Genomic DNA, 72,089 nt, shown 5'->3' on the forward strand with positions numbered 1-72,089 from the left:
ATGGAGTCCAATTTATCAATTTTTTGATAGATTTTGCTTTTGATAGTACATCTAAGAAATTTTTGCCTGACTTAGGTTTTATAGTTTTATTTCTTACATTTAGGACTTTGATTCATTTTAAGCTAATTTTTGTGCATAGTGTAAGGTAAGGGTCAAGGTTCATTTTTTTGTATATGGAAAATGAAATTGTTTATGATTCCCTTTATACAGACTGAAAAAGAGACCCAAGGAGGCCAAGTAAGGAGCTCCAAATCACACAGATTATAAGAGATTGGGCTACACGGGAACCCAGACCTCCCGATTCTCAGTGAAGAGCGGTTTGCATGCTCCCTCCACTTGTCCAGGTGCCTGCACTTTCTTTAAGGCGGTGGTAAGAGCAGGCTCTGAAGCAGACTGACCTCATTTCAAGTCCTGGCTCCATCACTCACCACAGGCAAGTTACTCACACCTTCTAAGCCTCCATTTTTTCCATCTGTAAAATGGGACTAATAAGAGTACCTCCCTCATCAGGTTGTGAGGACTATTTAAAAGAATACATATAGGGCTTCCCTGGTGGCGCAGTGGTTGAGAATCTGCCTGCCAATGCAGGGGACATGGGTTCGAGCCCTGGTCTGGGAAGATCCCACATGCCGCGGAGCAACTGGGCCCGTGAGCCACAACTACTGAGCCTGCGCGTCTGGAGCCTGTGCTCCGCAACAAGAGAGGCCGCGATAGTGAGAGGCCCGCGCACCGCGATGAAGAGTGGCCCCCGCTTGCCACAACTAGAGAAAGCCCTCGCACAGAAACGAAGACCCAACACAGCGAAAAATAAATATAAAAATTAATTAATTAATTAAAAAAAAAAAAGAATACATATAAAGTGCATAGCACAAGCCTGGCCTTTAGCAGGTGCTTCATACAAGTCAGTGTATTGGGATGGTTTTTCTTACCCTCTCAGCCCTTGCCTTAACTGGAGCCCACACCCAGCCTTTTCTGAGCCTTGGAACACTCCAAGCTGGCACAGCAGGAGATTTGGAGTAAACTGAGAGAAGGGACAGACACTTTCTACCTTAATCATCCACTGGAGTTGCACTGCATGAGTTGTTTGGCCTCAACAATAGAACAGTATATTTGACTAACAGACATTCCACCTTGAAGCTGTTTTAGCAACTTTTCCCATCCCTGTCTCCCAAGCTAGCACTGCACAAGGTACAGACATTAGAAGCTGTGGTGGACCCACTCCAAGATGTCCCCCCAACTATCCTTGCCTTCTGGTATTCACACCCTGTATAAGCTCTCCAGTGACCTGCTTCCAACCAACGGAACCGATGACAAAGGTACTGGGATGTCAAATCTGCAATTACATTACAAAAGCTTGTAACACCAGTCTTGCAAAACAGGCTCTGTCCTGCAGGCTTTGGTGAAGCAAGTGGCCATGATCAGAAGGCTCATGCAGCAAAGAATTGAGGGCAGCCTTCTACAAAAAAATGGCTAGATCCTGAGGGTAGCTTTCTTCTATCAGCCAGCAAGAAACTGAGGCCCTTAGTCCACTAGGCCACAAGGAGCTGAATTCTGCTAACAGCTGCATGAGCTTAAAAGCCAATCTTTCCTCAGTGGAAGCTTGAGAAGAGATCACAGTCCCCGCCACACCTCAGTTTAAGCCTTGTGAAAGGCACCCAGCTAAGCCAGGCCTGGACTCGGGACCCACAGAAATGATGAGATGACAAATATGTGCTTTTATTAAGTCACCAAGTTTGTGGTAATTTGTTACACAGCAATAGATAACTGATCTAGAAACCAAGATAAAGAAGAAATGGAAAGCTGGGGTGAAGAGCAAAGGAGGTAATAAAGACCTGGGGAAGGAATAGGAGAGGGTGTCCCTTTATGCCATCTGAGGAGTCTCCCTCTGTCCTTTTAAATGTACTCAGTGACCCAGATGGAAACTCCAGCAGGCCCATGACTTTTTGTAACACTCTTGGGTAATACAAGTCCTAACACCACCTTAACTGGAAAACATGGTCTCGTTGGGGTACTTAAGATGCCTACTCCCTTGTGATAATCAAAAGTGGACTATAAACGAGACATGGTTTCTTTCTCCTTTCCTGCATATGGCGCCAGCCACAGGCCAGCCTCCTGCCTCCTGAATGGGCATGGGGTCACCTTTTCATTTCTTTCTCTACTTCTCTTTCCTCAAACTGCTAACCGTGGCTTCCGTTTTCCCCACGGTTGGAGTATGGAAAGGGATGGAAGGAGGTAGATGGAAGAGAAGAAGGAAAGTACTTATTTCTCTGGAACTGTTGTTAGATGACTCTGGGCTCTCTGGGCCTGGCAGAGGTTTACACCCATTCTTTATTTTCTGAGCACTCTGGCTCTCCAGTTGTGTCCCTCTGTCTGCTATTCTCATGATTCAGGCAAATTCTCTCCTTCATGTGATTGTTCCCCACTGCCCTCCTCAGCTTCAGTTTATTTTCTGAAGAGACACATCATACAGGCTCCCTGTTGGGATAACTTGCTTTCTGGAGAAGCTTTTTGGGGCAAGATTCCTTTTTTGATAGCCCCATGCAAACATTCCTACCATGGATTCTACATCTGGTCCCCAGTATCCATGTACCTTTCACCTGCCAATGGTGGAGATAGCAGTTGCTCCCAATACAGTAGCAACTCCCATTTCCTTCTGCCTTGACATCTCCACCTAGAAATCCTTCAGATCTCTCAAGTGTGTATCAAACATTAGTCTGTCATGCCTACCACATCTCCAAGGGACATATAGCACCATGCCAAGAGGTTCTGACAAAGCTCTCTCCTTACACTTGAGGTAAGGGGTAAACCACCCCCCACCTCTCCCTCTGGAAGGTGGGACTCACCAAATAGCATCAGATCAATCCAAAAATGGTTTGTCACAAATGTTTCTTCCAACTCTACTCTTGATCATTCAGTACCCTGAAACTGATTATTTTTTTATGTTGTATTTTGGTTTATCATCTCACTTTGGAATTTCATTTCTCTTGTATTGTGGTCCTTCCTTGAAATGATCTCTGTTTAAAACCTTGTTATATGTGACATATTGGTCTGGTGGTCTCGTCAACAGCCATCGCCTTTTCTTCCCTGGCAGACTCAAGTGAACAGACCTAAGCTAATTTGACCATTTGGCAAATATCAGATTCCTTTTAGTGTGTGTTGGTAGCCTCTGGTGGTTAGAGGCCGGAGGAAGTGAAATAGCCCTATTCCTGCAACCTTGTTCCATGGTGGCATCTTCAAGTAAAACCAAGTCTCAGGCAAAAATCACCAAGCATGCAGATATTTATTAGCTAGAAGGCAAACACTCTGTGTCTAAGGAGAGACTACTCCTCTCTCTGCCTTTAGGTTCCCTGGCAAGCCCTTTGCAGGAGCGACTCCCTCAGGAACAGATGCCCTTCAAGCATAATCAGAGGCCTCATTACCAGACCAGGTAGAGGGCTTCTCCACAGGAGGATGCAGGCCAAGGGGTTCCAGAACTTCCACCTCTGGTACTGACAGCTGAGCATGTTCATTTCTTCTATCTTGTTCATGCACAGTTTATGGGTCTTGCTACCCCACTCCTAACTGATCTTAAACACAACTCATTTCACCAATAAAATATTATTCCTAACATTCCTTATGCTAATTAACTAACCCAAAGGTAATCATTCAGATAAGGACTCTTCATATACTAATTAACCACTCATTCCTAGAGTGCTGATTAATATTAACCTGCACACATACACATCACACCACTTATACTGAAGTATTTTAAAGTAAATTACCATGCACACAATACAGCACTAACTGAACCCTGATTTTGTTTGGGTTGTGAAGTACACAGCCATGAGAAGTGAATCATGATTGCTTCTGCTAATTCAATCATGGCAAACTCATCCTCTTTTTGTCAGATACTCTCCAGCCTCTCCTTGAGGCCACATGATCGAGTACCGGTCTATGAAATGGAAGGGGAAGTATGCTGAGAAATACTTTTCTCCCTGATAAAGAGAGAGAGACACACAAGGCAATTTCTCAACATCTTAGCTGCCTTTGTTTCTGTCTTTGTATGGTTAGAAGAAAATGTGATGCTTGTAGCTCAGGCAGCCACCTTGCATTCATGAGGCCTCCAGGATGAGGGTGAAAAAGTAAAATGCTGAGGATGGCAGAATGGAAAGGCCTGGGTTCTAATGACCTTGTTGAGTTACCAACCATCCCTGGGACTTCTACATTTTTTCCGTGAGAAATAAATCTAACTATGATTTTAGTTGTTGTTAGTTACGTTTTCTATTATTTTCAGACCAAAGTATCCCAACTGCTACATTTGGCCTGGAATAAAGATGTAAGGGAGGGATCTTTCCTTAACAACTAACGTGCCAAGGTCACACACACATACACACACATACTTCCCTCCCACCCCCAAGGCTGAAGACCTATTCTCCTCAGAAAATTACTGCAAGTCCCTCATTTCAGAGTGTTGTGGTCAGTTCTAGCCTCAGTTTCTTCATCTCTAAAATAAGAAGAGTAGCATCTTCCCATGGGCTTAGGATAAGAATTATAAGGTAGTTTAAATGAGAGATGATTTAGGATGGTGCCAAGAAGCATGTACCCTGGAGCTAGACTGTCTGAGTTAAAATCACAGTTCCACCACTTGTAAACTGAATGAGCAAATTACTTCTCTGTGCCTGAGTTTCCCCATCTGCAAAGAGAGGATAAAAATAATACCTGTTTCAAAAGGATTTGTTAGGCTTTAATGACTTAATACATGTAAGGCACTTACAACAGCAACCAACAAAAGTAAGCACTATACAAGTATTAGCTATCATCATCATAGTTATTATTATTACATCTCAAAGGGCTTTGAAAAATATAAGTGCACTATGGAAAGCATAAGAAGATAATAAGATAACACTGATCACCCCAAGTTAGGAATAAAGGAATATTAATGAAACCAACAGGACTTATGATTATAGGGAAAGAAGGAAAAGAAAGAAAAAAACAAAGGGAAGAGAAGGGGCTGGGATGTCAGAAGAAAAGCAAGAGGAGAGGAGAGAAAATGTATGGCAAGTGAAATTGCACGGAGTGGAAATAAGGGCTAAGTGACAAGAGCAGGAAGAAACTGCTCATTTTCTCTTCAGCAGGCATCACTGTAACTATGGGAGAACATCATTCAGAATGTACCATTTCCCACAGAGAATAATGTAGCTTCCCCACAATTTCATCAGTTGTGCCCAAGCTGCATTAAAAGCATCGAAGTCAGCCCTTCACCTTAGGGCACTGCCATGTGGTGTCATTATTTCCATGACAAACAAAATCTTTCCCAGGAAACAGAACAGAGAAAGTAAGTGAAATGTCCGTAATGTAGTGAGAAATTCAGGGTCGCTAAGCATTCCACATTTGTGAGATTGTCCTACGTTTGAGATTCCCACTGTGGTGGCGCCTACGGGGTCCTATTTTTGAACAAGGAAGCAAGCATCAGCGTGTACATCATACGTGCGGGGGCCAGATGCCTCATTTCCTGGCTCCTGGTACACACTAAATCAGGAACAAGTAAATTCATTCCCAAGTCCAGCACTAACTACTTGGCTCCCCTCCTCCCTCAGAAAGACCTATTCCTCATCTCTATCCGTGTTCCCTGGCTGGAATCTTGATCCTGTGGTTCCCATGCAAACTCCAGCTCTACCAGTTTCCTCCACCCCAGTGTAAATGCCCAATAAACATTTTTGCATTAAAAAAATTAAAGTATTATATGTAAAGGGCCAAGCAGAGCTCTTAGGGACACACTACATCCTAGCACTTAACAAATATTAGTTACCCTTCATTTCCCTTCCGTAAATTAGGTCTTTCATATCATCTCTATGTCAACCTCTCAAGGAGGCAAGGAAGTACGATCTTGAAGGTTAGCTGGCTTTGGGCACTACAGTTGGGAAAAATCATCTGCAAGTGGATTATAATTTCATATATCATTAATCACCTTATTTTTAAAATAAAATGTGCTGTTAAAGGAATCTATTGTTTAACTCAACAGAATCAAATTCGAGAATTCTACTATCAGTTAGGATACTGAGGTTCATAAAACACCGTCTCTCCATAACAACAACAAAAACCCAGGTATACTAAAAACACAAAAATCTTACTTCTCTTTAAAGCCTTTGAAGGCTGTAAATGAAAAGAAAGATCTAAATAAACTGAAATGCAGACAGGGAGAAAAACTTTTTTTAGATGAGCACAGACTGGAGACCATTTCAATCTATAGGGAGTTGCTGAGTCTGGGGGAGAAGCAGGACTGCTATAGGCAGAGCAGCTTTGTGGGAACAAGGAGAAATCAGGCAAGCTTTTAAAGGCTGTGCAAAGGCTGGCATGGCACACTGGAATCTGGAAGAGCCCCAGACTCAGAGTCAGCCCTCCCCACCACCAATTTTCCCCCAAGGGCATTTCATTCAATAAGTGGAATTATCAGAAAGCCTAGAATAAAGTGAGGAAAGCAGAGAGAGATCCCATGGTCTTATAGTGCTTACATCTCCAAACCCTGTTTGAGTGGGGGGATGCCAGTCTCCCTGAAGAATTTAAACCAGAGGTGAACTAAAACTAATTCTACTGGCCATCTAGTCCCAATTCAGCTCAACTGCTAATTAGATTGATGAGATCAGCCCCTAATAACAGCTGCATGTGAAACAAAAGGGTCAGCCCTTTCTGGAGGAAATGATCATCTACTTCAGTCTCTCCTGGTCTTTTACTACTATGTCTTTATACGATAAAAAAACTATGACATGTGAAGAGGCAGGAAAAGGTGACCCATAGTTAAAAGACGTAAAAACATATCAATAGACTCAGACCCACAGATGAGCCATATGATGAAATTTTCAGAGAAGGACTTATAATTATTACAAATATGTTAAAGAATTTAGAGGAAAAGAATGAGTTAAGGGGGTTAGAGATTGAGAATGTCACCAAATAAATGAAAACTCTACAAAAGAACCAAATAGAAATTCTGTAACTAAAATATACTGTATCTTAGGAAAAGGGAATTTGGGGATGGGCTTAACAGCAGACTGGAAAGAGCAGAACAAAGGATTAGTGAACTGGAGGTAAGTCAACAGAGGTTACTTAACTGAAGTACAGAGAGAAAAATAAAGTGAAAAAAATAACAATACCAAAGGCCTGTGGAAAAATATCAATTCAACTAACATAAGTGTAATTGGAATCTCAGGAGTAAAGAGAGAGAACAGAGAAGAAAAAATATTTGAATTGATGATGGCCCCAAATTTTCCAAAACAGATGAAATACTTCAACCCATACAGTTTAAAAGCATGACAAACACAAAACAGAATAAATACAAAGAAAAACCACACTTAGGTACGTTATAGTCAAACTGCTAAAATATCTAAAATAAGTAGGAAATCTTAAAATCAGTGAGAGGAAAAAAATCATTACATTTATGGGAATATCAACATCAATTACAACTGATTTCTCACTGGAAACAATAGAACAACATCTTGAATGTGCTGAAAGAAAAAGAAAACTGTGAATCTAAAATGTTCTACTCAGTTAAAATATCCTTCAAAAATGAAGGCAAAATTCAAACATGTTCAGACAATCAAAAACTGAGAGAATTTACAATCAGCAGATCAGCAGACCTGCAGTACAAAAAGCTAGAAAAAATCTTCAGGCTGAAGAAGGAATGATCCAGACTAAGTCCACAGCTGCAGGGAGAAATGAAAAGCACTTAAAAGGATAAGTATGTGCATAAATATAGAGGAAGATTTAAAAATTTTTCTCTATAAGACTATTTGTTTAAAGCATGTATAACAATATAGCCTCAGGTTTATAATATATCAGAAGTAAAACAGATGACAAAAGGCAGAAGAGGGATAAACAGAATTATACTTTTGTAAGGTTCTCACATTGTTTACAGATTGGTATACTAGTAATTTAAGGTGGACTGTGATAAATTAAAGGATAAATATTATAATATCTAGATGACTAATTACTAAAAATAATACAAAGACATATAGGCAAAAGCCACTAGAGAAGATGAAATGGAAAAACAGAAAATACCTGACCAACCCCAAAGAAGGCAGGAAAAGTGGATGGACAAATAGCAAGAGAGTAAATTATTGGTAACTGTATTAAACATAAATGTATTAAACATTCCAACAAATGAATAATTTAAAAATAAAAACACAAAATTTTAAAATAGGAAAAAAACTATAGCAGGCGTTTCACAAAAGAAAGTATGTGAATGGCCAACAAGCATATGAAAGGGTGATCAGTGATATTATCCATCAAGGGAATGCAAATTGGAACCACCATGAGAAACCACTCTACACAGGCACTAGGATGACTAAACTTAAAAAGACTAATGGGGGCTTCCCTGGTGGCGCAGTGGTTGGGAGTCTGCCTGCCAATGCAGGGGACACGGGTTCGAGCCCTGGTCTGGGAGGATCCCGCATGCCGCGGAGCAGCTGGGCCCGTGAGCCACAACTGCTGAGCCTGCGCGTCTGGAGCCTGTGCTCCGCAACAAGAGAGGCCGCGATAGTGAGAGGCCCGCGCACCGCGATGAAGAGTGGCCCCCACTTGCCGCAACTGGAGAGAGCCCTCGCACAGAAACGAAGACCCAACACAGCCATAAATAAATAAATAAAATTAAAAAAAAAAAAAAAAGGCTAATGGTACCAAATGTTGGTAAGGACATGGAACAATTGGAATGCTCACAAATTGCTGATGGGAGCATAAACTAACACAACGCTGCAGAAAACTGTCAGCTTCTCACAAGGTTAAACAGACACCAACTCTATGGCTTAGTAATTATACTCTTAGTCTGTACCAAAGAGAAATAGTGGATATAAAAAGACGTAAAAGAATGTTCATAGTGCATTTATTCATCACATCCCCAAATGTCCCTTAACAGGAGAATAAATAATGTTGCATATTCATACAATGGACTACTATTCAGCAAAGGGAGTGAACTACTGATACCTGCAGCCACATGAATGAATTTTTTAAGTGTAGGGTGAGCAGAAGAAGTGAAACACAAAGGATTAGACACTATTTGAATCCACTTACATGAAGCTAAAGAACAGAGGAAACTGGTCTATTGGGATAGAAGTGAGAATACTATTGACTACTTTGGGGAGTGCGGGGGAGAGTATATTAACTGGAAAGGGGCATGAGATGATTTTCTGGGGAGATGAAAATATTCGACATCTTGATCTTGGTGGTGGTTACATGGGTTTACTTGATAAAAAGACACGGAGCTGTATGTTCAAGATGTGTGCATTTTACTATGTATAAATTATACCTCAGTAAAACTACAGGGAAAAATTAAGTAGAAGTACAGGTGATGTAGGTAAACTATTCCCTTGGTGACACCACTCTTTCTGGATTTCCTCCTGCCTCTACCCCAGACATTCCTTCTTAGTCCCTTTTATGAGGTCTTCTCCGATTGATCGCCTTTCTAGGTGTGTGTATGTGTGAGATGCTTTTGTTTTATAAGTTTATTTTCTTTAAGAGAGATTCCTGCTTATTGTAACAAATAAAACAGAATGGTTATATATAAAGAAAATTTAATCTCATCTGCCATGCAGTACTGTCTCTTTAAAGAGGGATACAAACTGATCTCAGCCCTACTCAGTTACTCAATTCAAGACAATACCATCCATCTCCATCAGATTCTACTGCAGAGCAGGAGAAACCCTGGACCATGGACTGGGTCTGACCACTTACTAAATTTCATCAGGTCACAGAGCATGAGCCCCAAATTAAATGTCCTAATTGGGGCCCAGCATTAGAAAATTTAATAGCTGCCTTAGAAGAGTATTAGAGAGTAATGCTACCCTCTGAAAATGTCTGGTATTACATTTATGCATTTGTGTCATCTGTATCCATCTCATTTTTCACTTTTACTCTTTCTCCCTATGCCTTTTTCTTCCCCTTTTTCTTTTTCTTTTATCCTTTACTTTCTCTCCCACTTCTCTTCCATGAGGTATGCTTACTATGTATATTTTTTAAATTTATCTTATTTATTGAATAATTTTATATATATATATATATATATCCATTTTTTCTTGGAGAGGCAAAATGTCTTACATTTTCTTTTAGAAAAATGAAGTGGATTTTTACTGTGACCCTTTGTTAATTTTTCAGGTGAGTCATTGATCTTTGCTCTAGGATTACACATTAATTATTTCTTTTCTGAGTGAACTCAAGAGTGCATATATATATATACACATATATATATACACATATATATATACACACATATATATATATATACATACACACATATATATACTTTTCCCCCCCAATGGGAGCAAGTCCCAAGCTCTGTATTAAAGACAATAAATTTGTAAATTTCTCTAGCTTCACTTGAGTTCAACGCATTCTGAAGTGGCTGAGAGAAAGTAAATGGAATTGGAAACAGCATGCCTGGGTGGTGGGGAAAATATTCTATTTCTCCAGGGGAGGAATTTGAGACATACTTCAAACGGCTGATTCATATAATTTGTTAAGTTACAATTGCTTGCTCATTTCAAACAAGAGGTACCAGCGATGTGCATGCACGCACACACTTGCACACGCTGTAGGATCTTTCAAAATAAACAGTCAAGTATGTCTTATAACAAATTCTTCCTTGAAAATCTGAACCACTATCAACTTGTAGTTTCTGAAGAGAATTAACTTTCCTTGGCAACCACATTTTCCATAAACCCAAGGCTGTCCACCCTGGTGTTCTCTGCAGTCAGGAAAAAAGTAGACCTGAGAATGAGGTGACCTGCCATTGGGGCAACACATTAGCTGTTGGAATGTTCTTCTTATCTTCCTGGCAAATTCACTGGAGAAACATTTCACCCTGGCCGCTCCACAGCACAGCTGCTGTCACTCCAGTGTGGTATGTGTGGAAGGATCCCAAGAGCACTTGGAAACTTGCCCACAGTTCGTTACCAGAGAGCCCAGTCTATTTTGATCTCAATCAAGTGAAGCTTCCGGAAGTGTTCATTTTGCGGTGAGTCCAAACTTTCTGTGTCATTGACCCTTATTCCTCTCAGAGAACCAAAGTGGAGAAAGCTAATCATGATTTGGGTCCTGAGGTTTTTTTTTCCGATAGTAAAAAAGTCAAAGTAAATGCCATGCCACAGCCTGTCTTTCTATAATGAACAGTTGTTTTCCTAAGAAAAACTGCACTAACAAAATTCTCCCTATAATAAATTCTATTATTTATTGACTGTTTATTGTCTGCTAGGCACTGTCCTAAGCTTTACAAGATTATTTCACTGACTCTTCATAATCCTGAGATAAGCACTATTATTATCCTTATTTTACAGATGAAGAAACGGAGGCTAAGAGCTTAAGTTATTTTTACGCTATTCTTGATGGGGCCTGGACTCAAAGTCTAATTCAAAGAAGTCTAATTCATAGGGCTTTTTCATAACTACTATCCTTGACTGCTTCCCCTGCTTCCCATTTAAAACAAAAACACAAGAAAGTGGTAGCAGTGGAGAAAAAGAGATTAGGAATTAAAGAGCTTCTTTTACACAGTTTTATCCCCTTGCTATCCATTGTTAGCACAAAATGAAATAAATTGTAGCTGAATTCACAACTACCAAGGGCAAACAAAAGAAAACCCACACTGAGAAACTCAATACCCTGACTGGTAGCAATGTGCTTCCCTGCCTTGGGAGACCACCTTTTCTCATTCAAGTGGTACCAATTCCCCTGCGGTTACATCAGAGCCCTAATGTTCTGCACAAACTGTATGTTTTAATTGATCAATGCCACATCGTCTAGTTTGCGTTACGAAAACTCAGGTTGTGGGAGAAATATCTGTGAATACAAGATAGATTTTCCAGTATGAATAGGTCAGATTCCTTTAGCAAGCCCCTGTGTTTAAATCTTGCCATGTGTGGATCCCAGGCTTCATGATGTATGGAAGAAAGTACTGAGTTCACTGCATTGACTTTTTCTTTAACAGTCTGCAACCTGCAGGGGATTGGGGGCATTTTGTGTCCTGGGAAATATCTACAGCCACATAGCCTTTTCCTTATGTCTCATACCCTCACCAAAGTCATTAGATGAATACTCAGTGTATGTCAGATTTCTGCTGTGACAATGCTGTGCAAAAGAACACCACCCTTCGCAATCTCATTGGCTTACAAAAAGTATCTATTTCATGTTTATGGGAATGTGGGTTGCCTGAGGATTGGCTCCTCTCAGCTAGCCTAAGCTAAACTGCAATCTATGGCTTAAATTTAAATCTGCTCCATGTGTCTTTATTCCAGGACTCAGGCTAAGAGAGCAATGGCTACCTGGAACTTACTCTTTATGGGCAAATTGTGAGATGTCTGACAAAAACTTATTATTTTCTTAAACTGTCTGCTCGGCACTGGCACATTATGACTTTACTTCTGCTTAAATTAATTGGTCAAAGCAAGTCACATAACCAAGTCCCAAGAGAATGGGATGAGAATATATATACTGCCTACTCTTGTGACATGCACTGGAAAGTATGTGGCAGAGGGCATGGGAATAATAATCCAATCTACCACACTCAGTATTTCCCATAGCAATTTGCTCATATCTCTTTCATAGGATCTATCATATCTTATTCCAATTTGTTTACATATGATTCTCCTAGTAGATTGACAGGGTCACCACTCATCCCCAGCCCCAGGGCACTGCTTCCCCCATCAGCAGATATTCAATAAATAGCCAAGTAATAAATGTATAAGTGAAGACACTTATAAGCCAGGTATTATGAAATACATAAATCATTTAATTCTCAAAATAAGATTAAACCAGAGCATCACCTATAGCAAGTGGGTAATCACTAGTATAGAAAATAATTATATGAAATCTTATTTTGAAATGCTCCAGTCTTGGATGGTTTCATTCATTCATTCATTCAGTATATATTTACTGAGTGCTAACTATGTGCCAGATGCAAGGATACAAAAGTGAGTAAGACAGACACAATTACTGCCCTCACCAAGCTAGTGGGCAAGAAAGACAAACAGGAAATTATTACACTGAGTGATAAGTGGCATGGTTGTGGAAGTGTGGGAACACCTAACCAGTCTTGGTAGACCAGCAAAGGTTTCCTGGGCACCATGACTTTTAAGCTGAAATCTAGATAAGTAGGGCAGGAAGGGGAGACAGAGAATTAACATTCAAAGATGAGGAAACAGTATAGAATGTGAGCTAGAAGAATTAAGGGTAAAACCCAGGTTTCAGATTTGGGCAGCTGGGTGGATGGCGATATGATATTTACTAAGAGGAAATACAGGAGGAAGAGTATATCTGTTGGATAGGGTGGTGGGATGGGGAGAGGGCTTTATTTTTAGACATTGATAGATTAGAGGAACCGTGGTATCCTTAAAAAAGACACTCAGGTAGCAACTGGATCTGAGAGTCTCAATTTCAGAGGAGAGATATGAGCTGAGATAATGAATTTGTGATTCATGTGTATATATGTGTCTGATATAATAAAAAATATATCTGGTCTTTGTCCCCAGTTCCTGGCACAAAGGGATAAATTGGGAGATTGGGATTGACATATACGTACCACTATATCTAAAAGAGATAACAATAAGGACCTACTGTATAGCACAGGGAACTCTTCTCAATACTCTGTAATGACCTATATGGGAACAGAATCTAAAAAAGAGTGGCTGTATGTAAAACTGACTCACTTTGATGTACAGCAGAAACTAACACAACATTGTAAATCAACTATAATCCAATAAAAATTAATTTTAAAAAAAAACTTGGAATTACCTGAATGACAGGAATGTCTTTGTTATGCTAATGAGATGATTCTTGGTGGGCTCTAGATGGTGTCAGGATGGGAGCTGGTCACCAGAAAGACCAAACACATGATTAGAGGGTTGGAACTTTGGGCCAGCCTAACCCCCAGTGAGGGAAGGGGGCTGGAGATTGAGTTCAATCACAGGACCATTGATTTACTCAATCCTGTCTACATAATAAAACTCCATTAAAAACTCTGGACACCCAGGCTCAGAGGAGCTTCCTGATTGGTGAGCACATTGCTGTGATGGGAGGTTGATGTGCCTGGATTCCATGAGGAGAGGGCATAGAAGCTCTGTGTCCCTCCTCTCTCCTCAGATCTTGCCCTATGCATCTCTTGGTTGTTCCTGAGTTACATCCTTAATAATAAAACTACAACCATAAGTATAGCACTTCCAGTGGGTTCTGTGATTTGTTTTAGCTAATTATTGAATATGAGGGGGTCATGGGAACCCCTAAATTTATAGCCATTCAGAAGTGTGGGTAGTCCCTGAGACTTGTGGCTTGTGTATGAAGTGGGGGCAGTCTCTCAAAGACTTTGCCCTTAACTTAGGGGGTCTGCACTAACTCCAGGTAGTTAGGGTCAGAATTGAAATAAATCGCAGGACACCCAGCTGGTATCAGAGAATTGCTGTCTGAACAATGTGGAAAATGAGACCATTTGCTACTGATAAGTTTACCCGTGGATACTATATAGAAAAGGCCATTTAGGGCAGAACCTCAAGAAATATGGGCATTTAATGCAATGTTCCCCAAAATGTCATTTCAATACCACTGGAATTAAGTTTAGTTTGGGTGATATAGAAAGAAACTTTTGTTTATTTAATAGCTATGTATTTATTATAAACATGTTGAGGCATACTTTTTACTTATAAAAAATGATACTGGTTTTTCCATTAATAACAGTGATATAAAGTTTCCATGTAAGAAAATTAATTTGAGTTTAAAAAGTGAGCCAATTAAAACAAACATATTGGCAAAAACTGTAGCGGTGATACTCAAATGACTAAATTCATTCACTCAGTGAACATTTATAGAGTCCTTATTATGTGCCAGGCCTACGAATCCACTAGTAAACAGAAGACAAAAAAAAAAAAAAACAAAACCCTGTCCTACGTAGTTTATATTCCAGTGGGCGAGAGAGAGAATAAAGATTAAAAAGTGAAAAATATATAGTATAGCAGATAATAATAAGTACCAAGGAGATAAAAAGGTGGGAATGTGTATAAGTTTGAGGAAGGAGAGTAGAAATTTTTGATTTCATGGCCAAGGATGTTTTCATCAAGAGGATGACAACTGAGCAACATCTTGAAGGAAGAAAGGAAACTTACGAATATTTGGGAGAAACGCATTCCAGCAAGAAGCAGTAACTGCCAAGGTCCTGGAGCAGGAGTAAGCCAGGAAGCAAGGAGGCTAGTGTGGCTGGAGGGGAATGAACAAGAGTATGGGAGACAGCTAAGAAGAGCCTCTCCACCTATAATGCAGATGGAAGAAGATACCAGCGGAGAGGGAGAGGCTGCAAGTATACAAGAGAAGTGACAATTACTGGCAATCAACTGATCCAACACAAGGATGGGAGGAAGGTGCTCAGGGCACATGTGAAGAGGTGTGCCTTAGATGAGAAGGGTGTGGCTTCCATTGGAATAGGTGGAAAAACAACACAGTAGGTGCTGCTGAGCCATCCTAGGGAGATCTTCAAGTTTCCAAACTAATTCTTTCTCCACTAAAAAAGCCACTCGCAGGCCTCCCACCTCTACTGACCCCATCCCAGCTAATTCCATTCTCTCTCTAGTCTGTCTTGTTTGAGGCCTGGTGTCCTTAAATCTAATCCCTCTAATTAGCAAAATAGCTCTACTCATTTGCATTACTTAAGCAACATTTACCTAGAAAGTCCTGAAGGTGATATGCAAATCACAAGGACAGTCTGGAGATCCCAAAACTGAGGTTATAGAACTATAAGCTAATTAAACCTTGAGATCCCAGAACTGAGGTTATAAAACTATAAGCTAATTAAACCTCATCTGGTTTGCAGCGCCACTGCAGAAATCCTGCTTCCCAAAGTAAAATAGAAAACAAAACCTACACAGTATGCTGTCGTCAGAAGGAACTCAGGGATCTCCTTCTATAGCCTGTCTCATCCCTCCCCACCCACTTCAAATTCTTTTAGGCCAGAGGAGCTACTAAGTACTCCAAGGCCATATAGTTCTTAATAAACAATGTTCAAGAACTCCCAGTTACCCTCCAGGCTTTTTAAACTTCTTCACCAAAGTTTTATTGACACAGTAGAGTATCAATTTGTATTGGGAAGGGGACTGGCACTCCAGGCCAAAAAGCCTGAATTTCTTCATCTTCTAAACTGTACTTTTATTTTAAAGGTTATACAAATTTCATATTATCCTTTATAACGTATCTGTGTTGTATGTTGGATTTAATGTACTCCTCCCACACCCAATTCTGAGTAAAACTGAGGCACCAGGAAAAATGATCAGCTTTAATTCAAGCTCCTTCTATCCCAAGATCCCAATTTGAGAAAGCCAGCACTGTGTGTGGTATCATCCTTGATTACATGAGCGCCCTCTTCACATGCCTCCTCCAAATAATCAATGACACATCAGCTATATGCAGTGCAGTCTTTTATCACCAATGCTTCCATACATAAATCTTAACCCCCCACTCAATTGTAAGATCCTGTGGGCAGATACACTGGATGCAATGTTTACTCTTTGTTACGGACTGAATGTTTGTGCCCTCCCAAATTCATATGTTGAAACCCTGACTCCCAATGTGATGGTATTTGGAGATGGAGACTTTGGGAGGTAATTAGAGTTAGATGAGGTTATGAGGGTGGGGTCCTCATGATGGGATTAGCACCCTTATAAGAAGAGACACTGGAGAGCTAGTGCTCTCTCTCACTCCCCTCCTGGGCTATCGCACAATGAAAAAGTCAAGTGAGGACACGGAGAGAAGGTGGCTATGTGCAATTAAGTAAGAAAGCTCTCACCCAAACTCAACCATGCCAGCACCCTGATCTCAGACTTCCCGCCTCTAGAACCATGAGAAATAAATGTAAGTTGTTTAAGCCACCCAGTTTATGATATTTCATTATGGCAACACCAGCAGATTAAGACAGTCTTCCAAGGCTTTTCCTCCCTCCTTTTCTGGGACTATGCTCTGCACTTTTACCCCCTTCCACAAGGGGAAGCTATCTTCTTAGTACAACAGAAGCCATCCCAGGTCACAGCTGACTGGTTCACATTGAATGAGTACCTCCCTCCTTCCCCACCCACGCCATGGCTGATTGGTTCAGGGACAGGCACCTGACCTAGGTTAGACCAATCAGAGAATTTTCATAGGCTCTGGAGAACTCACAATGAGGAAGTCATTCCCCAGTGACAGAAGCAGAAAGTGTAAAATTAGGAAACATTGGTGGACATTTTTCTACCATGTTGAGAACGACGCCAATGCAGGGCATAGTAGATGCGAGGACCGAACAAAGAGTCCTGTATTGCTGAGTTTCTGCTTCTAGTTTTTCCAAGGCCCAGCTGTGACCCTGCCCTTCCCATGACTTGATATTCATGCTTGGATTTCTGGAGCCAATAAGTTCCCCCTTTACTTAAGCAGATGTCTGTCACCTGCTCTAAGAGGAATTAAATGTAATACTTCTTCAGAAAGTGGAATAAAGATCAGGGGACTAATAAATACTTGTTGATTGCCTGCTTGCCACTTTTTGGCTTCAGTCTTGCTGAGAGATAACATCCTGGGAAAATATTGACTGCCATAGACTCCAACTGGGAGATGCAACCCAGACAATTCACATTTGCAGCACTTGTGAAATTCATGACCACTGACTTGCTGGGAGAGTGAAAACATACTAAGGGGCCTCCACTGGGAGGGGGAGAAATAGATGTCACACCAAGGTAACACACTCAAAATGATAACAAGATAAAAAGGAGCAGAGAATAGTCTGGGCCAAGGATCAGAGAACCTGGATCTTCATCCCCGGTCTACTTCATTCCCAGTGTGCCAAGGTCTGTAGACGGCAGCCACCAGTACAGATCTACTGTCTGGGAAGAGTTGAGGTGGTCCTTGGGAAGTTTCTTCCTTAGATAGAGCCGTGGATATCACCAGTCTGGACCAGCCAGACTCTACAGGAGGGGACTTAGGGGCCACCAAATTTACCAAGGAGAAGAACAGGGGCTTCCAAATCAAGCTGGCTGAGTGACAAGGCTGCAAGGACAGAGAACTGTGCCAGGCAGAAATGGGGGCTAAATGGAGGGCTTAATGGAGAGCAAATGGCTGCTCCTGTTTGGCTGCTGCTAGTAAGGACTTAGGGAAACTAGATCTTGTGATAAAAGAAACAAACAACAAAAGTCAGATCATCATGTGAAATCTCACTGCTTTAAAATGTGAGTGCCAAAAACAACAACAACCACAACAATAAAAACCCAAACAGAATGGGAGAAAATATTTGCAAATGAAGCAACTGACAAAGGATTAATCTCCAAAATATATAAGCAGCTCATGCAGTTCAATATAAAAAAAACAAACAACCCAATCCAAAAATGGGCAGAAGACCTAAACAGACATTTCTCCAAAGAAGACATACAGATTGCCAACAAACACATGAAAAGATGCTCAACATCGCTAATCATTAGAGAAATGCAAATCAAAACCACAATGAGGTATCACCTCACACCAGTCAGGATGGCCATCATCAAAAACTCTAGAAACAATAAATGCTGGAAAGGGTGTGGAGAAAAAGGAACCCTCCTGCACTGTTGGTGGGAATGTAAATTGATACAGCCACTATGGAGAGCAGTATTGAGGTTCCTTAAAAAACTAAAAATAGAACTACCATACAACCCAGCAATCCCACTACTGGGCATATACCCTGAGAAAACCATAATTCAAAAGGAGTCATGTACCACAATGTTCACTGCAGCTCTATTTACAATAGCCAGGACATGGAAGCAACCTAAGTGTCCATCGACAGACGAATGTATAAAGAAGATGTGGCACATATATACAATGGAATATTACTCAGCCATAAAAAGAAATGAAATTGAGTTATTTGTAGTGAGGTGGATGGACCTAGAGTCTGTCATACAGAGTGAAGTAAGTTAGAAAGAGAAAAACAAATACCGTATGCTAACACATATATATGGAATCTAAAAAAAAAAAAAGAAGTGGTTCTGAAGAACATAGGGGCAGGACAGGAATACAGACACAGAAATAGAGAATGCACTTGAGGACACAGGGAGGGGGGAAGGGTAAGCTGGGACGAAGTGAGAGTGGCATGGACTTATATATACTACCAAATGTAAAATAGATAGCTGATGGGGAGCAGCCGCATAGGACAGGGAGATCAGCTCGGTGCTTTGTGACAACCTAGAGGGGTGGGATAGGGAGGGTGGGAGGGAGACACAAGAGGGAGGAGATATGGGGATATATGTATATGCATAGCTGATTCACTTTGTTATAAAGCAGAAACTAACACACCATTATAAAGCAATTATACTCCAATAAAGATGTTAAAAAAATAAATAAGTGAAAAATTATTTTAAATTTAAAAAAGATACATGTACCACAATGTTCACTGCAGCACTATTTACAAAAGCCAGGACACAGAAGCAACCTAAATATCCATCAACAGAGGAATGGATACAGAAGACGTGGCACATATATACAATGGAATATTACTCAGCCATAAAACAGAACGAAATTGAGTTATTTGTAGTGAGGTGGATGGACCTAGAGTCTGTCACACAGAGTGAAGTAAGTCAGAAAGAGAAAAACAAATACCATATGCTAACGCATATATATGGAATCTTAAAAAAATGGTACTGATGAACCTAGTGGCAGGGCAAGAATAAAGACACAGACGTACAGAACAGACTTGAGGGCATGGGGTGGGGGAAGGGGAAGCTGGGACGAAGTGAGATAGTAGCACTGACATACATACACTACCAAGTGTAAAATGGATGGCTAGTGGGAAGCTGCTGCATAACACAGGGAGATCAGCTCAATGCTTTGTGATGACCTAGTGGGGTGGGATAGGGAGGGTGGGAGGGAGGCTCAAGAGGGAGGGGATACGGGGATATATGTATACATACAGCTGATTCACTTTGTTATACAGCAGAAACTAACACAACATTGTAAAGCAATTATACTCCAATAAAGATTAAAACAAAAAAACAAAACAAAACAAAAAACCCCAAACACTCTCAGGGCAAAAACTACACAACAACAAATAACTATGCCTGCAGACCGAACATGAACCATGGCCTTTTCAAAGTATGGTGTATATGTTAAATTATGACTCAAAGTCATGTAATACCTTATCATACCAATGTTGCCAGGAGGGCCACCATGTACTACCAGGATATACACATTAGAGTTGCCTGATTTGCATAAATGTAAAGTCTGTGCCTTTACAGCTTGACAGGTGGAACTGATGGAGTCAGCATGTATACTAGCCAAACTAGTAGGGTGTACCAAGTATGAGAACCCTGAGCTTCCATAGCGCCATGACACTTGCTCCCCATGCAGGGCTCATGCTGTCCTGATGCTCTCCTGGTGCTTGAGGGTCCTGTCTCTGCCTGGGGACTCTGGACCTCACCCTAGATCCAATCCCCAGTGCTAGGCTAGGTGACTGCTGGGAAGAGAGCTTCACTCCACCCTCACATGGACCGTAGCAAGCTCCCATGGAAAGGCTGGGGTACTGTGGCCTCCCCCTGTCTCAAAGGAATGTGTATGTGCCTATGTGACGGTGTACCTTAAGAGGAAGGTTTGGTTTAAATGAGATAGTTCATATTGGATAATCTTTTGTTACGTTCAATAATTTTATAAGAAATAGGAGTCATTCGGAAAGCATACCTCAGGTGTTTTCCACTTATTACACCAAAACCATGGAGCAAATGTAATGTTATTCACAGAAGGCCTTAGACCTCCAAACCTAAGCAGCAAGCCCCCCAAAAATGACAAAGAGAAATGAGGCTGGAGTATGTGTCTCAATGGACACTCTGATTCCCAGTTTCTTGATCTTTTATTCTTTCTCTCCCTCTATCCTGAACCCAACTCTATTTCCTGGCTCTCCAAGGTTAGAAGACCCAAAGGAGTTCAAAGTCATTAGCCAAAATTTTTCTTGTGCAGAGAAAATGGTAAACTCATAAACAGACCAAAGAGAAAAATAAATAAATAAATAAGTGGTAGAAAATCAGGGGGTGGGCATTCTAAAATTAACTCATTCAACTATATTTAATTCTGTTGGTTCTTTATGCTGTTCAACACTTACTTTCCCTTTACTTCTGTTTGTTTTAATGATTAGGAAGCAAAATTCAGATGTTTTTAGTGCCTTAAGGGAAGGATATTACAGCCACCCTTGTAGCTAAGCCCCTCGGACATGCAGACACATATCTCAAGCTCAGTTCAGTGGAAAGAGATTGGGGATTTTCTCCACCTAAGTCCCCAGTGTTAGGGGCTGTCAGCTCTAATCATCTATCTTGTTGATTATAAGGTGCTTTGGATTTTTTGCTTCATCCTGTCTACTGCCTGAATCGGCACGTCAGGTTATCACAATCTGTGGCGAATGAGGAAGCAAGGGAGAGGGGCCTTAAGGAAAAGAGCAGAAACACACTCTCCACGACGTTGGAAGGAGTCCTCTGAAAGCTTACCGCTGGTCCCTAAACTAGAGCCGCTCATGTTCTTTCCTCTCCAAGCAGGTGGTACCTGGGGACATCAGCCTAGGCAGTTACTGAGTGGTATAACTAGTAACCCCAACACCCTACTTGAACAGAGTTCTAGACTCTTCTTTTCAATCCAGGGCTGAAAGTCATCTGAGAGATGTAGACGTATGTCAGACAAAGAAGTAAGGTAGGGGCCTGAAAGCTTGGAAGACCAAAAAGTCATCTAGACAGCTTGGAGAGTGAAAGGAAGCACTGTTCACAGTTATGTGAGGACCTCAGCCATAAACTGGCACTGTCTGGTGTGCTCATCCTTCCTACGAATCATGGAGACAAGCAGTTCCAACCCTGTTTTGGTCACAGACCCCTTTGAGTATGACATTAAATTTATGAACTTTCTCCCTGCACAAATGTACATTATTTTGCATAAAACTTCTGGACTTCCAGAAGCCCCTTTCACCCCATCCATTGATCCCAAGCTAGGAAACTTTTATAGCTAAGATAATAATCATGGCATATAAAAGCACCGATTCCCTAGCCTCCACTAACTAATCGTAGGGATAAAGAGAGGGCCCCAGAATTCTGTGTGCTCCTGAAAGACCGTCACCCCCATCTCGCCCCCGAATGCTCTCTGCCTCAACACTGTCAGGTCAGAACTAATCTCTTTATGCCTCCTATCCAAGAATTCTCCAGTCATCACAACCTGCCAATACTCCCAAGCCTTTCCTTGTATCCCACACTGCAGTCCTCACACAGCTCCCAGGGGGGAGGTCAGGAAAATGAGCCGAGCCCACCCTACCATTCCACAGCACCCTCCCCTGCTTTGTGCTTGTGATAGCCCTTATTACCATGTAAGTTCCATTTACTTGTCTGACCTTTAGGCACAAAGGCAGGGATTCCTATCTGTTTGTTCACTGCTTTAGCCTCAGCACCTAAAAACAGTACTTGGTGCATAAAAGGCAGCCCATAAATGTTTTGTGAATGAAAATCCAATGAATAGAAAGCTACCATTTACTGAGCACCTACTGCATGCCAGGCATGTAATCACTTTTACAAATACTGTTTCATTTCTTCTTTGCAACAACCCAATGAGGGAAGCACTTTTATTACTTTCATTTTACAGATAAAGAGACTGAGACTTAGCAAGGTTATGGCAGGTGGCCAAGACCTCAGAGCAGTGAGTGGTGGAGCCAAGATTCACCCAGCATTTGTGCTCCTAGGTACTGTGATTTAAAGTCATTACATGAAATACCCTAAGGCACAGGTTATTCTGTGTCACAAATGGGACCTCTTGACCTCTGTTTCCTGTTTCTGCCTGAGCTGTTTTCTGTTATTCTAACAGATGAGGAGATAGACCTGATCTGTTTTACACACACACACTTACATCATTTCTTCCCATAGCACATATGGCAATGCGATTCGGAACTCTGGACCTTGAAATATTTGATTAGAACAAGTATCTTCACGAAACTACAGGACACAGCTCACTGTCCACCACCCCTACACAAGCAATATCCACTAGATGAGAAGTCAGGCAGGAGAAAGCCAGTGGTCCCAACTGAGCACTCACGGCATGCTTGAAGTGGAAGCCAAGGAGCCCTGCACTTACTCAGAATGATGCACAGCACCTGCAAGACTGCAATGGCACGATCATTTCTCGTTCATGGGGAGAGTGGGACACCTCTGCAAAGAATGGGTCTGGAGCAGGCCACTGGGGATTGACCAAAAGGCAAGCAAGTTGTCAACTTGAAAGGATAGGACCACCTTCCAAAACAGAGCTCTCACTGCCTCGCGCTGTAGCTAAGATGCTGCTGTAAGGAGATAGATGTGAGTGCTTAAATCACCAAGCAGGAAAAAAATCATTTGTTCAAAATCTGCATTAACCTCCACATTCCCATAAATGCCAAACTTCTGTGTGCTAAGTAAAGTCACCCCTTACTTATTTGTATTAGTGATATTATAGAAGGTTCAAATGCAGATGATCCCTTTTCCCCCCTCCGAAGCCACAGTGCAGCTAGACATGTCCACATTAAGGTATTAAAGATTTCTGATAAAATTAACTCATTTGGTATGCATAGACATGCCAGGAATTGGTCTAGAGGACACAGGAATGGAAAAAAGAACAACAGACCTTTCGTCTCTTGTCCTCCTAGGGCTAGACTCCAAGCGGAACGTTATGCTAAGGGTGTAACATTAGGTCATTATCAGCAGTATATCAGCAAAAACTGTGCTGCCACTGAGTCGTTCAACAGGACCAGAGACCCAGAGATGGACATCTCAAAGCATCTCAGTTACAACACTCTGATTACAGGGTTTTCTAGCAGGATCTCAGAAGTTGTGATGCCTCCCACTGGACCTAGGATACCTAGACCAGAATCACCGTGGGTTCTGGTCTAAAGGCAGATTCCTAGGCCACATCCTGTGTCTATGAAATCAAAATCTCTGAGGGCTCAACCCAGGAATGTGTGTGCATGTTAACAATCTCCCCAAGAGAGTCTGATGCTGACCCTTCAGGTGACCACTAGCCTAGTGATCACGGCTGTAGATCCCTAAGCCTACAACTGAGATCAAGAGATTCAACTTGTTACTTTATGTTCTTTTTCACTTTGGTGATTTTTCTCATTGTGCTAGAATAAAACCATCTATTAAGAGCTAGTAGAGAATTTATTGAGAGCTTGGGATTTATAACTCAGGAGAGCCAGGTCCAAACCTGTCACTAAGTAGTTACAGTAACCTTGGACAAGTTACTTAACTCTCTAAGCCTCAGTCCACTCATCTGTTAGATGGGGAGTGATAGTTACCTCTTGGTATTTTTGAAGGGATTAATGTAATAATGCCTGCAAGGTGACAAGTACAGTGCTTGAAAGGAGCAGGATAATGACAGTGTTGGCGGCGGCGGTGGTGTTGACATTGAGGCTCACAGCCAGAAGGAAGGGTCGCTGACAGAGCCATGAGGAGTCCTGGGTTTGGAATCTGAGAACTTGGTGAAGTGAGATAAGGGGATGATGGGGACATGTGTGTGAGGGTGTTTGTCAGGGACAAAGGAAGCACTCTAATTCTAGGGTTCTGCAAACTGTATCCCTTAGGTCAAATCCAGCCTATCTGTTTGTAAATAAAGTTTTATTGGAACACAGCCACCCCACGTGTTTACATTTTGTCTATGGCTACTTTCAAGCTAAAATGGAAGAGCTGAATAGTTGTGACAAAGACCATATGGTGCACAGAGCCTAAAATATTTACTGTATGGTCCTTTTCAGAAGAAGTTTGCCAATCCCTATCCTTGTGGGTTGCAAGAGGGGCTTTTATGCCAGAAGAGGGGGCCCAAGAGAAGACACTGAATAATGAGGAAGACAAAAGTGCAGGCTGAGCTGACTTGTGCCGCCCACCAACACTCCACACACACCACAGACCACACATACATGTGCCTGCACACACAAGCATAACATACCCCACGCTTACTACCCGTGACACACACAAACCCACTACATAGCCTCTACACCTGCAAGCACTCCACCTCCCCAGACACTCCTACACATTCCACATGCCCCCTCCACACGCAACACATATCCCACGTCTCATACACACGCCACACACTCCACACAAAACACACTCCCCCAACCCAGATGTAAGTGCATTCCTCCGACACCGTCCACAGTCCCCTCCACACAGTACACCACCCACTTCCAGGAGATTGGTCAGTATTCTCCTTTTAAGGGTTTCTCAGGACACCCATCTCCCAGTCTGGCCAAAGGGAAGAAGCACAAAGCTGGGAGCCAGAACACTTAGACTCAGTCCTGCCCCTGCCATTAACCAGCTCTATGACCCTGGGCAGGTCATTGTATCTTTCTGAGCTTCAGCGTCCTCATTTGTAAAATGAGGATGTTGGAATCGTTGGGCTATTTACTAATGCTAAACATACCCTAAGTACAGGCATTCCATGCAGGGGTTATAGCCTTTATGCATCTGTTAGGGACAAAGGACTTGAGAGGTAAGGAGTTGATTGGATTGCTGGATATCCCCTTGGTTCCTTTCAGCATCAGGGTTCAGGCTCATGCTCTGGGAATGGCATTCTTAACCTCTACCTTTGGACATAATGGTCATTATATGAACACTAAACAAGTGTTGATTAGTGTTATGAAATGAATTACGTCCCCTATCCCAACCAAATTCGTAAGTGAAGCCCTAACCCCAGTGTGAGGTACTGGAGACAGGGCCCTTAGGGAGGTAATTATTCTGATCTAATAGGGTTTGTGTCCTTATAAGAAGAGGAGGAGACACCAGAGCTTGCTCTCTCTATGCCTGCATAGAGGAAAGGCCATGTGAGGACACAGCGAGAAAGTGGCTGTCTACAAGCCATGAAGAGAGACCTCACCAGAAACCAACCATGTTGGTGCCTTGATTTTGGAATTACAGCCTCCAGAACTGTGAGAAAATAAATTTCTACTGCTGAAGCCACTCATTCTGTGGTATTTTGTTATGGCAACACTAGCAGACTAATACAGCTAGATTCCAGGCTTGGTGACTTTGTAAGGAGTAACAATGACACAGTCCTTGGCTCAAAGGGATTTTTCAGTAGATGAAGATTAGGAAGGAGTAGTGGCAGACACTGAGTAGTATCACTGTGTTTCACCCCCAGTCTTGTTCAGTTTCATCTTCTTTATTTAGACTGTGGGTTGATGGACCTGGTCGTTGTTTCTATGACAAATAAGTGGAAAAAATGAAGTCAGGAGGTCTGCATTCCAATGTCAGCTCCACAGTATTATGCAAATTAAATCTAGCTTGGGGTTCATCAGATCTGAGGTCAAAAACCTGTTCCACCTTTAGCTGTGTGACCTTGGACAAGTTACCCAACCCTTCTGATGGACAGTTGCTTTTATTTATAAAATGAGAGTAGCATTAGTCACTTACCAGGTCACTGTGAAGATCAAATACAATAGAGCATATAAAGAACTTAGCTCATAGTAGGTAATGCTATGCAATATAACAAATCTAGCTTACAAGTAGTTGGTTGCATTAGTTACCTTTTGCTATGTAACAAATTACCCTAAAACTTAGTGGCTTAATACAACATTTTAAAATATTTTAAAAATTGTCTTAGCTTATTGCCTCTGATACTCAGATTTCTTACAAGGCTACAATTAACATGTTGGCCAGGGCTACAGTCTCATCTGAAGCTTGACTGGGGAGGGATCTGCTCACTCAGGAATTGGTTCTTTGCTGTATCAAGGGTCTCATTTCTCTGCTGGAACTATCAATTCCTTGCCATGTTAGCCTCTCTATAGGGCAGCTCATACCATGGTATCTGGCTTCCCACAGAGCAAACAAGAGAGTGAGGGAGAATGTCCAAGACGGAAGCCACAGTCTTTTTGTAATTGAATCTTGAAAGTGACATCTTATTACCTTAAGCCACATTCTATTTATTAGAAATCAATCATTAGGTCTAGGACACTCTCAAGGGTAGGGGATTACCAAGGGCATGAAAGTCAGAAGGTGAGAATCACTGGGGGTTATCTTAGGGGCTGCCAACCACAGCAGTGTAAAGTGTGAAGAAGAGCAGAAAGATGCCCTGGAATAAGATTACAGCCAATCCTCATTATTAACAGATTCCATATTTTTGAATTTTCCAGCTTGCTAAAATTTATTTATAACTCCAAAATCAATACTCATGGCACTTTGCAGTCGTTTACAGACATGTGCAAAGCAGTGACCAATTTGAGTCACCCAACACACACATTTACAGCTGGTGTGGGACAACAAGAGGACCCTACCCCTGTATTTCCCCTAAAAGCAACGGTTCAGTATTCACTAACTCACTGTGGAGACTTTATAGAATATAACCATCATAAATAACAAGAATCAATTGTAGTGGGTTTGAAATCCAATTCCACCACTTACCCAGCTGTGCTATCTGGGGCCAGCTTTTTAACCTGTTTTATTTTCATTAAGAGTAAAATGGGAATGACAGTAGACATACAACTGAGGGCTTTGGGGAGGATGAACTCTAATGTTCCCAGCACAGTGGACAGCACAAAGTAAGTACTTAATAAATAGGAGATATTATAATTATTATTGTCTGAGCTCAGTTTCATCTGAATTACACCAAATTTTCTGGAGACTTCCTTTCTTCTATTCTGGGACAGTGCTGGGTACAGAGTAGGCACTCATCAACTACCTGTTGAATGAAATAAGGATACCCTGACTCCATCAGGCAGAAGATCTAGAGCTGGAGGAGAGTGAAGACTTCTGTGTCTGGCCTCTGGGTTTGATATCATAATTGTGGCCAGTGCAGGTGAAAGTGTGTAAAGCATTATAAAAACTCTCACACCGGAACCCATATCAAGACACTAAATCCATAGTATTGACAGACTGTTGACTCACTGCCCCTGGGAACCAAGAGAATGCCTGGCATATGGAAATGTACCCAAGACACAGCAGCGATGGTATTTTCCCCCACATTACCAGGTGTGAGGCCAGAAATGGATTTGGCCACAGTACACAATGGGATCAATAATCTGTAAATAGGTCACCTACGTAGTTTTGGAGATGATTTTTCATCTCTAAATGCCAAGTCATAGCCATAGGAGCTGAGATGTAAAATCTCTATGGCCTCTGGGTTTAGGATCTGACCTTGCTTTTGCAGTTTGCTCTGCAAGCCAAGGGCCCTGTCTTCCTCCAAAAGGGACAGCATTTGGAAGCTCTCCAATACAGACTGTCTTAGAAAGGGGCCCAGGTGGATTTCAAGGGCTACCACCTCTAGCCCTCTCTTGGGAAGGCTGAAAAGTTATTTGGGAGGATTATTAGGATCACAGCTGAAAGGGGGTGGGCATTATATCCTGTTTCTTGAGGGCATCTTGCAGAAGCTATGTGACTCAGGTCCAATTAATCTCTTTGTGACTTGTTGCCCTCCTAGGTGAAACAGGAATGGTAAACAGTGACTACTTTGGAAAGCCTATGAAGACTGACCTACATGAAAGAGAAAGCAACTTAAATATATTCCCAGTAGAGTCATTCATCACCCTCCTCATCTTCTCAGAGTTTAGTAATAGCTTCTAACAATAGTTAACTTTTATTGAGCACTTATGTCCCAGGCATTATCTTATCTATTCCTCCCCAAACCCTATTATTATTCCCATTGTTACAGATGCTGGCACTGAGGCACAGAGACATGAAGTAACTTGCCCAAGGTCACACGCTAATAAGTGTCAGGGCTTACATCCAGTTCATCTTTCACCTCCCGTAAAAGATATCTGGATTTTAACAAGAGTAACATTTTAACCTAAATATGCAGTAGGAATTTCAGGTGGTACATCCAGCTGGTGAGAAAGACATCTGGGGAAGACAGGTCCTGCACTGCACTTTATCCATGATTATCTTACTTCTGTTTAGGAGCTGACCAGGGATTGGAAAATTAACCTCACTTATCATTTCTCCCTTCTCAGACATTATTCCTCAATCTTAAAAAAGGAACTGTGATTGATTTGGTGCGTTAAGAGATTTTACAGTTTCAGAGTTTAGGGAGCTGAGCGGCCCCCTCAAACTCCACAGACACCACCAGTCCTGCTTTATTTTTTAAGAAAGTATCATTTATCCCATTCAGGGCCAGGCACTGGACTGAGTACCTGACCGGCTTTATTGCTACCCCTCACAAAAATTCATGAGCTAGCTACTAAAAGTCCATTTTACAGATGAGAAAGTGAAGTCAGAATAGTCATGTGGCCTCTCAAGGTAGACAACCAGTAATAGGTGATTCTGGGGTTCCTGTCCAGGGCTACCTGGCTCCAAAGCCAGACCTCCCACTTCGCTACATTATGATCCCAGAAAGCTTCCTTGATGCTATAAACCTGCTCCTTGTGCCAAAAGTTTTCATTAGTCCAGCTGCTACTGAGTGGCAGCTGAAACTGCTAGGCTGGATAAAGGCTGTTGAGCTTGGCAGGACATGGAAGTGCCACATAAAACAAAAGCCTCTTTGGAGGCAGGAGATGTGGCCCAGAACACCAGCTAACAAATACTAGGGGTATAAAGTGACTCAGGTTGTAACTTAACTTTTATCACACCAAGGAGAGGTGAAACAGGAAAGGTTCATGTGCCAGGATTCCTACCTTGGATGTCAATCACAGCTCTTATTCTGCCACAGAAAGTTCAACTAATAGGCCAGCACTACAAAAATCCCTTCAAACATGGAAATTTTTTCAAGCAGTAATACCTTGAGCTGGAAGCAATAGAGATTTTTTCTTTAAGTCATAGGACAGATTCTGACGCTGAACTCTGGGCAATTTGGTGCCTACTGACCAAAACTGGCCTCAGCCACACAGATGGGTAGAAGTATAAATTAAAATGACATTTCTGGAGAGCAATTAAGTAATACAGATCAAAGAGCTTAAAAATGTGCATCGCCTTTTATCCAACCATTCTGCTTATAGAATTGTATCCTAAGGAAATAATCAGAGATATGCACAAATGAGGTTATCACAAAATTATTTCTTAAAGAAAATAATACAAATAATCTGCATGTCAAACAACAGGGATGAGTTATGTTCACCCACTGTGGTAAACGAGGCAGGTGCTGGCTCAAATCTCATGCCTTTCCCCCTCAATCCTGCTTCTGCTCCAGTGCTCCCTACCCAGTTGATGACACCCTCATCCAACCAGGTGCACCAGGTAGAAATCTGGGAATGGTCTTGGATGCCTTTCTCTCCTTAGCTCCCCTATCCAAGTCATTCACCAAGCCCTGTCCCACACAACTCCTAAAAGAGATCTCAAATCCATCTACAGATGAGAAAAAATGTTTTACTTTAGTGCATTTTTTACCAACTGAAGGTTTGTGGCATCCCTTCATGGGGCAAGTCTATCAGGGCCAGTTTTCCAAAGGTATTCACTCACTTCATGTCTCTGTATCACATTTTGTCAATTCTCAAAATATTTCACACTTTTTCATTATTATTATATTTGTCATGGTGATCTGTAATCAGTGATCTTTGATGTTACTGTTGTAATTGTTTTGGGGCACCATGAACCACACCCACATGAGACTGCAAACTTGATAAATGCAGTGTGTTCTGACTGCTCCATTGACCGGCTATTTCCCCATCTCTCTCCTTCTCCTTGGGCCTCCCTATTCCCTGAGACACAATAATATTGAAATTAGGCCAATTAATAACCCTACAATGGCCTCTAAGTGTTCAAGTGAAAGGAAGAGTCACACATCTCTCACGTTAAATCTAAAGCTAGAAACAAAGAAGTGAAGCTTAGTGAAGAAGGCGTGTCGAAAACCAAGATAGGCCAAAAGCTAGGCCTCTTGTGCCAAACACTTAGCCCAAGCTGTAAATGCAAAGGAAAAGTTCTTGACGAAAATTAAATGCACTATTCCAGTGAACACACAAATAATAAGAAAGCAAACCAGAATCATTGCTGATATGGAGGAAGTCTTAGTGATCTGGATAGATCAAACCATCCACAATATTCCCTTAAGCCAAAGCCCAATCCAGAGCAAGGCCCTAATTCTCTTCAATTCTATGAAGGCTAAGAGAGGTAAGGAAGCTGCAGAAGGAAAATTTGAAGCTAGCAGAGGTTGGTTCATGAGGTTTAAGGAAAGAAGCCATCTCTATAACATCAAAGTGAAAGGTGAAGCAACAAATGCTGATGTAAAAGCTGCAGCAAGTTATCCAGAAGATCTAGCTAAGATAATAAATGAAGGTAGCAGCACTAAACTATAGACTTTCAATGTAGATGAAACAACCTTATATTCGATATACTGGAAGAAGATGCCATCTGGGACTTTCATAGCTAGAGATGAGAAGTCATTGCCTGGCTTCAAAGTTCTAAAGGACAGGATGACTCTCTTAGGGGCTAATGCAGCTGGTAACTTTGGGTTGAAACCAATGCTCAATGACCATTACAAAAATCCTAGGACCCTTAAGACTTATGTTAAATCTACTCTGCCTGTACTCTATAAATGAAACAACAAAGCCTAGACGACAGCACATCTGTTTACACCATGGTTTACTGACTATTTTAATACTACTGTTGAGACCTACTGCTCAGGAAAAAAAATTCCTTTCAAAATATTACTGCTCATTGATAATGCACCTAAGAGCTCTGATGGAGATGTACAATGAGATTAATGTTATTTTCATGCCTGTTAACACATCATCCATTCTGCAGCTCATGGATCAAGGAGGAATTTCAACACTCAAGTTTTATTATTTAAGAAACACATTTCGTAACACTATCGCTGCCATAAGTAAAGATTCCTCTGATGGATCTGGGCAAAGTAAATTGAAAACTTCCTGGAAGGATTCACCATTCTAGATGCCATTAAGAACATTCATGATTCATGGGAAGAGGTCAAAATATCAACATTAACAGGAGTTTAGAAAAAGTTGATTCCAACCCTCATGGATGACTTTGAGGGGTTCAAGTCTTCAGTGGAGGGAGTCACTGCAGATGTGGCAGAAATAGCAAGAGAACTAGAATTTGAATTGGAACCTGAAGATGTGACTGAACTGCTGCAATCTCATGATAAAAATTTAATGGGTGAGGAGTTGCTTCTTATGGATAAGCAAAGAAAGCGGTTTCTTGAGATGGGATCTGCTCCTGGTGAAGATGGTTGAAATGACACCAAAACATTTAGAATATTGCATTAACTTAGTTGATAAAGCAGCAACAGGGTTTAAGAGGACAGACTCTAATTTTGAAAGACACTCGACTGTGGGTAAAATGCTATCAAAGAGCATTACATGCAGGCTACAGAGAATCGTTCATGAAAGAGTCAATTGACGCAGCAAACTTCACTGTCGTCTTATTTTAAGAAATTGCCTCAGCCACCTCAACCTTCAGCAACCACCACCCTGATCGGTCAGCAAACATTGACACTGAGGCAAGACCCTCCTCCAGGAAAAGACTATGACTCGCTGAAGGCTCAGATGATGGTTAGCATTTTTTAGAAATAACCTATTTTTAATTAAGGTATGTACATTGTTTTCTTGACATAATGTTACTGCATACTTAGTATATGCATTAGACTACAGTATACTATAAACATAACTTTTATATGCATTAGAAAACCAAAAAATTCATGTGACTCTCTATAGCAATACTCCCTTTATTGTGGTGTACTTGAACCAAACACCCAACGTCTCCAAGGTATGCATGTACTTCTCTCTGTGTGCACTTGCCAGTGTCCACTTGGCATGACCCTAGTCCAAACCACCAGCTCTTCTCTCCTGGACACTCTTAGGTTCCCTGTATCTGCAAAGGGTCACCACTGTGCCTAGAGTTCTCCTTTTAAAAGGAAATCAGACTAGGCTCCTTCCCTGCTTTCCTCTCAAAGCCTTCCCATTGTATTTGTGATTAAAAAATTTCACCACATGCCCAACTGCAAGACCTTAAGCAGAGGTCAGCACACTTTTCTGTAAATGCCAGATAGTAAACATTTTAGGCTTTTCAGGTCACTCAGTCTTTGTAGCAACTATACATTTTCGACATCAGAGCATGAAAACAACCATAGACATTACATAAGTGGGTACACATGTCTCTGTTCCAATAAAACTTTATTTTAAAAAGTACGTGGTGTGCTGGATTTGGCCCAAGGACAGTAGTGTGCTGATACTTGCCCCATAGGATCTGACTCCTATTTCCCTCTCCAACTTCCGCAAATCCCCTGTCTAGTCACTGTCTCCTCATCAGGACCCCAGGAAAGCTGTTCCCTCCACAAAGAGTCTTCCCGTTCCCTTCTGCTTCCTGCCTGCCCACTGCCCTTATCTCCTTGGCTCAACACATGCCTGCCTTTTCTGGCCAGCAATTTCTCACTATTCTGGTCTCAGTTTCAGGGTCCTTTCTTTAGGTGATCCCCCTGATGCACCATAGCCTAGGTTAGGACCCCCATCCTCTCAAAAGACTCAGGGTTTGTCCTTTGTCGAGTTTGCCGAATGTGAGATTAAATACCTCTTAGTGCAGTTGTGTGTCACTTCTGCTAGACCCAAAGTTTCATGAGGTAAAAGATCATGCATATTATCCTAGCAAGGTACTTGATACACACAGAAGCATTAAATATTTGTGGAAATGTTGACTGAATAAGTGATCACACAACTAGGGAAAAAACCCAAACGGATATATACTGAAACATTAAGTATAGGTGTAAGTGTATAGGTGATTTTTATTTTCTTCTTATACATTCCTCCATTTCTCAAATTTTTCACAAAAAACATATATTACTAATATCCTCAAAAAAATAATCAATGTCCAAAGAAAAAGAGGAGGGAAGAAAGAGACTCTGCTTCTGTCTTCAACTAAGCTGTAAGATGCCGATTTTTGGTACACCCAAAATTTTAGACCATCATCTTTCCTCTGCTTCTTCAGAGCTGCCTAATAAACCCCTCTACTTCCCTGCTTATTACCTTTACCTGGCCATTCCTCATGTTCTACAGGTGACTCCATCAGATCCAGGAACACCTGTGTACCTGGGTAGTGACTTGAGTTGAGCCACCACTCCCAGGAATGCCTGTAACAGATGGACACTAGTGTACCCACACTCAGGAGGTCTAACTGACCTTCCAGGGTCTTCCAGTTCCAAGTTTAGGAAGGGGTTAAGTGATCAATTGCAGCCTTGTGACATAATTGGTACCAGTGGCTTTGCAATACAGAAACTGTCCATGCAAATGGGAAGTATGACAGCTAACTTATTTCTTTCACTCACCAGTGGCTCAACTTCAAACATCTGGTCATTTCCATGCCAGGCTGATCTCCAAATAGTACTCCGGGGCAATAGGCCACATGGCCACCACATTCCTATTCTTTCAGCCAGTAATTCCCTCCACATTCAAGAGGAAGCCAGTGAAGATGAGACTAATTATTATCTCCATTTAGAGATAACATTTTAGTCATCTTCTGAAAGAATCTGTGTGAGTGGAATAAATAAACAGAAACGTGTCGATTATGTGAAAGGCTGTGGGGCTACAAAGAAGTAAAAGGCTTTACCTCTGTCCTTGATTCAAAAAGTTTCCAGACTATTGGTTATTCAAAAAATAACAAAAAGACAACAATACAAGGGCAAGTAAATAGCAGCAATAGTTCTCAAACAAGTGACAGAGACAGGAAGTGACAGGCAGGTCACACTTGCCCCAGTTCTCACAAAATCAAGGCCATTATCTCACATCCTTAAGTTTCTCAGAATCTCAGAGCATTATTGGTTATTCTGTTATTGGTAACAGAAAATTCCAACTCAAAAAGGACTTAGGTAATAAAGCAAGTATCACTTCAATATTTAATGAAGTCCAGAGGTAGGGAAGGGATTGGTTGCTTAGCAGCTCACACAGTCATCCAGAATCCTGCTTTTTTTCCATCTCTTCACTCTACCATCAATAACTGATTCAACCTCAGACTTGGAAATAAAATGGCTGCAGCCATTACAGGCATGACATCGAGACATGGCAATCCTTTCGCTTTTCTGTTAGGAATGAGAAAACTTTCCTTGGAAACCCTCCAAGAGATTCCCTTAGTATACCATTGGCTAGAGTAGGGTCATGTGCCCCATGAAACAAATCCTGGCAAAGGGACAGTTGTGACCTTTAGACCAATTAAATCCACCCGTGGAGCTGGGATAGGATCAGCTTCTCTTGAAGCATGTGGTTACATGGGAATGGCTGTTGTTAGGAAGGGGAGGAAAAGAATGCTAAGCAGGCTCCCAATAACATCTACCACTCATGGTTAATTCTAAAGGTAAAAGACATTTTACACCTCCAGAACCTGACATTGCAATTACCTTTCCAGCTTCATCTCTCACTACTCTAACTCCCCCCACCCCAACACACACACACCCTAGACTAGCCAGACTGCAATTCTTGCAGCTCTTCGAAAGCAATGTGCTTTCTCATACCACTCTGGAAATTCTTCCTGTGTCTCAGCTCTAGGCTAATCACAATCTCTGTTTGCCTAGAGCAGTCCTGATTTATACCAGTTGTCCTGGATTAACTACTAACTGTGCCCCCTTCATTCTTGAAGTGTTCCAATTTAGACAGGAGCATGAAAGATATTAAGGAAAGGAAAAAAAGGGTTTGGGGGATTGGGTGTGGAGAGTCAAGAAGAGAGGAGTCTAGGATGACTCGCAGGCATCTGAAATTGAGAGGTTGGATAAGTGTCATTCATCAGGGAATCAAAGAGGGAAGATGGTTTAGGGGGAGATGTTAATGAGTGAAGTTTTGGACTTTGGAGACAGTCGAGTACAGATGACCATGTAAAAGCTGATTAAGTTTAGAATTCAAGAGAGAAAGCCCTTACCTGGAGACAGAAATCTGTGAGTCAACAGCATCTCAATAACCTGAAGTCACGAATATAAGTGAGACAGCCCAAAAGAGATATAGAATTAGAAGATGGCCATAGCAAGAACTGTGGTGAAGTCAACATTTAGAAATTGAACAAAGGGAGAGGAGGCACTAATGGAGACTGAGAAAAACTGGCCCGAGAGAAAACTGGAGAATCAGGAGAGTGGAGGCATTGCAGCCCAGCAAGATGAGAGTTTCAAGAAGAAAGTAGTAGTTAATGAAGTTTACACTTTACAGAGAGCTCAAATAAGGTAAGGACCAAAGAGTTTACTGACATCAGGAATTCATTGGCCACCTTTCCTGGAGTATTCAGAGAACAGCAGAGAATCATAATTTCAGGGTCGAAGAGGACATCATTGATGACCTAGTTTTTAATAGGAAAACAGGTTTCAATGAGAAATCACAAGATTAGTTAAGTCTCAGTGGCAGAGCCTGAACAAAAAACTCCTGACACTTGACTCATTATTGTCTAACATATTATGCTGTCCCTTTCTGTGTGCTGAAACTGTAGAGATGGGTAGAAGTCGGAAGCATGCAGGATCAATACAAATCAGTCACTATTAGTCTAGGCAAACAGTTCTAGTTCTTCTGTCTTCACTACTGCTGCCTTGGTTGTGACCACTATCATATCAAGTCTGGACTGCTGCAGTAGCCTCCTCATGGATCTCCCCACTGCTTCCCATCCACTTCCCTCACATCAGTAAATACATCACATTCGGGCTTCCCTGGTGGTGCAGTGGTTAAGAATCCGCCTGCCAATGCAGGGGACAGGGGCTCAAGCAGTGGTCCGGGAAGATCCCGCGTGCCGCAGAGCGGCTAAGCCCGTGAGCCACAACTACTGAAGCCCGCGCACCCTAGAGCCCATGCTCTGCAACGGGAGAAGCCACCACAGAGGCCTGCGCACCACAACGAGGAGCGGCCCCCGCTCGCCGCAGAGAGGGCCCGCGCACAGCAACAATGACCCAACGCAGCCAAAAATAAATTAAGTAATTAATTTTTTTAAAAATACATCACATTCCTTCTCTGCTTACTATCCTTCAAAGAATCACCAAAGCAGTTCAAAAAGAGTACAGACTGGCACTGGAACAACTGGATAAACATCTGGGAAAAAAAAGAAATTAACCTCTATATGGTCAAAAATATAATTCAAAGTGAATCACAGATCTGAATATAAAAAATAAAACTCTACTGCTTCTAGAAGAAAACTTAGGAAAATAATTCACAACCTTGGAGAAGTCAAAGCTTTTTTAGATACAAAACATAAAGCACTAACTGTAAAAGATAAAAGATCAAATGGACTTCATCAAAGTTAAAAACTTAATGCTCATCAAAAGACACAATCAAGAAAATGAAAAAACAAGTCATAGACTGTGAGAAGATGGATTAATATGTGTGTGACTGTGTGTATAAAAATAAATCAATAGTACAAAAACAAAAATCCCAATTAAAGAAACTTCACAAAAGAAGACATATGAATGGCCAAAAAGCAAATGAAAAGGTACTCTAAATCATTAGTTATCAAGGGAAGGTGAATTAAAATTACAGTGAGGTACCACTTCATACCCATTAGAATCCTGAAATTAAAAAAAGATAGGCAATCCAAATGTTGACAAGTTTGTGGAGAAACTGGAACTTGAATGCACTGCTGTTTGGAGGATAAAATCCACAACTACTTTGAAATACTGCAGGCAGTTAAATATACAACTTTTCAAAGAAGAAAACTGGAGGACTTAAACCATACAACTTCAAGACTTACTGTGACACTACAGTAATCAAACAGTGTGATAATGATGTAGGGAGAGACATATTAAACAATGGGACAGAATAAATAATCCATAAATAGACCCACAATATATGGTAAATTGATTTTTGACAAAGGTGTCAAGGTGATTCAGTGAGGGACAGGATAGCCTTCCAACAAATGGTGCAAGAACAAGTGGATATACATATACAAAAAATGAACTCAAAATGGATCATAAGCCTAAACATAAGAGTAAAGTTATAAGCCTTCTAGTGGAAAATCTTGTGACCTTGGGTTAAGGAAGGATTTCTTAGAAAGGACACAAAACATGAACCATAAAAGGGAAAAATTTATAAATGTAGATTCATCCAAAAAATGTAATTGCTTTTGAAAGATACCATTACAAAAATTGAAAATATATTCTGCAGACTGGAAGAAAATGTTGGCTAAACATATATCTGATAAAGAATTTGTGTACAAAATACACAAAACGTTCTCAGAACTCATTAGCAAGAAGACATATAACCTAATTTGTAAAAAATGAAAACAGATTTGAGCAGACATTTCATCAAAAAATACAAGAATGGCACATAAGCACATGAAAAGATGCTCAATATTATTAGTCATTATGGAAATGCAAATTAAAACCAAATGAGGAAAAAGGCAGAGTAAGGATCTCTGAAGATCCTCTCCTCCATAAAAGCAATGAAGGGAGAAGGGGCAAGATGGCGGAAGAGTAAGACGTGGAGATCACCTTCCTTCCCACAGATACAGTAGAAATACATCTACACGTGGAACTGCTCCTACAGAACACCCACTGAACGCTGGCAGAAGACGTCAGACCTCCCAAAGGCAAGAAAATCCCCACGTACTTGGGTAGGGTACAAGAAAAAAGAAATAACAGAGACAAAAGAATAGGGACGGGACCTGCGCCAGTGGGAGGGAGCCGTGAAGGAGGAAAGGTTTCCAGGCACTAGGAAGCCCCTTTGTGGGCAGAGACTGCGGGTGGCAGAGGGGGGAAGCTTCGGAGCCACGGAGGAGAGCGCAGCCACAGGGGTGCGGAGGGCAAAGCGGAGAGATTCCCGCACAGAGGCTCGGCGCCAACCAGCACTCACCAGCCCGAGAGGCTTGTCTGCTCACCCGCCGGGGCGGGCGGGGGCTGGGAGCTGAGGCTCGGGCTTTGGTGCTAGCCGGGAGGGAGTCCGGGAAAAAGTCTGCAGCTGCTGAAGAGGCAAGAGACTTTTTCTTGCCTCTTTGTTTCGCGGCGCGCAAGGAGAGGGGATTCAGAGCGCTGCCTAAACAAAATCCAGAGACGGGTGCGAGCCGCGGCTATCAGCGCGGATCCCACAGCAACAGGGGCGCAAAGGGAAAAACAGAGAGATTCCCGCACAGAGGCTCAGTGCCGAGCAGCGCTCACCAGCCCGAGAGGCTTGTCTGCTCACCCGCTGGGGCGGGCGGGACTGGGAGCTGAGGCGCGGGCTTCGGTCGGATCGCAGGGAGAGGACTGGGGTTGGCGGCGTGAACACAGACTGAAGGGGTTGGCGTGCCGCGGCGAGCCGGGAGGGAGCCGGAGAGGAGGTCTGCAGCCGCCGAAGAGGCAAGAGACTTTTTCTTGCCTCTTTGTTTTGCGGCGCGCAAGGAGAGGGGATTCAGAGCGCCGCCTAGACGAACTCCAGAGGCGGGCGCGAGCCGCGGCCATCAGCGTGGACCCCAGAGACTGGTAGGAAACGCTAAGGCTGCTGCTGCCGCCACCAAGAAGCCTGTGTGCGAGCACAGGTCACTCTCCACACTGCCCCTCCCGGGAGCCGGTGCAGCTCGCCACCGCCAGGCTCCCGTGATCCGGGGACAACTTCCCCGGGAGAACACACGGCGTGCCTCAGGCTGCTGCAACGTCACGACGCCTCTGACACCGCAGGCTCGCCCCACCTCCTCCGTACCGCTCCTTCCCCCGGCCTGAGTGAGCCAGAGCCCCCGAAGCAGCTGCTCCTTTAACCCCGTTCTGTCTGGGCGGGGAACGGACGCCCTCAGGCGACGTACATGCAGAGGCGGGTCCAAATCCAAAGCTGACCGCGGGGAGCTGTACTAACAAAGAAGAGAAAGGGAAATCTCTCCCAGCAGCCTCAGAAGCAGCGGATTAAAGCTCCACAAACAACTTGATGTGCCTGCATCTGTTGAATACCTGAATAGACAACGAATCATCCCAATTCAAAAGGTGGACTTTAGGAGCAGGATATATTAATTTCCCCTTTTCCTTTTTTTGTGAGTGTATATGTGTATGCTTCTGGGTGAGATTCTGTCTGTATAGCTTTGCTTTCACCATCAGTCCTAGGGTTAGGTCCGTCCATTTTTTTTTTTTTTTACTTAAAAAAAATTTTTTTTCCTAATATATGTTTTCTTAATAATTTTTTCCGTATTTTCTATTTTTAGAAATTAAAAAAGTTTTTAATAAGTTTTTTTATATTTTTTATTTTAAAAAATTAAAATTTTTTTTTCTTAATAAATTTTTTTCTTAAAAATTTTTTTCTTATTTTTTACTATAAAAAATTAATAAATCTATTTTTAAAAATTAAAAAAAAATTTTTCTGAATACATTTACTCTTAATAATTTTTTTTTCTTATTTTTTATTATAATAGCTTTATTTTATTTTATTTTATCCTCTTTTTTTCTATTTTTTTCTCCCTTATATTCTGAGCTGTGTGGATGAAAGGCTCTTGGTGCTCCAGCCAGGCATCAGGGCTGTGCCTCTGAGGTGGGAGAGCCAACTTCAGGACACTGGTCCACAAGAGACCTACCAGCTCCACGTAATACCAAATGGCAAAAATCTCTCAGAGATCTCCATCTCAACATCAAGACCCAGCTTCACTCAACGACCAGAAAGCTACAGTGCTGGACACCCTATGCCAAACAACTAGCAAGACAGGAACACAGCCCCATCCATTAGCAGGGAGGCTGCCTAAAATCATAAGGCCACAGACACCCCAAAACACACCACCAGACATGGACGTGCCCACCAGAAAGACAAGATTCAACCTCATCCACCAGAACACAGGCAATAGTCCCCTCCACCAGGAAGCCTACACAACCCACTGAACCAACCTTAGCCACTGGGGACAGATACCAAAAACAATGGGAACTACGAACCTGCAGCCTGTGAAAAGGAGACCCCAAACACAGTAAGATAAGCAAAATGAGACAACAGAAAAACACACAGCAGATGAAGGAGCAGGGTCAAAACACACCAGACCTAACAAATGAAGAGGAAATAGGTAGTCTACCTGAAAAAGAATTCAGAATAATGACAGTAAGGATGATCCAAAATCTTGGAAATAGAATAGACAAAATGCAAGAAACATTTAACAAGGACGTAAAAGAACTAAAGAGGAACCAAGCAACGATGAAAAACGCAATAAATGAAATTAAAAATACTCTAGATGGGATCAATAGCAGAATAACTGAGGCAGAAGAAAGGATAAGTGACCTGGAAGATAAAATGGTGGAAATAACTACTGCAGAGCACGATAAAGAAAAAAGAATGAAAAGAACTGAGGACAGTCTCAGAGACCTCTGGGACAACATTAAATGCACCAACATTCGAATTATAGGGGTCCCAGAAGAAGAAGAGAAAAAGAAAGGGACTGAGAAAATATTTGAAGACATTATAGTTGAAAACTTCCCTAATATGGGAAAGGAAATAGTTAATCAAGTCCAGGAAGCACAGAGAGTCCCATACAGGATAAACCCAGGGAGAAACACGCCAAGACACATATTAATCAAACTGTCAAAAATTAAATATAAAGAAAACATATTAAAAGCAGCAAGGGAAAAACAACAAATAACACACAAGGGAATCCCCATAAGGTTAACATCTGATCTTTCAGCAGAAACTCTGCAAGCCAGAAGGGAGTGGCAGGATATACTTAAAGTGATGAAGGAGAAAAACCTACAACCAAGATTACTCTACCCAGCAAGGATCTCATTCAGATGTGATGGAGAAATTAAAACCTTTACAGACAAGCAAAAGCTGAGAGAGTTCAGCACCACCAAACCAGCTTTACAACAAATGCTAAAGGAACTTCTCTAGGCAAGAAACACAAGAGAAGGAAAACACCTACAATAACAAACCCAAAACATTTAAGAAAATGGGAATAGGAACATACATATCGATAATTACCTTGAATGTCAATGGATTAAATGCTCCCACCAAAAGACACAGACTGGCTGAATGGATACAAAAACAAGACCCATATATATGCTGTCTACAAGAGACCCACTTCAGACCTAGAGACACATACAGACTGAAAGTGAGGGGATGGAAGAAGATATTCCATGCAAATGGAAATCAAAAGAAAGCTGGAGTAGCAATTCTCATATCAGACAAAATAGACTTTAAAATAAAGAATATTATAAGAGACAAAGAAGGACACTATATAATGATCAAGGGATCGATCCAAGAGGAAGGTATAACAATTGTAAATATTTATGCACCCAACATAGGAGCACCTCAATACATAAGGCAAATACTAACAGCCATAAAAGGGGAAATCGACAGCAACACAATCATAGTAGGGGACTTTAACACCCCACTTTCACCAATGGACAGATCATCCAAAATGAAAATAAATAAGGAAACACAAGCTTTAAATGATACATTAAACAAGATGGACTTAATTGATATTTATAGGACATTCCACCCAAAAACAACAGAATACACATTTTTCTCAAGTGCGCATGGAACATTCTCCAGGATAGATCATATCTTGGGTCACAAATCAAGCCTTGGTAAATTTAAGAAAATTGAAATCGTATCAAGTATCTTTTCCGACCACAACGCTATGAGACTAGATATCAATTACAGGAAAAGATCTGTAAAAAATACAAACACATGGAGGCTACACAATACACTACTTAATAATGAAGTGATCACTGAAGAAATCAAAGGGGAAATCAAAAAATACCTAGAAACAAATGACAATGGAGATACGACGACCCAAAACCTATGGGACGCAGCAAAAGCAGTGCTAAGAGGGAAGTTTATAGCAATACAAGCCTACCTCAAGAAACAGGAAACATCTCGAATAAACAACCTAACCTTGCACCTAAAGCAATTAGAGAAAGAAGAACAAAAAAACCCCAAAGCTAGCAGAAGGAAAGAAATCATAAAGATCAGGTCAGAAATAAATGAAAAAGAAATGAAGGAAACAATAGCAAAAATCAATAAAACTAAAAGCTGGTTCTTTGAGAAGATAAACAAAATTGATAAACCATTAGCCAGACTCATCAAGAGAAAAAGGGAGAAGACTCAAATCAATAGAATTAGAAATGAAAAAGGAGAAGTAACCACTGACACTGCAGAAATACAAAAGATCATGAGAGATTACTACAAGCAACTCTACGCCAATAAAATGGACAACCTGGAAGAAATGGACAGATTCTTAGAAATGCACAAACTGCCGAGACTGAACCAGGAAGAAATAGAAAATATGAACAGACCAATCACAAGCACTGAAATTGAAACTGTGATTAAAAATCTTCCAACAAACAAAAGTCCAGGACCAGATGGCTTCACAGGTGAATTCTATCAAACATTTAGAGAAGAGCTAACACCTATCCTTCTCAAACTCTTCCAAAATATTGCAGAGGGAGGAACACTCCCCAACTCATTCTACGAGGCCACCATCACCCTGATACCAAAACCAGACAAAGATGTCACAAAGAAAGAAAACTACAGGCCAATATCACTGATGAACATAGATGCAAAAATCCTCAACAAAATACTCGCAAACAGAATCCAACAGCACATTAAAAGGATCATACACCATGATCAACTGGGGTTTATCCCAGGAATGCAAGGATTCTTCAATATACGTAAATCAATCAATGTGATACACCATATTAACAAATTGAAGAAGAAAAACCATATGATCATCTCAATAGATGCAGAGAAAGCTTTCGACAAAATTCAACACCCATTTATGATAAAAGCCCTGCAGAAAGTAGGCATAGAGGGAACTTTCCTCAACATAATAAAGGCCATATATGACAAACCCACAGCCAACATTGTCCTCAATGGTGAAAAACTGAAACCATTTCCACTAAGATCAGGAACAAGACAAGGTTGCCCACTCTCACCACTATTATTCAACATAGTTTTGGAAGTGTTAGCCACAGCAATCAGAGAAGACAAAGAAATAAAAGGAATCCAAATCGGAAAAGAAGAAGTAAAGCTGTCACTGTTTGCAGATGACATGATACTATACATAGAGAATCCTAAAGATGCTACCAGAAAACTCCTAGAGCTAATCAATGAATTTGGTAAAGTAGCAGGATACAAAATTAATGCACAGAAATCTCTTGCATTTCTATACACTAATGACGAAAAATCTGAAAGTGAAATTAAGAAAACACTCCCGTTTACCATTGCAACAAAAAGAATAAAATATCTAGGAATAAACCTACCTAAGGAGACAAAAGACCTGTATGCAGAAAATTATAAGACACTGATGAAAGAAATTAAAGATGATACAAATAGATGGAAAGATATACCATGTTCCTGGATTGGAAGAATCAACATTGTGAAAATGACTCTACTATCCAAAGCAATCTACAGATTCAATGCAATCCCTATCAAACTACCACTGGCATTTTTCACAGAACTAGAACAAAAAATTTCACAATTTGTATGGAAACACAAAAGACCCCGAATAGCCAAAGCAATCTTGAGAACGAAAATGGAGCTGGGGGAATCAGGCTCCCTGACTTCAGACTATATTACAAAGCTACAGTAATCAAGACAGTTTGGTACTGGCACAAAAACAGAAATATAGATCAATGGAACAGGATAGAAAGCCCAGAGATAAACCCACGCACATATGGTCACCTTATCTTTGATAAAGGAGGCAAGCATATACAGTGGAGAAAAGACAGCCTCTTCAATAAGTGGTGCTGGGAAAATTGGACAGATACATGTAAAAGTATGAAATTAGAACACTCCCTGACACCATGCACAAAAATAAACTCAAAATGGATTAAAGACCTAAGTGTAAGACCAGACACTATCAAACTCTTAGAGGAAAACATAGGCAGAACACTCTATGACATACATCACAGCAAGATTCTTTTTGACCCAGCTCCCAGAGAAATGGAAATAAGAACACAAATAAACAAATGGGACCTAATGAAACTTAAAAGCTTTTGCACAGCAAAGGAAACCATAAACAAGACCAAAAGACAACCATCAGAATGGGAGAAAATATTTGCAAATGAAGCAACTGACAAAGGATTAATCTTCAAGATTTACAAGCAGCTCATGCAGCTCAATAACAAAAAAAACGAACAACCCAATCCAAAAATGGGCAGAAGACCTAAATAGACATTTCTCCAAAGAAGATATACAGATGGCCTACAGACACATGAAAGAATGCTCAACATCATTAATCATTAGAGAAATGCAAATCAAAACTACAATGAGATATCATCTCACACCGGTCAGAATGGCCATCATCAAAAAATCTAGAAACAATAAATGCTGGAGAGGGTGTGGAGGAAAGGGAACTCTCTTGCACTGTTGGTGGGAATGTAAATTGATACAGCCACTATGGAGAACAGTATGGAGGTTCCTTAAAAAACTACAAATAGAACTACCATACGATCCAGCAATCCCACTACTGGGCATATACCCTGAGAAAACCATAGTTCAAAAAGAGTCATGGACCAAAATGTTCATTGCAGCACTATTTACAGTAGCCAGGACATGGAAGCAACCTAAATGTCCATCGACAGATGAATGGATAAAGAAGATGTGGCACATATATACAATGGAATATTACTCAGCCATAAAAAGAAATGAAATGGAGGTATTTGTAATGAGGTGGATGGAGTTAGAGTCTGTCATACAGAGTGAAGTAAGTCAGAAAGAGAAAAACAAATACAGTATGCTAACACATATATACGGAATCTAAGGAAAAAAAAAAAAAAAAGGCCATGAAGAACCTAGTGGCAAGACGGGAATAAAGACACAGACCTACTAGAGAATGGACTTGAGGATATGGGGAGGGGGTGGGGTGAGATGTGACAGGGTGAGAGAGTGTCATGGACATATATACACTACCAAATGTAAAATAGATAGCTAGTGGGAAGCAGCCGCATAGCACAGGGAGATCAGCTCGGTGCTTTGTGACCACCTAGAGGGGTGGGATGGGGAGGGTGGGAGGGGGGGAGGGTGGGAGGGAGGGAGATGCAAGAGGGAAGAGATATGGGAACATATTGTATATGTATAACTGATTAACTTTGTTATAAATCAGAAGCTAACACACCATTGTAAGGCAATTATACTTCAATAAAGATGCTTAAAAAAAAAAAAAAATGAAAAACTGGCGAAAAAAAAAAATGGTTAGAATCAACTTTTTCAGAACTCTGGAAATTAAACAGTCTAGCAGAAATCTGGGGAGCATTTATTCAAGAAAAACAAATGAAAGTCAACAAGAACACAAGCTTTGCAGCATTTTAACTTGCCTTGTTCCATCCCCACTCTCCAGCTTCAGAGTATGCTTGAAAGCTAATAGTCCCAAATCATGGTAAAAACCAGCATCCTGGAACCCACTGGAGGAGGTATTATGGGGTTGGAGCTACTTCAAAGCCCCATTCTCAAAGAATTGTCATTACTTGACATGTCTGGTAGTTCTCTGGAAGATCTCACTGGAAAGGGTGTATTTGTTTGACCTGAGTCAGAACTCACCCAGTTTCTCCTTATGGGCATTTGTCAAAAAGAGTTACAAGCAATTGTTTAATTTCATGGTTGTCTGAGGTGGGTGATAACACAATGAACTAACAAAAAGCTTAAAAGGAGAACTTGGGGAATGAGATATCTGTATGGGGCTTTGAAAAGCTCTGACATATTCCTGAGAATCTAAATGGCCATGTGAATGCATGGTACTGTGTACAGAACAGGAAAGACCTGAGAAAGCCCTACACTCTCACCTCTGGCTGACCTTGAGGTTCTGTGCAAGCAGGAATTGAGAGAGAAAGTAGAGTTGTCAATTGCCTGGCTGAGTGTTCAAGGCATGCTCAAACATTCATACACAACTCCTTTGCAAAGACTGGGAGTCATATTGGTTCCTGGTGTTTTAAAGCAATCTCTGTCTAATCATTAGCTGACCACTAAGCTAACCAAGCAGTGTCTTCAGTGGCCACACTCAACAAAGAATACTGATTTTACAGAAATAGGTCAGAAAAGTCAGGAAACAAACTAACAACAATAACCACAACAAACAGCAACAACAACAAACCCCAGGGGGGAGAAAGAATCTGATTTCCAGAGTTGCCATATTATATTCCTTAAAATGTCCCGTTTTCAATAAAAAAATTATGAGATATATAAAGAAATAAGAAAGCATGACCTATATACAGGAACAAAAATAAAAAGCAATCAGGCAATTCCTACCACATAACCCAGGAACTCCTCTTAAATATGAACCCAAGAGAAATGAAAACATACAGCTTCACAAAGACTTACATTTAAATATTTATACCTTTTTTCATATCAGCCAAAACTATAAACAACTTAAGAGTTCATCAACTGATGAATTAAACAAATTGTGGCATATGCATACAACAGAATACTACTCAGCAATGTACAGGAATGAATACAGTACTGATACATGATCATACCCACCCTCCAGGCTTATCAGCTTCTTTCAGGATCTTGAGCATGCACTAGTAATCCAGGGCTTTGCACGTGCTGTCCCCTTTGCTAGATACCCTCCCACGTACCTTCACATGGCTGGGTCATTCTCATGCTTCAGGACTCGGATAAATGCCACCTCCTCCAAAAGACCCTCCTTGACCACCCCCAAAGTGGCTCTCCTTGGTTATTTGCCTCTGCCCCTAGTTTGTCTCACTCATTCCACCTATTAACAATTCTTTGCATTCTGTGGTCTAGTTACTTCTTTTTGCCTGACTGCAGGACAAAAGTTACCAGCCATGTCAATAATAGTTCAGTGTTTTATTTTTCATTGTTGGGACATGAGGAGATAAAGCGCTGGAATTTGTTCTTATTAAAAAGTAATACAGGGACTTCCCTGGCGGTCCAGTGGTTAAGACTCCACACTCCCAATGCAGGAGGCACGGGTTTGATCCCTGGTTGGAGAACTAAGATCCCACATGCCGCACAATGCGGCCTTAAAAAAAAAAAAAGTAATACACATCACTTTTTTTCTCTAAACCTGTCTCAAGCACTTTTTCATCCCCACCAGTACTAACTTTCCAAATTAAATTAAAAGTTTCTAAGGGTAGGTGTCAGATTTATTTACTTCCAAATGGACTCCCTAGACTCACTTGGTTTAATTTGACCAGGTACAAAAGCCCTACCTACCCCCAAATTGCTCAACTTATCTGCTACTATGTCAGAGTATCAGAATCCCCAACATTAGAGAACTTTGTTGGGTTCAAGATATAAATATCACTAGAAGCACAAACTACTACATATGAAATGAATTAGATATAAGGATGTAATGTACAGTACAGGAAATACAACCAATATTTTATAACTTAAATGGAGTGTAATCTATAAAAATATTGAATCACTATGTTGTACACCTGAATCTAATATAACGTTGTAAATCAACTACACTTTAATTTTTAAAAAATTGCTAGAAGGCCCGTGTGGAAATACAAGTATATTCTCTGGGTATATAAAATATTGTCATGTAGGTATAATTATTAAGAGCACTCTTTTACTCTTAAAAGTGTCCTGGTTTTCATCAATGAAACAAAAAAAGACAACCTATGGAATGGGAGAAAATATTTGCAAACCATGTGACTGACAGGGGTTAATATCCAAAATATACAAACTGCTCATGCAACTCAGTATCAAAAAAACAAACAACCCAATCGAAAAATGGGCAGAAGACCTAAATAGACATTCTTCCGAAGAAGACATACAGATGGCTGACAGACATATGAAAAGATGCTCCACATCACTAATTATTAGAGAAATGCAAATCAAAACCATAATGATCGCCTCACACTGGTCAGAATGGCTATCATCAAAAAGTCTACAAATAATAAATGCTGGAGAGGGTGTGGAGAAAAGGGAACCCTCCTACACTGTTGGTGGGATGAAAATGGTGTAGCCACTATGAAAAATAGTATGGAGGTTTCTTGGAAAACTAAAAATAGAGCTACCATATGATCCAACAATCCTTCTTCTGGGTATTTATCCAGAAGAAATGAAAACTCTAATTTGAAAAGATGCATGCACCCCAGTGTTCATAGCAGCACTATTTACAATAGCCAAGTCATGGAAACAACCCAAGTGCCCATCAACAGACGACTGGATTAAAAAGATGTGTTATATATATATACAATGGGATATTACTCAGCTATAAAAAATAATGAAATAATACCATTTGCAACAACATGGATGAACTTAGAGAATATCATACTTAGTGAAGTAAGGCAAAGACAAATACTATATGATATCACTTACACGTGGAATCTAAAAATAATGCAAATGAATCTATACACAAAATAGAAACAGACTCATAGAGATAGAAAACAAACATGGTTACCAAAGGGGAGAAGAAGGGACAAATTAGGAGTATGGGATTAACAGATATAAACTACTATACATAAAATAGATAAGCAACAAGGATTTACAGTATAACACAGGGGATTATATTCAATATCTTGTAATAACTTATAATGGAATACAATCTTAAAAAATAATCACTTTGCTGTACACTTGAAACTAACACAGTATCGTAAATCAACTATACCGCAATTTTTCTAAAAAAACTGTCCTGGTTTGGACACTAAATTCTATGCGCATCCAACCCAGCAGGAAACCTCATTGACACAGGGGCACATAGGAGAGGTAAGTTGTGGTGGGGGCTGACAGACAGGTGGCTAGCAGTTAAGACAGGTGCATAAAGACAACAGGAGGTGCCAGGGATGCAGGCAGGCACAGGAATGGCAAATGGTGGGCAATACAAGGGAACAGGAGACCTAAGACAAAATCTGCTCCTTTACAACTTCATCAGGTACCAACTCAGCCTGCAACACTCAAAAACACGTTCACCTTTCCTTGGGGCAAAGGGGATTAGCACAAGTCTCATCCAGAGGAAAATTAATACATGTTCACAATTTATGTTCAACCCAGAATCTTTGTTTATTCTGGAAAAGGACTTAGAAGCTTCTCTTTCAACACTTTAATCCTTTGGCCTAATCATCTTCCAGCAATGGCTGAAACAGTGTACAGGGTAAGTGCTGAGGGAGGCCTGAAGGGGAAATCCTTCGTGAGTCTGGCAAGCAGTCAGATTCAGTACCAAATGCTGGCTAGACAGTGCCAGTTTCTCAGTCCCTCTGGGAATGTTACTGCAATTCCCACTAATGCCTACTTCAAGGTTCCCTGGCCTGACAAGCTCACTGTTAGCATCTATTAAGCAGGGCTGGCCTGTGGAGAAAAACTCCTTTTCAGACTTATATTTCCCCTAAGCCTGGAAAACAATCTTCTTCTTGCTGTGACCTCCGCCCATGACTATTGGCAGGAGGTGTAAAACCCAGGGCCCATCACCCAGAGAAACATTTCCAGGTGTTTGTATTCAAGGTCTGCCACAGAAAGGCCGAATTTACTTTTTTGCTCCATTCTCCACCATAAGCCAAAAATGCAAAAGGCAATCCCACCCCTGAGCTGTGTCACACCCATGCTCACCATATACCATGCAAAGGGGCAGAAAAAAAATCATGGTCTTCATGAACTGTAGAAACTCGTACCCAGAATATGGCCACTTGGCAACTTTTTGGGTCCCCTCACTTTTTCCACCCCAGCTGGGTTCTTCCTCAGAATTGTTTTCTAAGTGGCAGCTTGTGTTTATTCTACTGGGGTTTTGGAGAACATAGGAAAAGGAAAAATCAACAAAGTGTAGTTAGGCACATGGAAAACCATATGCTTCATAAAACTGCATATGTGCTGTGTTTAAGATGTAAAGAAAGATATGCAAAAATAAACACCTGCCAACTTCAGAATCTACCTAGATTCGAAAATTCAAAAAGCCTATGTCCATATGCAAAATATACAGCATGCTTTAAATTTCACAGATTATTAAAGCTGAAAGAGCTCATTCAAGGGTTGCAAATTCAAACTCCCATGGGGACCAGGAAGGTAATACAAATGAGTGAAGTGGGCCAGGTGGGGCCTTGGGAACTGGGAGGCGGGGGTGCTGCCTAAACAGGTGAGTTCTCCTGACTTTTTCAATGTTGTTCAGTCATTCAGATTTATTTTAAAATACTGTGGACTTCCCTGGTGGTCCAGTGGTTAAGACACCAGGCTCCCAATGTAGGGGGCCCAGGTTTGATCTCTGGTCAGGGAACTAGATTCCCCCATGCCACAACTAAGAGCCCGCATGCTGCAAGGAAGATCCCGCGTGTAGCAGTGAAGATCCCATGTGCCACAACTAAGACCTGGTGCAGCCAAGTAAATAAATAAATATTTTAAAAAATATATTGTATTGGCCAAACAATACACATATGCATTAAGATTTGACCCATGGACTTCCAGCTTGAGACATCTATTCTAGAAAGATTTCATAATTAATGAATAGATAATGTGATGTAAAGAAAGATATCTTCTCAGAGTCCCATGGATTGTGAATTCCAGATGTGTCACCAAGGCTCAGTTCTTCTAATTCTCACCCTGATACTCTTTCTCCTCATTCTGATATTGTATGACCTGCTAAACACAAGAGGTTTCACATACAGGTCAATTTCACATGGTCAATTTCACTGTGTGTTTGTCCTGGTTATTTTTCATTTGCCAGTCAAGATCCATTCTGCATCCTTCTTTACCTTGTATCACTGTGTCTCAGGAGGGTGACTTATATAACCTATGTCAATGGGCTCCTTTGTCCTCTGGTTTTTAGTTGAGTTAAGCCAATGGGAGGCCCCAACAGGAGCTCAGAGGGAAGGTAAGAGGAAATTGTTGTGTTTCTCTCCACTAAAAGCTCCTATCAGGCAGCACACTCCACGGAGCTTATTTATTTAGCTTATCTGGGTTTCAGTAACCACACCCTCTCCTTGCCCCTTCAGGCTTAGGGGTGGTAATGGCTCCTCATTACTGTTAGGTTCAGGGTACTGCATCCTTCCTTGCTGGGTTCCCCAAACTCTGTCTACAAGTTTATAAATGGTCCCTTTATTAAAATCTCTTCAATTACCAGCTGAAACAGTGTGACCAACCATCCTGGTTTGCCAGAGACTCTATTAGCAGTGAAAAATCTCATGTCCTGGGAAGTCCCTCAGGCCTGGGCAAAGCGAGACAGTTGGCCAACCTATGTACAAGTTCTATCTGTATATTTCTTTAAAATCTTCTGCTTCTTTTATCATACTATTCCTTCTCTCACATCTTTAAGCATTTCAAATATACTTATTTTACAGTCTCTTATATTTATGTCTATTATTTCTGATTCTTGGGGCACTAATTATCCTTTTGCTGCACCTGCTGGCTCTCTCTCACAGTGGTTAATTTTCTTTTGTGAGTTCTTTGTGCCTTGAGTTGTAAAAATGTCCCAAATAAAACAGTTTTACAATTGCTTGGATTGTATCCTATGTGTCTAATTGACCTGCGCAGTTTGTGCTAACTTATCAGCAGTACACATTTGGATACCATACCCATTTGTGGCACAGACCTGGGGTTTTACTTTCTTGGATGTAACTTTTTTTCTTATTTTAAACCAGGGCCCTAGACAAGCTGCAAGCTTTCTTCTTTCCTAGATGCAAATGTAGAGTTGTTACAGTTGCCATTCCATGGGAAGTACAACTTGTCAAGGTTCCCGGCTTTATGCCGAAGCTTAGTTCTAGTTTTCCTACCTAGTGAGGGCTTGAGGTCACATCTCCTATACCTCTAGTGGGTGTCAGGTCCCCAACCCTCAGGTCTTAAAGCCTATATCTGGGTCAGAAATTTTGCTGAAATGTCAGCCCTCCATTATTGTCCTGGCTTTGATCTGTATCTTCATTTATTGCACCTGGAGATTTTTCTGTCTTTCGTGCCAGATGTTTTATAAAATTCTATTTTTTTATTCAGTCTTTCTATGAATTTGCTCTGTCATACTGTCAGAACCAAAGACCACTTGGAAATACTGGAGTTCATACCCAGCATAAACTGGAGAAAGGCTTATGTGGTTCTGCTTCCATGCTTGCAGGGTCAGTGACGGAATTCAGCTGACAACTTGAGGCCAAAATGCAGCAAGTCTGGGGTATCTAACCAAGTGTGAGGCACTGCTGAGGTTATACTGGTCTCACTTAAGGTGAATGGCACCATGAGGCAAGGTGGAAATGAAATATTCATTGCCCATTCAATATTACCTAATTTGTGTGTCCAAGTGTTGACAAAAGAGAAGCCTTTGCCATCTACTTTATGAGTAATTGTAAATTAACATGCAACCCTGCACCCATTCTGGTGAGAAGAGAATAACTTAGATTTGCCAACTGTTTGATAACATGGCCTGGTTTCAACTGCAGATGTCACCCATCCTGTTTCCAACTGTTGGAAATTCAGCGGAATAGAGAGACTTCCTAAGAGAAGCGATTTTGTATAACATGATAGAACCTGGAATCTAAAAATCTTAAATAATCAAAATTAAAAGAAATTTTAAAGATGAGGCCCAACTTGTATTTCAGGTTTAGACATTCCTTCAAACTCTTCCAAGCATGTTTACAGCACAGCCAAACACAGTCATTTTGCTCCTGCAGTTATTATCTTGTTATGCGGCTTGCTGGCTTTTTTTTTCACTTGAGAAGTTGTACTGAACAGATCCTGGAATGCTTGATAGCTATACAGATCTGGCAGGCAGGACTAGAGTGCTGCATCCATCAGCATGACCTAGGGCCCAAAGATTCTTCATTTGCTTAAAACATTGGGCCCTGAGGTTCCCTGGGGCTCAGTTAGAAAGGAACTGCTCAGAGCTTTGACACTTAGCAAATGCCAACTTGAAGTTCCAGACATTCCTCCCAACAAGTAGGCTGTTGGCACAAAAACCAGGCCCCCACAGGACAAAGCAGGTGCCTCCGCCACTCCCCAGCCAGAGCGCTCTCTATGGGGGATTCAGCTCAAGTCAAGAGCTAAGAGTGGGAGGTCATCTCTATGAATCTAATTTCTTCATTCAATAATAGGGGCAGGGGCCAATAGGAGAGGATACCAGAGGAGTAAGGCAATGTGTTGTGAGGCACACAGTAAAAGCATTACTATAATGGGAAAAGGAGGAAATAGTCATGATAAAACTAATACTGCTTACATCCTTTGCACTCCTTATCTTATTTAATCATCAACAAAAAAGCATGTTATGTCATATTCTGGGGCGCGCCATAGTTCAAACATAGTATTTATCTGTTCCTTGTGAGCTTTCTTAGGCCTGCTCCTTTCTCTTATAGTTTTAGGTTTTAATAAAAATACATACTGAATACTTCTTATATAAAAGCACTTGGTTAAGTGCTTCATATGCATACATTATCTTTTATCCTCACAATTCTATGTGGTATTATTGTCCTCATTTTATTGATAAGAAAACTGAGGCTAAAGGGAAGCTAAGTTACTAGCCCAAGGTCACACAAGTAGTAAATGGCAGAGGCCACATTCAAATCTAGACCATCTAATTTTAAAGTCTGAGCTCTCATTACTATGACCCTGGATCTCAAACATTAATGCATACCTTGGGAGTCTTTTAAGAAAGCAAATTTCAGGGACTTCCCTGGTGGTGCAGTGGTTAAGAATCCGCCTGCCAGTGCAGGGGACACAGGTTCGAGTCCTGGTCCAGGAAGATTCCACGTGCCACGGAGCAACTAAGCCCATGTACCACAACTACTGAGGCTGTGCTCTAGAGCCCGCAAGCCACAACTACTGAAGCCCGTGCGCCTAGAGCCCGTGCTCCGCAACAAGAGAAGCCACCGCAATGAGAAGCCTGCGCACCGCAACAAAGAGTAGCCCCCGCTCACCGCAACTAGAGAAACCCCATGTGCAGCAACAAAGACCCAACGCAGCCATAAATAAATAAATAAATAGATTTATTTTTTTAAAAAACTCACAAGATAGACCTTCCTTCTAGAGAAGCTGTAAAATGCACCCTAACCCTGTCTTCCATGTTTCCAGACCTCAGTAGGGCCCGGAGTCAAACAAAGAGTGTGCATTTGCCTAGGGTAGGGGGTTTCTAGAATTTTCCAGGACTCGCATTACTCTCCATCTCTTTAAAGAATGGGCTCACAAAAGAATGAAGTGATAGATATTTTCACCAAAGGATTTTCTTATCGAGTGGAGGAAAAGAACAGAACTCAGCAATCAGATGGGACATGGAAGAGTAGAACCAGTATCCCACAGGGGATGTGCTCCAGACATCCTGGTAGCAATTTACCTCCCGTTAACACCCCACAGTTGGAAAAGAGCAAAAAAGCAGTCACGCAAAGGGCCTGCTGTGAGGTAGCACTTCTGACACATGGCCTTCCCGAGGGGAATGAATTTCCACTTGGTCTCATTCCTCATTATTGGTCTTCCCACCTTAGGCCTGGTGTTTCTCCATCAGCGACAAAGTTGGTTGCACCCTATAGCTGGCCTCAGTGCTTCCCTAACCCAGTGCTTCCATTTGAGGAAAAAGAAATTAAAAAGCTTTTGAAATGAGTAACTCTAAAAGTAACTCATTTTTGTCCTAATGCGTAAGTAGGGTATTTGAGAGTTGAATGGAAAACTTCCTTTTCAGAGCCCTTCCCAGGCTCAGGAACAAGTTATTCCAAAGCCATCACGGGCAACTGCCTCAGCAGAGAGACAAAAACAGAAGAAACTATTGCTATAATTACGACTAATTACAATCTCATGATTCCATTTAATCTTCACGTAAGAAGTTCACCAATTGGAGAATGCCATTGATCCTCTATGCCTGAGCCAATTAGTTATTTTGGTCCAATCCAAAATGACTGCCCAGCCTTTGCCAGAATGAAACTGTGTTCAGAATTTTATTTTTACAGCTTTAAGGCATCCCAGAGTTTAACAGGACATTGGAAACCATCCATTTGTGACACATCTGCTCCAACAAGATCGGCATATTTCAAACATCATTAAGAAGTTATATTTCAAACACCATTAAGAAGTTAATACTGAAACCCATTCTAACTTTCTCTCCGATGACAAGTTGTTTTTTAACGTTCAAGTGTTTAGATTTTTTTTAGAAAAATGGAAATGATTCTTTAATACCTTCGAATTTTGGTCCAGATAGTCTAGGAAGAAAGAGATTATAAGTAACATCTCAATTTTGGGCACCTCATTAGTCAGGGGGATTGGGTTTCTGATGACTGCTCTTCTAATTGACTAGCAGTGGACTGGTGCTCTCTGGGGTGTTGGAGAATTCCATGAATCCTGCTTCCAGCCCTCCAGAGTTTACAGAGGCTGCAGTCTTTCACTGCCTGCAGTATCCCTGAGCCTCAAGAAATCATGGGAGGCAGTGGGCCTCTGCCATTTTACCTATGCTGTAATCTGAAGTGAGTTATTTATCCCCTCAGACACTCCACTTTCTCGAGGTATAAAATGAATAAAACACTACCTGCCCAAAAATTTGATGGGAGACTGAGAGGTACAGTATGTACTGTTCCAGGGCTGGGCACAGAGTCAGTGCCCAAACAAAACTGTTTATTTGTTTATTCAACCAAAAGTTAAGCACAAGAGTGAGTGCACAATATACAGGCTCTGCTTTCCTGTCTGTTATGGTCTGGTAGATAAAACAGGTATGAGTCAAATAATTACTCAATTTAATTTTTAAAAAGAGATAAAACAATAAAAAAGGAGAATTTAAAGCAGAGGAACTGCTAGTTAGGTGGGGATAGGGACAGGGAAAGGGAAGGGCAGGGGGAGGGGGAGGGGTGAGTTAGGGAAGATTGAGGAAGTAACACTAGAACCAAGATATGAAAGATGGGGGTGCTGAGAGGGAGCCTGTGGGGGTCAGAATCAGGGAAGGAGGACCTCAGAGAGAACAAGGAGGAAGCATGGCAGAGATGGGGCTGAAATTAGTCACAGGCAATTTCACATAAATTATTACCATGCTTTCTTCAGTGAAGCCTTTGATTTAAATGACAAAATTTTACAAGTATGTCTTAGGAACAAACTTTTAACCTTGTTATGAAATAATTTATTGACAGGAATACTTCATGATCCATTTCACTAATTTCTCTGAAAAACTGCCTAATTTATGTGAAAGAGAAAAAAGGGGGAAACGATATAAAGTTACACAGCTACATGATTACATGCAGCAGAAAGATAATATAAAATCAATGCATTATAATTTATCACAAATTATAAGGAGTGGACTTGGAGTTGATGCATGATCTGAGATAGAGGCTCACTGCTGGTTGTGTTAGCCTAAGCAAGTCATTTACAGTTGTCCCTTGGTATCAATAGGAGATTGGTTCCAGGACCTCCCCGATCCCCATATCAAAATCCAAGGATGCTCAACCCCTGACATAAAATGGCACAGTATTTGCGGATATCCTACACACATCCTCCCGTACACTTTAAATTATCTCTAAATTACTTATAATACCTAGTACAATGTAAATGCTATATAAACAGCTGTAAATAAAATACAAATGCTATGTAAATTCAAGTTTTGCTTTTGGGAACTTTCTGGAATTTTTTTTTCAAATATTTTTGATCCGTAGTTGGTTGAATCCGAGGATTTGGAACCTGTGGATATGGAGGGTGACTGTACTTAGGGTTTTCTCTGTGCCATACACTGTGCTAAGTGCTTACATGACATGTATCATTGAATTTTCACAACCCAGTAAGCTACCAAATGTCCTCCTCCTCCTCATCATTATCATCATCTGCCCTTTACAGAAGGAGAGACAAGCTTAGAAAAATGAACTAGCATGCCCAATATTACATAGGTAGTAAATAACAAAGTTCATATTTTAATCCTAGCAACTAGCTCCCAAATCTGCACTCTTAAAACCGCAGTACAAATCATTTGCTCTGTCTAGACTGGAAGGTGGTTGTGAAGATGAAACAGTCATGAACATCCTTTGTAAAAAACCCCCACAAACCCCCACACCAAGGTAAGAGACCACTGGGATGAACACCTCTGCTCTCCTGCCGTGAAACCCAGACCCTTTCAGGTTCACTCCAACTTTATTCCAACTGTCCAGGCTGGGACTTCAGAAGACTTTTTCTTAGCAGGGTACTTCACCTGAGCCCAGGGGCCCATGGGTCCACTGAAACTATTTGCAAAGTATTACATGCATATCCACATGTGTATTTTTCATATGGTTGGTTACGCAAAATGTTTATGAACTTCTGGGAAGAGGAACATTCTCACTAAATTCCGATTCAATGAAGTTGATTCAGGACAATAAAGGACGGGGAGTTAAGGAGAGATTTTTAATTCTCTCCTGGAATCACCTGCTCTCTAAATACTTGAGGTGGGCCTATAATGTGTGAATCCAGAGGTCTAGCCATAGTGGGGCTCCTTTAAAAATTACTCTTGTTTACTCACTTTCCAAAAAAAGTCCTTACTTCTCTATATAAATTTGCATATTTAGGAGTTAAGTAAACTTGCAAGAAAAAAAAGTCTGAAACACATTAAACTCTGAACTATCTAAATCCTTCAAAATTCTGCACAGTCTGTGCCACTGTATATTAAAATTACTTTAGCAGAGTTGCAATCATACATTCCCCTGTGCACTGGGTTTCCCCAGTGCTATTTCACATAAACATTTTCCTGTATTGGCATAGCCCACACACTTGTGATTTTAATAACGTGAGAGAATCCCATTCTATTAACATATATTGAAAGCATTTAAATTTTAAAAAGAAAGAAACCCTCAATTTTAGATTCGCAAATCCCTGATTTTCACTTTAAGATTAAAAAAACTGATATAGAAAATGCTAGTAATGTATAATGTAATGATTTCAGAGTATGGGCTTTGGAATCCAACAGACCTGTATTGGAATCCCATTTCTGCCTCTTACAAGCTATGTGACCTTGAGTGAGTCACTTAAGCTCTCTGAGCCCCAGTTTCCTCATTGTAAAATGGGGATAATAGCAATATCTCCCTCTTCAAAACTGTTGCAAGATTAAGCTACATAATATACTTAAAATGCTTTACAGAGTGCCTGGTACATGCTAAAAGATTGGTAAGTGATAGCTATGGGCATAATAGACAGAAAATAGAGAACAGGACCCACCCAGAGTATTTTCTTTAGGAGGGGTGAATACATATTTTTCCAAGGTCATAAGGAAAGGAACTCTCGGGAAATAAGAAAGAGATGAATTGGCCACATGTTGCTATAGATTTACTGGGCTATTCCAAGTTTGGGTGCCTGAAACGAACATTTTCAGCCCTAAAATAAGGATGGCAACTTAGGGCTGGTGAGCATGAATAAACATAGCCAGAGAATAAATATACCCAGCGTGTCCCTGGCACAGTGCCTCTGTTCAGCCTCACTGCTCCCCACCTCCCTACAAAGCAAAACCTTCCAAGCCAAGCCATCCCTCCACCATCAAGGAAGGTTTTCGGACACTTCCCCTGACCAAATGCTAGAATATTCAAGCTAAACAGAACCATGGCAATTCTCTCTTGTCCAACTCACCCACTTTACAGATCAGAAAATGGGGGACTCAGGCATGGGAAATGAATTTCCAAGGTTGCATAACTCCTGAAGGGCAGAGCTGGTATAGAACTCAGTCCCAAACCATCAGCCCAAGGATTTTCTAGTCAGTCATTTGTGTTCCACCTTCGTGATATTTTATTTTACTGTGGAGCTCCTATACTCCTATAAAAATTTACTTAATTTTTAATTATCTCTTTCAGGGAGACCTTCAAGACAGTGGAGGAGTAAGACGTGGAGATCACCTTTCTCCCCACAAATACATCAAGAATACATCTACATGTGGAACAACTCCTACAGAACACCTACTGAATGCTGGCAGGAGACCTCCAACTTCCAAAATGGCAAGAAACTCCCCACGTAACTGGGTAGGGCAAAAAAAAAAAGAAAGAAAAGAGACAAAGGAATAGGGACAGGACCTGCCCCTCTGGGAGGGAGCTGTGAAGGAGAAAAAGTTTCCACACACTAGGAAGCCCCCTCAGTGGTGGGGACGTGGCGGGGAAGCTTTGGAGCCATGGAGAAGAGCGCAGCAACTGGGGTGCAGAAGGCAAAATGAAGAGATTCCTGCACGGAGGATCGGCACTGACCAGCACCCACCAGCCTGAGACACTTGTCTGCTTGCCCGCCCGGATGGGTGGGGGCTGGGAGCTGAGGCTCGGGCTTCAGAGGTCAGATCCCAGGGAGAGGACTGGGGTTGGCTGCGTGAGGACAGCCTTGGGGGGGCCAGTGTGCCACAGCTAGCCAGGAGGGAGTCCGGGAAAAAGCCTAGGCCTGTCAGAGAGGCAGGAGACCTCTGTTGCAGGGTGCCTCGGGGAAGCACAGGAGCTTCCTGTTCTGTGCGCTCACAGATGGCAGGGCAACACCTACGGGAGCACGAGCGCAAGCCGCAGCTGTTATCTTGAACCCCAGAGGCTGCCCCCGCTGCCATCAAGGGTCCTGTGTGCAAGGCAGGTCACTGTCCACACCCTCCCAGCAGCCTGTGCAGCAGCCCCCCACTGCTGAGGGTCCCGTGATCCAGGGCCAACCTCCCTGGGAGAACGCACACCGTGCCTCAGGCTCTGCAACTTCACACTGGCCTCTGTTGCCACAGGCTCTCCCCAAACATCCCAGTTGTGACTGCCACATCCCTCCCTCCCCCCGGCCTGAGTGAGCAAGTGAGCCATCATCAGCCGCTGCTTTCACCCCCTCTTGCCTGGGCAAGGCACAGATGCCTGAAGGCAGCCCACACACAGAGGCAGGGCCAAAACCAAAGCTGAACCCCAAGGGCTGTGCGGCCAAAGACGAGAAAGGGAAATATCCCCATGCAGCCACAGGAGTAGGAGATTAAATCCCCGCAGTCAGCTTGGTAAACCCTGCATCTGTGGAATACTTGAATAGACGAGTGTTCCCACAATAGAAGCTGCGGACTTTGGGGGCAGCTGTGGACTCTGGGGGCAAATACACACAGGACTAAGGCCAGATCAGAGTCTGAGCTGGCCCCAGAGTACCCACAGCAGGTCCAGAGACTACCTAGAAGTACTGGAGGACTTCCTGGGCAGGCAGGGATTGGCCATGGCTCACTGTGTGGGCAAGGACACTGAAAAATATCACTAATTCTTTTGATGCTGTTCTGTTGTTCTTTTTTATTGTTCTTTTAATTTTCATTTACTTTTTCCTTTTTTTAAGCTTTTATTTTTAATACATTTAAATTTTTTTTCCTATTTCTACTGTACTTTTTCATTATATTGTTTTTCCTTGTGTTTGCTTTTTTCTGGTTTTTGTTTTCATTTTATTTTTAACTATATTTTATATTTTTCTATTTTTACTTTACTACTTTGTTGTTTTGTATTTTTTCCTTTTGTTTTCATCTTTGTCTTTACATTTTTTTGATCATTTTTGTGTGTCTGTTTTACGCTTTCATTGCCTTTTTTTAGTTTGCTTTCTGCATTTAATTTGTTTCCGGTTTTATTTTTTTGTTAGTTTAGTTTTTAGTGTTTGTTTTCATTTTTGGGTTTGTTTATTGGTTTGGTTGCTCTCTTCTTCTTTGTTTTCTCTTTTTTTTCCTTTTCTTTTTGTGAGTGCATGTGTGTACATTTCTTTGTGTGATTTTGTCTGTTTAGTTTTGCTTTTACCAGTTGTCTTGGGGTTTTGTCTATTCATTTTTTGTTTGTTTTTGTTTTTTTGGTTTTGTTTTTCTTCTTCCTTTTCTTCCATGCCGTGTGGCTTTCAGGGTCTTGGTGCTCCGGCTGGGGGTCGGGCCTGAGCCTCCAACATGGGAGAGCCAAGTCCAGGACGCTGACCACCAGACAACTCCCGGCCCCATGGAGTAATAATCAGCGAGAGCTCTCCCAGAGGTCTCCATCTCAACACTAACACCCAGCTCCACCGTACAGCCAGCAAGCTCCAGTGCTGGACACCTCATGCCAAACAACTAGCAAGACAGGAACACAACCATACCCATTAGCAGACAGGCTGCCTAAAATCATATTAAGATCACAGACACCCCAAAACACACCACCGGACGTGGCCCTGCCCATCAGAGGGACACTATCCAGCTCCACCCACCAGAACACAGGCACCAGTCCTCCCCACCAGGAAGCCTACACAAGCCACTGGCCCAACCTCACCCACTGGGGACAGACAACAGAAGTAAGAGGAACTACAACCCTGCTGCCTGTAGAAAGGAGACCCCAAACACAGTAAGTTAAACAAAATGACAAGGCAGAGAAATATGCAGCAGACAAAGGAGCAAGGTAAAAACCCACAAGACCAAACAAATGAAGAGACAGGCAGTCTACCTAAAAAAGAATTCAGAGCAATGATAGTAAAGATGATCCAAAATCTCGGAAACAGAATGGAGAAAATACAAGAAACGTTTAACAAGGACCTAGAAGAACTAAAGAGCAAACAGTTTTTTGTTGTTTTTTTAAATATATATATATATATATTTATTTATTTATTTATTTTGGCTGCATTGGGTCTTTGTTTCTGCGCAGGCTTTCTCTAGTTGCAGCGAATGGGGGCTACTCTTCGTTGCGGGGCATGAGCTTCTCATTGCAGTGGCTTCTCTTGTTGCAGAGCACTGGCTCTAGGTGCACGGGCTTCAGTAGTTGTAGCATGTGGGCTCAGTAGTTGTGGCTCACAAGCTCTAGAGTGCAGGCTCAGTAGTTGTGGCACAGGGGCTTAGTTGCTCCGTGGCATATGAGATCTTCCCGGACCAGGGCTCGAGCCCGTATCCCCTGCATTGGCAGGCAGATTTTTAACCACTGCGCCACCAGGGAAGCCCAAACAAACAGTTTTAAACAACACAATAACTGAAATTAAAAATACTCCAGAAGGAATCAATAGCAGAATAACTGAGGCAGAAGAAGGGATAAGTCAGCTAGAAGATAGAATGGTGGAAATAACTGCCACAGAGCAGAATAAAGAAAAAAGAATACAAAGAATTGAAGACAGTCTCAGAGACCTCTGGGATAACATTAAACGTACCAATGTACGAATTATAGGGGTCACAGAAGAAGAAGAGAAAAAGGAAGGGTCTGAGAAAATATTTAAAGACATTATAGGGAAAAGGAAATAGTTAATCAAGTTCAGGAAGCGCAGAGAGTTCCATACAGGATAAACCCAAGGAGAAACATGCTGAGACACATATTAATCAAACTATCAAAAATTAAATACAAAGAAAAAATATTAAAAGCAGCAAGGGAAGAGTAACAAATAACATACAAGGGAATCCCCATAAGGTTACCAGCTGATTTTTCAGGAGAAATTCTGCAGGCCAGAAGGGACTGGCAGGATATATATTAAATGATGAAAGGGCAAAACCTACAACCCAGATGACTCTACCCAGAAAGGATCTCATTCAGATTCAACAGAGAAATCAGAAGCTTTACAGGCAAGCAAAAACTAAGAGGATTCAGCACCACCAAACCAGCCCTACAACAAATGCTTAAGGAACTTCTCTAAGTGGAAAACGCATGAGAATAAAAGGATCTACAAAAACAAACCCCAAAGAATTAAGAAAATGGTAATAGGAATATACATACCAATAATTATCTTAAATGTGAATTAATTAAATGCTCCAACCATAAGAAACAGACTGGACCCACTTCAGACCTAGGGACATATACAGACTGAAAGTGAGGGGATGGAAAAGATATTCCATGCAAATGGAAATCAAAAGAAAGCTGGTGTAGCAATTCTCATATCAGACAAAACAGACTTTAAAATAAAGACTATTACAAGAGATAAGGAAGGATACTACATAATGATCAAGGGATCAATCCAAGAAGAAGATATAACAATTGTAAATATTTATGCACCCAACATAGGAGCACCTCAGTACATAAGGTGAAAGCTAACAGCCATAAAAGGGGAAATTGATAGTAACACAATAATAGTAGGGGACTTTAACACCCCACTTACAGCAATGGACAGATCAGCCAAACAGAAAATAAATAAGGAAACACAAGTTTTAAATGACACGTTAGACCAGATGCACTTAATTGATATTTATAGGACATTCCATCCAAAAACAACAGAATACACTTTCTTATCAAGTGCACACAGAACATTTCCAGGATAGATCATATCTTGGGTCACAAATCAAACCTCAGTAAATTTAAGAAAATTGAAATCATATCAAGCATCTTTTCTGACCACAACGCTATGGGACTAGATATCAATTACAGGAAAAAATCTGTAAAAGATACAAACACATGGAGGCTAAACAATACACTACTAAATAACAAAGAGATCACTAAAGAAATCAAAGAGGAAATCAAAACATACCTAGAAACAAATGACAATGAAAACATGATGACCCAAAACCTACGGGATGCAGCAAAAGCAGTTCCAAGAGGGAAGTTTATAGCAATACAATCGTACCTAAAGAAACAAGAAAAATCTCAAATAAAGAATCTAACCTTACACCTAAAGCAATTAGAGAAAGAAGAACAAAAAAAACCCTCAAAGTTAGTGAAAGAAAAGAAATCATAAAGATCAAATCAGAAATAAATGAAAAGGAAATGAAGGAAACAATAGCAAAGATCAATAAAACTAAAAGCTGGTTCTTTGAGAAGATAAACAAAATTGATAAACCATTAGCCAGACTCCTCAAGAAAAAAAGGGAGAAGATTCAAATCAACAGAATTAGAAATGAAAATGGAGAAGTAACAACTGACACTGCAGAAATACAAGGATCATGAGAGACTACCACAAGCAACTATATGACAATAAAATGGACAACCTGGAAGAAATGGACAAATTCTTAGAAATGCACAACCTTCCGAGACTGAACCAGGAAGAAATACAAAATATGAACAGACCAATCACAAGCACTGAAATTGAAACTGTGATTAAAAATCTCCCAACAAACAAAAGCCCAGGACCAGATGGCTTCACAGGGAATTCTATCAAACATTTAGAGAAGAGCTAACACCTATCCTTCTTAAACTCTTCCAAAATATAGTAGAGGGAGGAACACTCCCAAATTCATTCTAGGAGGCCACCATCATTCTGATACCAAAATCAGACAAAGACATCACAAGAAAAGAAAACTACAGGCCAATATCACTGATGAACATAGATGCAAAAAGCCTCAACAAAATACTAGCAAACAGAATCCAACAGCACATTAAAGGGATCATACACCATGATCAAGTGGGGTTTATGCCAGGAATGCAAGAATTCTTCAATATACACAAATCAATCAATATGATACACCATAATAACAAACTGAAGGATATAAACTATATGATAATCTCAATAGATACAGAAAAAGCTTTTGACAAAATTCAACACCTGTTTATGAAACAAACTCTCCAGAAAATGGGTGTAGAGGGAACCTACCTCAACATAATAAAGGCCATATATGACAAACCTACAGTAAACATCATTGTCAATGGTGAAAAACTGAAAACATTTCCTCTAAGATCAGGAATAAGACAAGGGTGCCCACTCTCATCACTATTATTCAACATAGTTTTGGAAGTGTTAGCCATGGCAATCAGAAAACAAAAAGAAAGAAAAGGAATGCAAATTGGAAAAGAATAAGTAAAACTGTCACTGTTTGCAGATGACATGATATTGTACATAGAGAATCTTAAAGATGCCACCAGAAAACTACTGGAGCTAATCAATGAATTTGGTAAAGTTGCAGGATACAAAATTAATGCACAGAAATCCCTTGCATTCCTATACACTAACAACAAAAAATCAGAAAGAGAAATTAAGAAAGCAGTCCCATTTACCATTGCAACAAAAAGAATAAAATACCTAGGACTAAAGCCATCTAAGGAAGCAAAAGACCTGTATGCAGAAAACTGTAAGACACTGATGAAAGAAATCAAAGATGATACAAACAGATGGAGAGATATACCGTGTTCTTGGATTGGAAGAATCAACATTGTAAAAATGACTATACTACCCAAAGCAATCTACAGATTCAATGCAATCCCTATCAAATTACCAATGGCATTTTTCACAAAAGTAGAACAAAAAATTTTACAATTTGTATGGAAACACAAAAGACCCTGAATAGCCAAAGCAATCTTGAGAAAGAAAAACGGAGCTGGAGGAATCGGGCTCCCTGACTTCAGACTATACTACAAAGCTACAGTCATCAAAACAGTATGGTACCAGCACAAAAACAAATATAGATCAATGGAACAGGAGAGAAAGCCCAGAGATAAACCCACACACATATGGTCACCTTATCTTTGATAAAGGAGGCAAAAATATACAATGGAGAAAAGACAGCCTCTTCAATAAGTGGTGTTGGGAAAAGTGGACAGCTACATGTAAAAGAATAAAATTAGAACACTCCTTAACACCATACACAAAAATAAACTCAAAATGGATTAAAGACCTAAATGTAAGGCCAGACACTATAAAACTCTTAGAGGAAAACATAGGCAGAACACTCTATGCCATAAATCACAGCAAGATCCTTTTGACCCACCTCTTAGAGTAATGGAAATAAAAACAAAAATAAACAAATGGGACCTAATGAAATTTAAAAGCTTTTGCACAGCAAAGGAAACCATAAACAAGACAAAAAGACAACGCTCAGAATGGGAGAAAATATTTGCAAACAAAGCAACTGACAAAGGCTTGATCTCCAAAATTTACAAGCAGCTCATGCAGCTCAATATCAAAAAACCAAACAACCCAATCCAAAAATGGGCAGAAAACCTAAATAGACATTTCTCTAAAGAAGACATACAGATTGCCAACAAACACATGAAAAGATGCTCAACATCACTGATCATTAGAGAAATGCAAATCAAAACCACAATGAGGTATCACCTCACATGAGTCAGAATGGCCATCATCAAAAAATCTAGAAACAATAAATACTGGAGAGGGCGTGGAGAAATGGGAACCCTCTTGCACTGTTGGTGGGAATGTAAATTGATACAGCCACTATGGAAAACAGTATGGAGATTCCTTAAAAAACTAAAAATAGAACTATCATATGACCCAGCAATCCCATTACTGGGCATATACCCTGAGAAAACCATAATTCAAAAAGAGTTATGTACCACAATGTTCACTGCAGCTCTATTTACAATAGCCATGACATGGAAGCAACCTAAGTGTCCATCGACAGATGAATGGATAAAGAAGATGTGGCACATATATACAATGGAATATTACTCAGCCATAAAAAGGAACGAAACTGAGTTATCTGTTGTGAGGTGGATGGATGTAGAGTCTGTCATACAGAGTGAAGGAAGTCAGAAAGAGAAAAACAAATACCGTATGCTAACTCATATATACGGAATCTAGAAAAATGGTACTGATGGACCTGGTGGCAGGGCAGGAATAAAGACACAGACATAGAGAACAGACTTGAGGACACAGCGGGGGAAGGGGAGGCTGGGACATAGTGAGAGTGTAGCACTGACATAAACACACTACCAAATGTAAAATGGATGGCTAGTGGGAAGTTGCTGCATAGCACAGGGAGATCAGCTCAATGCTTTGTGATGACCTAGGGGTGTGGGATAGGGAGGGTGGGAGGGAGGCTCAAGAGGGAGGGGATACGGGGATATATGTATACATATAGCAGATTTACTTTGTTGTAAAGCAGAAACTAACACAACATTGTGAAGCAATTATACTCCAATAAAGATGTATAAAAAACTATCTTTCTTTTTTGCTAAAAAAAAAAAGGAAACTTTATATTATGTGTACTATTAATGGTAAAAACAGTATTACTTAACTTAAATAAAAGATAGTCATAGGGACTTCCCCAGTGGTCCCGTGGTAAAGAATCCACCTTCCAATGCAGGGGATGCGGGTTCGATCCCTGGTCAGAGAACTAAGATCCCACATGCCACGGGGCAACTAAGCCCGCACGCCGCAACTACTGAGCCTGCGCACCTCAACGAGAGAGCCCGCGTGCCACAAACTACAGAGCCCATGCACTCTGGACCCTGCGTGCTATAACTACAGAGCCCTGGGTCCTGGAGCCCAGGCGCCACAACTGGAGAGAGAAAACTCTCATGCCACAACTAGAGAGAAGCCCACACACCGCAACGAAAAAGGTCCCACATGCCTCAACGAAGACCCCACATGCCGCAACTAAGACCTGACACCGCCAAAAAATAATGAAAATAAAGAAAAAAAATTAAAAATAGGGCTATTATTTTAAAAAAAGATAGTCATAAAACTTATTAGCAGAATAATGATATTGAATTCCAGCTAAAAATATACAATATTCTATCAAAGGATTACAGCCCGAGGTACAGGCTCCTCTTTACAAAAAAAAGGAGATTAGCAAGGGTTCAAGTGGAGCTGAACAAGGACCACCAAACTGATTCTATCAAATGAAAATTCCATCACACTTTTCTCTCTGAGAATGGAAAAAGAGTGAAAAGGGAATAACTACACTGACGTGGTATGAGGGCTGCGAATTTGAGAAATACCGGTCTGCTCTATCCTGCTTTGTTTTACACACACTATCTTTCATCTAGCTCTCACTTTGGAATGGTCCCTAGAGGCCTTTTGTATTTTGAGGTTGATTCTAAGCTCCAATAAACTAAACTCCATCAACTTCTTTGCTTCCTTTTACAATGGGAAGCCCTAGTCAAACCCTCAATATTCCTGCACAGTTAAATTGTTCATGTTCTCATTTGCAGCTAATCTTGGCTGTGGGTTAGCCTTGTGTATATTCATTATCTTTTTCAGTCTTCATCAACACCTTTTTAAGTGGGCTCTACTAAAATTCACATTTTACAAACAGGAAAATTTAGGCACAGAGAAATTACTGAACCTGTCTAAGTCCTTAGCTGGTAACTCAGAAACCTGATTCCACAGTCTATGCTCTTAAAGGCTGTGATACAGTGCTTTTCAGTCTAACTTCTGTTCATTTAATTTGCTTCAAAAATATTTTCTGAATATTTCCGAAAAATGGTGGGAGCAGCTGGCAGCTCAATTTCGGGTTTTGTGGAAGTGCTTTTAAATGGACATTGTGCTAATCTCATCATCTTCTATAAAAAATTTAGACCGTTTACTTTGTGATGACTTTACACGTTCACTGAGATATATTAGAAAGTAGTAGGAATAATAAAAACAACAAAAACCATAATATCAAGACCTTGGCTCAAAAATGTCCTCCAAGCAGACTCATGCAAAAAGACCAGGGCAGGTGAAGCAGATCATTTTGAAATTGAAGGTAGTTTAAAGGAGCAAATCAACAGTTCTAGAATTTGTGTACAGAGTCTAAAGGCATGACCTGGGAGGGAAGTTAGGCTCGTTTTGGCAGGAGGTGTGTGATCATGGGGCTGAACCTAGCTGGGACCAGAGCTGTGTGCCCTCAATCTCACGAATCACCTCTGGTGAGCTTCAGTGGATATACAAAATATGTATTTTTATTGCACAGCAAAGGAAACGATAAACAAGATGAAAAGACACCTATAGACTGGGAGAAAATATTTGCAAATGATGAGACCGACAAGGGATTAATTTCCAAAATATACAAATGGCTTATATACCTCAATATCAAAACAAACAAACAAACAACACAATCAAAAAATGGGTAGAAGGTCTAAATAGCCATTTCTCCAAAGAAGACATACAGATGGCCAAGAGGCACATGAAAAGATGCTCAACATCACTAATTATTAGAGAAATGCAAATCAAAACCATAATGAGGTACCACCTCACTTTGGTCAGAATGGCCATCATCAAGAAGTCTACAAATAATAAATGCTAGAGAGAGTGTGGTGAAAAGGGAACCCTCCTACACTGTTGGTGGGAATGTAAATTGGTGCAGCCACTATGGAGAGCAGTATGGAGGTTCCTTAAAAAACTAAAAATAGAGCTACCATATGATCCAGCAATCCCACTGCTGGGCATATATCCAGAGAAAACTCTAATTCAAAAAGAAACATGCACCCCAATGTTCATAGCAGCACTATTTACAACAGCCAAGGCATGGAAACAACCTAAATGTCCATTGACAGATGAATGGATAAAGATGTGGTATATATATACACAATGGAATACTACTCAGCCATCAAAAAGAATGAAATAATGCCATTTGCAGCAACATGGATGGGCCTAGAGATTATCATACTAAGTGAAGTAAGGCAGGCAGAGAAAGATATATATAATATCATTTATATGTGGAATCTAAAAAAGAATAAGAATGAATTATTTACAAAACAGAAACAGACTCACAGACTTGGAAAACAAACTTATGGTTACCAAAGGGGAAGGGGGAGGATAAATTGGGAATTTGGGTTTAACAGATACACACTACTATATATAAAATAGATAAACAAGGACCTACTGCATAGCACAAGGAACTATGTTTAATATCTTATAATAACCTATAATGGAAAAGAATCTGTAAAAGAATAAATATATAGAACTGAATCACTTTGCTGTACCTTTGAAACATTGTAAATCAATTATACTTCAATAAAAAAAAGTCTACACAATTATTCAGCCTTACAAAGGAAGAAAATTCTGATACATGCTGCAACATGGATGAACCTTGAAGACATATGCCAAGTGAAATAAACCAATCACAAAAGGAAAAAACAAAATTAAAAAACCCAAAACACAAACAAACAAACAAAAATATTTTCTAAATGTTTCTTATGATCCCATCAATGGACTCAATATAGTAGGGGCTAGCAAAGAAGGATATAATTCAGTCCTTGTCCTTAAGTTTTACATATCATTCATTATATTCAACAAGTACTTGGCGGCCTATTTTCAAGTTGTAATCTTGTTGAAGAACCAAGACATATACATATTAAAAAGTGCAAGAATAAATAATATAATCAAATACCAAAGTATAGAGTAATTGGTAAGAGTTATAGGCAGGCCAGGAAGGAGGTGTAGCACTGTGGTCTGGCATTATTGGGGAAGGCTTCTTGGAAGACAGGACTGTTGAAAGGAGGGAGGGCATTCCAGGCAAAAGGATGGAGTAAGCAAAGGGACCAACATGGCACCAAGCATCAGGGCAACAGGAAGCTCCTTTTGTTAATATCTGATAAACTAACAACAGAACAAACAAACAACCCAGCCACAGGACAGCAGGGGCTTATACATCTTAGCTATAATTTTCAGGAATCAACTTTGATAAATTCTACGAGAAAAAAGTTCCTCCACTCTTAAGAGTGTCATTGGATCAAGGGGGAGGTTTCCCAAGGATGCTTTAGTCTTCAACTGTGTTCCTGACTAAGGTCTGCTATAGGCATGGCCTAGAATATCAACTCAGGGGCAGGAAGCTTTCAGTCAGCCTGAACGCTGCAGAGGGAGGGAAAAAAACCTACTTATTAGGATTGTTCACCTCGGAAGCCTTGAGGTACACTGGCAAGGCAAGAGCTTAAGAAATAAGACTTGCTCTTTACAGCTAAGTGCCAAGTGCTGTCAATAACTTAGGGCTGGCTCATTATGGACCTATTTCAGCTAATCCTCTACAGGCAACAATCCTCCTCTTTCCAGGGACTATAGAAGCCTGGGGGAAGGCTATTCCTTTTTCAGTCAGGTGTGAGGGCAAAGAGCCACCCATCTTTAATAAATCTCCAGGCTCACTGCATTCTTCTTATTGTAGATAGTGAAGAATTTGCAGGTCTCTGAAATGTTCAACATCCATTCTGCCCCTTCCTGATTAAAGAACAACAATAACCTGTTTATTAGACATCCTATCTATCCTATTAGATGGTGAAATTCTAGAAGTGTCATCCATATATTCACTTACCTGTGCATTAATTCAATCAAAAACTGAATGTCTCCATTCTATGCACCTCCATTTTAGCATCTAAACACTAGACTGCACTGATTTCCTCTTGGGGTCTAGTCCATATCTCCATCTCCGGCCTCATCTCCCACTACCCTGTGCCTAAAACTCTAGGCTCTATCCACAATGACTCTGCTTCCTGGTCTGTGAGCTGGGCCTCCTCCTTCGCATCATAAGGCTTTCACATATGCTTATCATGCCAATCGTAGCTCAAGTCTCACTTTGCTTGTCCCCCTCCAACTCTCAGACTAGGTCAGCTTCTTGAGTTACAGGCAACTGAATATCTGTTTCCTCACTAGTCTCTAAGCTCCACGATGCAAGGATCTTGTCTGGTTTTGTTTTGTTTTGTTTTGTTTTAATAAATTTATTTATTTATTTTTGGCTGCATTGGGTCTTTGTTGCTGTGCACAGGCTTTCTCTAGTTGCAGTGAGCGGGGGCTATTATTTGTTGGGGTACGCGGGCTTCTCATTGCTGTGGCTTCTCTTGTTGTGGAGCATGGGCTCTAGGCACGCAGGCTTCAGTAGCTGTGGCTCATGGGCTCTAGAGCTCAGGCTCAGTAGTTGTGGCGCACGGACTTAGTTGTTCCGCGGCATGTAGGATCTTCCCGGACCAGGGCTCGAACCCGTGTCCCCTGCATCGGCAGGCGGATTCTTAACCACTGCGCCACCAGGGAAGTCCCTCTTGTCTGTTTTTGCTTC

Source organism: Balaenoptera musculus, chromosome 3, assembly GCF_009873245.2.
Source record: "Balaenoptera musculus isolate JJ_BM4_2016_0621 chromosome 3, mBalMus1.pri.v3, whole genome shotgun sequence".
Lineage (NCBI taxonomy): Eukaryota > Metazoa > Chordata > Mammalia > Artiodactyla > Balaenopteridae > Balaenoptera > Balaenoptera musculus.